At 35.2% G+C, this 60,924-nt stretch overlaps 1 protein-coding gene across 8 annotated transcripts; it reads right to left on the reverse strand.

Moving 5' to 3' along the window:
* Positions 1 to 414: 414 nt before the first annotated feature.
* LOC117914397 (histone H3-lysine(4) N-trimethyltransferase ATX1) lies at positions 415 to 44,396 on the reverse strand. 8 transcript variants are annotated; one of them, XR_004651279.1, is made up of 28 exons: positions 43,633 to 44,396; positions 43,320 to 43,371; positions 43,125 to 43,199; positions 42,708 to 42,927; positions 38,058 to 38,181; positions 37,847 to 37,951; positions 36,150 to 36,259; positions 35,590 to 35,682; positions 35,380 to 35,477; positions 30,627 to 30,797; positions 28,687 to 28,830; positions 27,874 to 27,921; positions 26,828 to 26,945; positions 26,680 to 26,745; positions 26,547 to 26,608; positions 26,251 to 26,307; positions 13,917 to 13,985; positions 13,610 to 13,808; positions 13,012 to 13,296; positions 12,463 to 12,524; positions 12,296 to 12,373; positions 10,509 to 10,604; positions 10,122 to 10,225; positions 9,902 to 10,046; positions 7,991 to 8,167; positions 3,357 to 3,423; positions 826 to 874; positions 415 to 621 (listed from the first exon to the last, which is right to left on the reverse strand). XR_004651279.1 is itself a non-coding variant. In XM_034829739.1 (25 exons), the coding sequence occupies exons 1-24, from the start codon at positions 44,211 to 44,213 to the stop codon at positions 9,905 to 9,907; spliced, it is 3,255 nt and encodes a 1,084-aa protein (XP_034685630.1). In that variant the 5' UTR covers positions 44,214 to 44,396; the 3' UTR covers positions 3,036 to 3,423; positions 9,902 to 9,904. The 8 variants fall into 8 exon arrangements, 2 of the variants coding, with proteins under 2 accessions (XP_034685630.1, XP_034685629.1); XR_004651273.1 differs by having other exon boundaries at positions 36,054 to 36,259; XR_004651276.1 differs by having other exon boundaries at positions 3,213 to 3,423; positions 36,054 to 36,259.
* Between the last annotated feature and the right edge of the window lie 16,528 nt (positions 44,397 to 60,924).

A 60,924-nucleotide genomic window follows, 5' to 3' on the forward strand; every position in this document is an offset into this window, starting at 1 on the left:
AAATCATTCTATTTAATAATCGAATTGAATTAACTCTAATATAATTTTATATGATTAATGTATCAACCAAACATGTTTACGACTCAATTGACCTATTTATTTAAAATGAGTCAAATACAAGTTAAATAGTTTAAAGTTATATCATTGGGATTATTAAATGGGTTCATTCAGGTCAAATTCATGTTATACAAGTTAACCCACACAAATTTGACTCAAACCCGCAAAAAACATATTGGGTTCGAGTCATTTTGGTAAATTGTATCAAACTTTGTCACCCCTGCATGAAATCACTACTAAGGGGATTCTTATTTAGGGTTTACATGTTTAATTTGAATGTAATCCCAAAACAAAGTTCATAGCAAAGTATACAAGCAACCAATGAATCAAACATGTAATTTAAGGGAACACCAAACAGAAAATATGATGGCAGACATTCTTGTATAAATTTGAAGAGGTTAAGCTACATAAGCCAAACTGGCCTTTCAGTGTTGAACAAGCACAACAATTGGAATTTGGATGCCAAAAATCTGTACAACTAAATTAAACTCAACTCACACTTCTCTTCTCATGACCTAACAGCCTCCTCACATAGACATCCTCATTCCATATCATAAGCATACTCTGAAAAAATGCTTGCAAATCACAGGCATAACCCGAATGTAATTAGGAAATAAAAAGCAATTATTGGTCAGAGTAAAAACCGAACTGCAAAGCCAACAGTAATCAACATTAAGCACGTAATAAATAACCATAATTCGATAAAATAAAAAAAAAAAAAAAAATCTCTTAATACATATAAGATGGAAGTACAGGCAAACATAATACCAGTTACAGTTCTTGTGTACGGTTGCTTGCTGCTAGTGGGATGGCTAATCTGCAGAAGCAATTACTAATTATTATTACATGATTTAGATATTGTAGCATTAAGATCCACACTTTCTTTTGATAAACATTCAAAATGGAAGTCAGGAAGCATTACTATTTCAATCAGAAGCACGAAAAACTAAAGGTTCAGCAACTAAAAATTTCTGAACAAATTGCTTGTTAACGTTTGTTTCATGAAGGAACCAAAATGAAATGCTAAGGGATTTCCATATCCGATAAATTTAACATGTGTAGAAGAAAGAGATAAGTAATTAGTAGATGTGCATGCTAAGCAAAATTAGATGAAAGTATAAATGGACTAGAAATTGTTGAAGTTATACCAAAAGAGGACTTGGCCATGGCATGTAAACAATGCTGGAGGATGTTTTGGGGGACAAAAGAGAAGCAGTACAAGAAATAGGAACACGAGAATTAAGTGGTGAAACCTTAAAGGCAGTGGCTCCAACAGATGTGTGCTGTGCTAGGATAGAAGGGAGTCTGCTGACCATGTGGCAGTTCATATTCCCTCTGTTGGGCATTCACTGGATGGCAAAGAAAGAGATTCCAGACATGCTGGTCGTTCTTTCTTTCTTTCTTTCTTTCTTTTTAACAGAATTTGGTGGCATTGTGTGCTTTCTTGTGACAGTTTATTTTTCTCTGGAGGGCATCCAATAGGTGACTGCCACTGGGCAGCAGCAAAGGTGGGGAAGATGAAGCCTGGGAACAATTGTAGAGGTGAAATTTATTTCCCATATCTCATTGGGGGTGGGGGATGCTGTGCAGCAAGGTTACAGCAAGGATTTCATTTAAGCCACTGCATCAGCAGTCTAGGAAAAGATTCTAGACATGTTGATTATTATTATTATTATTATTCTTTTAAAGAATTTGGCAGGGGTTCTAGGAGCCAAGTCCTATGGCATACAGCTAACCACAATCTTGAGAGGGACAAATACTATAATTTTCTAGGATACAGATGGAACTTAGACTTAGAGGCAAGATAGATTTTGCTTTTTGACTTCACTTCAGACATTTTTTTCCAAAGAGCTTATTGGCATTCCTTTAAGCCAATGCCTCTATCTTTTGAATTGGTTGGGGGCCTGGGGGGTGGCACCATTTGTCCCAATTATGGGGCAAGGATTCCAATGAAGTAAAGGGAGAACAAATTCTTACTTCATTATAAGCAACTTTAGACTCTTTGTTGGATGAATCATGAAAGTTCTACCTCATCATATACTTTGAGTTGGCTAGTATCATACGAGACATAAGGAATATTGAATTATTTAACTATGTCCCTCTTCCCTAAGCTTTGGGAATTCATGAGTCCATGTGACACAGGTTTCATGAAAAGAAAAACCTTCAAAAGAATACATCAGAAAATCATAAGAAAAATAAAAGGCCGACATATATGCAAAGAAAATTTTCAGAAAAACACAATCAAAAAAGGAAGTTCATAAAAACACAAAGCTCAATTCAGACAATCTATAATACGATAAAGTGCAGTATATGTGACAAATTGAGAAAGTTAGCAAGAGATGATGAGTTTAAGGGAGGAGGAGGAGGGGCTCTCAAACTCTGGGTTATTATCCAAAAGATGTGATTTATCAAGTATCTACAATGGCAAGAAAACATAAAAATCATGAACAAGTAATCCTTATCCTCAAGAATCCTTTCTCTTCCCAATCAGAAATCAATGTGCCAGTACCCCCAATTGAGAAGCTTTTCTTGAACTAGAGGTTCATGGTTACAATTGTTCTCAGTGAACACCCAAACAGTATCAAGTGTAAGGGTTTTGAGGGCTTTCCAATGCATTCAGAAAAAGTTCATAGGTTTTTCATAAAAATACTCTGATCTTTTAAAATAACCTCTCAAAGGTTTCTCAATGATTAGGCCAGAAATTATGAGGAGAACCATATCGGAATTATCATAGATTCACATTTATTAGAATTATAGTCATAAAGATGTTATGAGACTAGTTGAAACTAAAAACATGTGATTATCTGGTTTCAAAGTAACTGTTAGTGGTCAACTAGAAATTGCCAATCTTTACTCTCCTTTTTCATCCATTTTTTACTATTTTTTCAATGACTTCTTAGGGTTTTTTTTTTTTTTTTTTTTTTTTGCAAATTTTTGTTTGTACAAAATTAACTTTTAAACACTAATTGTGAGACATCAGCCCAAAAAAGTTTTAGCACCTACATATTAAACAATAGGGTACAAGCAACATCCAATAAATAATGACACTTCTGTTTAGCAACTCCATTTTATTGAGAGGTGTGACCACATCTAGTTTGACGAATAATACCCTCGACTATGACTACTTATTGGGAAAGAAATACGTCGTTGCTTACCTAACGGACAATCTTCACATTCTAACTAAACACATATCCCCACATGAGTATAACTAAGTGCAACTTCACCAAAGATGGATAACCTAAGCAAAATGTCATTAAAAAGAGGGGCGGTAACACTCAATACTGAGGAAGAAGGTTCACCAAGATCCAAATAATACAACCCATCCTTCTCATGCTATGAACCAATCATTCTCTTTATCCCAAGGTCCTGAAAAACATATGAATTAGGAGAAAAAGTTATTGAACAATTTAAGGTTTTAATAACTTTACTTACTGAAAGCAAATTAAATAAAAAATTAGGAATACAGATATTAAATAATAATGATAACAACATGGTAAAATGTTATAAACCATTTTCAAGAACATACTGAGAAGAACCATTAGCTAAAACAATATAATGTTGAACATGTTTGAGATTAGATATGTGAGAATTAGCTTTGGAGTCCATGACCAAGATGAAGCAAATTAGGGTACAAATGCAACATTACTTGAATTAGCAAAAGCAATAGTAAGAAAGAACGGAATAGTAGTTCATAATAAATAGATAAAATCTCTAAAATTGAGTAATAAGCGCATCACATGAACCATCAGTAGAGTACATAATCTAGTTGTACCATATTTCATCTAATAATAAGGTTTGGTATGATTAGAAACATCGCATTTTTCTTTTCTTTTCTTTAGAGGAGCCAAAGTGAAGCTTTGTCTTATAAAGGACCTTAATAATTGGGAATGGGCATAGCAAAAGGCTTTAAAACCACGAAAAATCAAAGTCCAAACTGAACAACAAAAGGCAACCATAAATTCCTCCCTATTGATCTAATAAAGAACGGGTAGAAGAGTTTGGACAAGCCAAAGTGGAGATTTGCCTTATAAAGGACCTTAATTGTCAAGAATGAGCATAGCAACAAGCTTAAAAACCACGAAAAATCAAAGTCGAAACTAAACAACAAAAGGCAATCATAAATTCCTCACCATTGATCTACAAGGGGTTTCAAGCATTTTAATTTTTCCCCATCCACATATAAAAATATGAAAAGCATAGGCCAAAGCAAGGTAATTAATACCATTCAACTTTTTCAATGTAATTGATTTTGGTATCCCATCATCCATGGAAGATTTCAAAACTTAAAGAATCCAAATACAATGAAGCATGAAAAACAAAATCTCTCAAATTGTAACATAAAAGAATAATCTATCAAATGCATAAAAGTACAATTTAGGGGGAACCTAGGATCATGCTCTAATACCAAGTTGAAATTATGAACTTGTGATTCTAGAGTTTAGAAGAAGGAAAAAGAGAAGAGAGAAAAGATAGAAAGGGTTAAGGTTTTTGTCTTCTTAATTTTACTATACTTCTCCGTCTATGTGTATTATTGAATCTAAAAAATAGAAAATACACCTAATATGATATAGCAATAACAATTCCTTTTGGCAAGATGTTTGGCACAAGGATGCTCCTTTAAACAATTCCTTCCCCTTTCTTTTCTCTTTTGCAACTAATAAAGAGGCATGAGTGGCAAAATTTCAAGAGGTTGTAAGCAGGCAAGTTGTTTGAAATTCAAGCTTCATAAGACTAGATAACACTAAGGAGTTACTTAGGAGGCTTCAAGTGTTTCAGATGTGCAACAAGGATGAAGATAAGCTTATTTGGAAGGCCTGAAGGTAGTGTGGGGCTCTTAGGCACCATCAAACGTGGGCTTTTTTTCTTGGGAGGCTGCATGGGACAAAATCCTAGCCTTAAATCAGCTTAAGAAAAGAGGATGGTTGTTGGCTAATCATTATTATTTATGTAAGCATTTAGAATTAGCTAACCACATGCTCATTCCTTGTGGGAAGGCAAGGATCTTTAGCATTTTTTGTGCCTTCCAACCCCCTGTGGAGGGCATCTAGTGAGGACACACGTGAAAATTACGGCCCACACCCCCCTTCACTTTTTCTATGAAATAATTGCTTTAAGATGGCATGCTAATTTTGTGAGCAAAAAAAAGGGAAGCTTTGGAGGATAACTCCTTTTTGCTTGTTTTGGATAATTTTGCAAGAAGATCAAGCACTAAAGGACTCCGTTATTTGTACCCTATTCCAATGGACTCCTCAATATATTCAAGATGGTCATGTATCTTTGTCAAAATTTATCAATCGGTCAAGTGCTAGATAATGGGAGAGTGTGTGATTGAGTGCATGTATAAGGTAGCTTTTTTTGTTGTTTCGGCATTGTTTATGTACCTCCCATCCCATGTACTTAAGAATTTACCCCGCTCTTTCTTATTTATGCTTTTTATATATTCGTGTTTGCTATGAAAAAATAATGATAAACTCTAATAAGACTAAAATAGCAAAGTTTGTATTAAATAAGAACTTTTAGGAAATATCCAAAATAAACTCCTCAAGGATTGCATAATCTTTGGCTACAATTAAAAACCATATTTTTAGTTTACTAAAGTTTTCCTATTTAATTTTTAGGCTGAGAAATATTGGAGAATAAGCAATATTTTAATCAAAATAAGAAGTTTCTAAATACTTTCAATTGATCAAAAGTGGACTTGTACATTGTTAAGAAATAAAGACAAGAAAAGATATAACAAATAATTTTAGAAAATGTGTATCCGAACCTATCAACAAAATGCATAATGCATTGAAGGTCAATAGATTTAAATATACGATTAATAATCACTACAAAAATATTAAGATTTAAATACAATGCATAACTAGTATTCACATTAGGAGGGTGACATTAAAAGCTAGACTATTGGTTGAAATGATAAGCTTAACAATCTATAAGCAAGAACATATGGCTTTAGAGGTTTTACACGCCCAACACTATACTAATAATATCCAAAACCTCGATACCCAATGCTCCCACACTAGGGAATTAATCATGGTAGTCGCTATCTTCAATTATAATATCCTAATATCCATTGTGATGCATTCCTGGAGAATAAGAGGAATGCCCATACAATTTAAATATTAAGACATGAGAAAATTAAGAAACATTACTCATAACTAAACATTAGTAAACAAAAGTGCTTTTTTTCCAATATAATTAATTCACGCTAAATTTGATTTATCATAAATTGTAAAATTTAATTAAGATTTTTGCTTTAGTTTTGTTTTAACTAACTGTTAATTTCTTTAAATTACTGTCTTGAAAACAACCAAATGGAATTCATATCACCTAATTTTTGCATGGCCACTGAATGTAAAATGTAACCAAATTAAATTTCATATGATTAGAATTGAGAAGCACCTTCTAATGTTATTTTTTTTTATATGTAAAATCCATTTAAAAAGAGACGCCAGAAAAGCGACTCAAGGTATACAAACCTATGCACAATATACAAACCTATACACCCACCACCAAAAAGGCCAAAGAAAAAAAAAGAGACCCAAAGACCAACTGGCCCCAAAAACAACCTTAAAAGAATCCCAACCAATCAATAAAATTAACCAAAGATTGAGGGCATTCGACTATAAACAGTTTAGCCTCAGACCATAAAGAGAGGATAAAGGAATATTTCAATCTCTGAATTGACAGGTCATTATCCTTGAAAGCCAATCTATTCCTCGCCTTCCAAACCGTCCAAAAAATATGAAAATGAGCAACTCTCCACACCTTCCTGCGCTTTTTGCTCCCAAAAGAACCATGCTAGCTGAGAAGCATCTCTCTAACTAAAGAGGGCATCACCCAAGACACCCCAACTAAGGTAAAAAGCAACTCATAAGGTCCTTGTTTTTGAACAATGAAGAAGCAAATAGTCTATGGTCTCCTCATTCTCAAGAAACATAAAGCATCTATTTGCCAAGGACCATCCTCTTTTCTGAACAAGATCTAGGGTTAAAGCCTTACCCCATGCTGCCTCCCACGCAAAGAAACTAATTTTAGGTTGTACCCACACATTCCAAATACAGCTAGATGGAAACAAAACAGGGCAATCCGCTTCTAGAGTGAGAAGCAACTTCTAATAATTAAACATTAATAATCTAGGACATCAAGAGGAAGGAAAATGGGCTGCAAAACCTAGAAGAGAAAATAAGTCATCAATTCCTTAGTCCCTCGAATTTTCATACAAGTCAAAGTTTCAAGGAGAATCATGAGAAATTGAAAAAAAGCTATCAACAAGGGAACCATTGTCTAGAATGAGTCTGAAGACAAAGATGTGGCACAATGGTTGGTTCCCCCACTAAAGATCTGTATAGAACCAAATAAAGGATCTTGCCAATGTTACAACAATTATGACAAATGAAAGTTAAGACATCATGAGTTATAGCTTTCCAAGAACATTAATGTCACATCTTGATGACAAATTTATCATTCCACCCATTATTGTGTGAAACATGGATGCCCTTTATCACCCCATATTACAAGAATTCACAAGTTTTAGCAACTCCCACAACCACTTTCCTTGAAAAGCAAGGACTCTTATCAAAGATCCTCAGACCTGAATCCCTCAAGTTTATTGTGTGAACCATGGTTGCCTTCTATTTAGAGATATTCTCCACAAGTGGGAGACAAAAATGAGCTTTTGTAGGTTTGCCACCTGGGGGAAGGTCAGAGTAATTGATCAGACTACTAGATGGACATGCACCCCATCAAGGAAAGCAATTTATAATCAAGCAACCAATTGTTTGCCTAGCTAATGGAAAGTTACAAATTAAAAAACCAATGAGGTCACATGAATAAAAAGCATCTTTTTCACCATTGAGAAATAAATCAATGTTCTACATTTTTGGAATGTCTTTTATATTTCAATATATTTTCAACAAGAAAAGGAACAAACTTGTGCCATCTGACAAAAGCGGATATGGTACAAGATGAGGTGGTGATGACTCTGGAGCTTAACATTCCAATCTGCCTTGAGAAAATGGCAGGCAATGATGAGAAGATTGTTGTAAGACAACAACCTATCTTCAAAGGGAAGGTTCTGATATTGGCAAATAATGATGATGATGAACTTCTGCACAAGGAAAATGGAAAGAGTCATCAGCACAACAGAACAAGCAGAGTTCTGAACACACAAAACAAGAAAAAAAAAAAAAAACGCATTTACAAGAGCTGGAGAAGTCATGACATACTTGATGGATCAGAAGACATGAATTGAGTTCAAGAAGCAGAAGCAGACACATTGGAACAAGTGGAAGACAACACAGAATAGACAAGTGATAGATGACACATACTAATGGATGGAGATGGAGGAAGATATTTGATATTGATGGTGATGAAATTAGTCACAATATCCATGCAAGATTAATGTGCAGGTTTCCTGCAGGCACACCACACCATAGTGTTGCCACCTGCTAAACTTAACTTTTATAAAAAACATTTTTCTTAAAGCTAAATCTTATTACTTTTCAGGTTACATATGTTCAAGTCATGTTTGAAAGAATGTTTGGAGAGCTGCCTCATTGTGTCTTTTCTGGACTTTGTGGAAAGAGAAACCAAAAAGCATTTGAAAATACAGAACTGGCTCGGTCTCTGAAGAGCTTGTTTGTGTTAAATTTGTAGTCTTGGGTTGGGATGTAAATTGCAAAAGGAACAAAGTCTTTATTCAAATTTGTAGATTGGGTGGATCTAATTGAGGGAGGGAGCAGCCTTTTTGTATTTTCCCCCATTTTGGTTATGCCACTTGTTTTCTTTTGTATACCTGTGTACCTTGGTGTATAGACTTTTTAATTAATATATGTTGCATAGGTTTGAGTCATGTTTATTCAGTAGATAACTTTTAGGTATATTTTCAAATTTTAACTTACTAAACCAACCAAGAACCTGGCTGGATTTAGGCCATCAATCCAAATGACTTGTTTTCCAGATTTCTTTCAAAAAAAAATATCAACCAAAAAAGAAAATCGATCCAAAAACAATAACAATTCCACAGATGAGATTAAAAATAAATATTTAATGATAAAATCTGTAAAACCAAAAGCCATAGGAGAAAAGATCAATTAATAACATATTTATTAACAGATAAAAGATGAACGGTTGTTATCGACATATCCACTGATGTATATATATAAATCTTCAATTCATGTGATATTTTACTTCAACAATCTGGGGACCTGAGGTTTTTTAATAGGATATTCTTCTTTGACTCTGCAATTATACCTAAACATTCCTTCTCAACTGCATGCTTCCAAACTATGTATATCTAATTTCCTTCTTTATATGGACCCAATATCTGGATCAACCAACCTGGATTTCAAATCAAGAAAAAGATCTACATCTGGAACTAAATTCCAGGCAAGAGGAATTATCCGGAACTGAACTTTTACAGGTTGAACAGGTCGATGAAAAGGATTTGTAGGGCCAGCTTATCTTCCATCATAAGTAATGCTTGCACCAATTGTTCTATCAATTATAAACATTATATTATTAATTCCAACAAAATTTCAAGTGGTCCAACCATGAAGCGGACATGTTATTCATTTGCCAATTTGCTGAAGAGTATAATCATCCTATCTTTCCCAATTGCTTGGGTGCTTCATTTCCAATCTAGCTCTTGTACAAAGAAATTACAGCCATTGTGACAGAACAGGACATATTTTAAGTTTTTCACCTTCTTATGCATCAACAATCCTATTAGAGCCAACATATGAATATAGAAACTAATTCAGGACATGCAATCGTCCTAGCAAACAAAACCATAACAAGAGAGAAATATCAAAGACCACAATAGATCTTAAAGTTTGTTTACCTCTCATTCCCCTATCCAACCTATCAATTCACCGCGAGGCGCATATCGCTTTGCCATTCGCTCCTCTGCATCAATGTCATTGACCACACCACGGCATCTTGGGAAGCCACAATAACATGCTAGTTGTTCATCAATTGAAAAAAATCTATAACATAAAAAAACAAAGTTAGCACAGAGAAACAGAGAAAGAGGAATATATAGAGCACAAGAAGAGGAGAACCTGTAATCGTAAGTCAGTTCTTCCCATCTCTTAATATCCCTCTTCGCAAAAATAATTATATGGTCATCACCATTAAAACTTATAACTCTCGAATAGCAATTTGGCTGAAAACAACAGAAATAAGAAATTCAGATGAAGAATCAAAATCAAATGACTAGAACTTATATGCTACATCTTTGATTGAGACATGACAGAGAAACATGGGATTTTGCACTCTTTCAAGCGGTCTTGAAATAAACACCAAATGCATGTTCTTCAGTTATCCATTAAGTATACTTCAAGTTATTTGACCAACTAGGGGAACTTGTAAGAGTTCTCTTCTAAGCAATAGAGACATTATTTGAGCAAGAGAATAGAATGAGCAAAACAGAATTAGAGAATACATACTTCACATGAGTGATTAATCAAATGAGCTATGCTTCCTGCCCTTGTGGCATCAATGACGCGTTCATCATCAATACGGAACATATAAGTCCCTGCACCCTGAATGAGAAAATCATTCATAAAACATTCAGTCCTTCAACATTTTCTATATCAGCATCCACATATAACAGTTAAGAAAACTAGCAGGTCCATAATGCTCATGTTGTTCTTAAGGCATATCTTATGCAAACACATGCAAATATCACAATAGTCCCTGATCAAGATAAGAGAGTAACCCAATGGTGCAATTCAAACCAAAATTTCAAAATAGGTAATCAATCAAAAAATATGTAGCAGGAAGTTTTCACATGAGAGCACCCAAAATATAAGAAAAACACCTAGAATACGGCACACACAGAACTGTAAATATATAGTTTAATAAAACAACCTTATTCCAATTATGCATGTTTTGATATACATTATGCATCTGTATTTCCATGTATGCAAGTATGCATGAATGTTCTTAATGGTAGTTTGATCTGTAGTTCTTACATCTACAAAATTTCTTTTCACTTAGTTTAATCTTGGATTAACCAGGATTAAATAAGTATTAGTGAAAAACCATAAATTTAACATTAAAAGTTTGGACTACCTATTCAACCCTCCCCTCTCCTCTAGGTGGTTCCATGACCCAAGAATACAATTTGAGATACAAATGAAGGTCATAATCACATCCAAATGCATGGTTCCAATAAAATATGACTCAAGTAGAACACCCTAACACAAGCAGGCTTTGCACTAATTAAACAAATTCAAGCAGGGTTACATTCTAGATCAAGCAGCTCAAAGAGAGAATTTTGTAGGAAATTTGTTTTCCAGCCAAAGAAAGAAACCTGGATAAATAGGATAACGCAGTTTGCTTCGGATCACCTCTTCCTATCTAGAATGATACTCCAGCATGCCCACACCATTAACCCCAAATTTTGCATACTCACCAACAAGAGTACCATTTCTTTATCTAGCTTGTTCAAGTGGCAAATTTTCTCCCTAACATCAATATCTCTGACCCCAATCTAAAAGCTAGTCTCACCTCCAAGGAAGATGAGATTGATGATTCACTTACAGTCAGATAAGAAAATAAAAGTAAACAAACAAAAAAAAGGCCTCCCGATTTCTTTCACAAACAAAGGATTTAGCTTTTCGAAGTGCCTGAAAACATTGTTTGAGCAGAACCAGCAAAGCATTTAAAATTTCAACTAAAAACATTAACCTTGGAATAATCAAGAATGCTCTTAAAAGTCTACAATGAGCAGCTTTACTTTCAAATAGTCAAAGGTTCAATATGCCCTCAGAAACCCCTTTTTTTATAGGTAATATGCCCTCAGAAACTTACAAAATGACTCAAAAATTCTTGATCTTCACAGTATCTTATGGAGGTATCATGGCATGGAGTGTCACTGTGACAACATCTTAGTTATTGTTAAGCATCATCAAACCAACAGATCAGCCTTGGTAGAAGAAATAAATGCTGAAAGTAGCACAATCAGAGATGAAAAAATTAATGGCATTGAGTTCAATTTAAACAACACCTTTCATCATATGAAAACACAGGGATCATGTCTATATATTTACTCCCACTGGAAGGCCAGACAATCTAACAATTTGAAAAACAAATTTAAGGGGGTGCTATTATCATGCAGACTTAATCTTTCATGGTTCAAGTTTTGAACATGTCCCTCTTATGGTTTATAGTCATACTATCAGCAATGCAGGCACACAAATAGGCTCTCCAATGGAATACTTTTACATACCACCAATGAATTGTATATGAGTCGTTCTCTCCTGTCAGCTATTGAGGGTCTAACAAGTTCGCCTGTATATTCAATAACCTGCAGCAAATTAATTTTTTACCAACCATTTCAGGTGTGATATGATTTTGAAACAAATTAGACTTTTCTCGGCAAGAAAATCAGCCTACCATATCTCCCGCTCTATGTGGCTGCTTCGCAAATATGCCAAATCCATGTATTCCTGATTTTCCTAGATCCAATAGCAACCCAATGATCAGACAAGCAGAAATCAACTTAATACCAAAAAAATTTCATCACTCTCCGACTCAACAAAAAGGAAGATTTAAAAGAAAATGAATTGATTAATATAGTGTGAGATAAAACAGCAACATGATATAAAAGTTAAAACACAGGATTGAACAATGGGCTAAGGAACATCAAATTACAAAATGCTGGGTATTTTGTAATGCACTGTAGGTTAAACAATGATGAAGACCAATGACATGATAGGCTGAACCGCTGGAGATAAGTTATTGGTAAAAAGTGGACTAGGGAAACAATAAAACATAGATATAAACAAAAAGCAAGTATTGCAAGGTGAAAATGGACAGGGAAAACAACAAGTTATGGAAATAAATACATATCAAATATTGCAAATATAACATCAGCATTAAACTTAAAATTTCGTATGATGCTTCCAAAAGTAAACCTTTAAAAAAACAAAAGTTAATGCTTACCAAAAGCCAGTCTCTTTCTGAAGGTCTCCCTCATGTAATTATATTTCTCAACCATAGAGAGTATGCTCTTAGGAGCATCAAGCTGAGAGGCTTTTATTTTTTGATTTCTGAAGGAAAATTTAGAACCTGAGAGTGCACTAGAAGATAATGGATTCCCCAAGGATTCATGTTGACAGTAACCACCAACCAAATATGGCCTATTATCTACAAACAACCGCTTCAAGGATGCAGCAGCAAGGGCTTCAGGTTCTTTCCGACCTCTTCTCCCAAAATGGTTATAAGGCTCTGTGCAATAAACCCAAGTAGCACATAATTATACATAAATTTTTTTATATTACAAATTTGACAAACTTAAATACCAAATGCAAAATAAACCAAGTGGCATCAACTAAATCAACACCATGACTAGATAAATAGAGCTACAACTAATAAAAGAAACCAATATCTATGACTTGTTAAACAAAAAATATTTGCTGAGTTTTTCTCAAAATTGATAGATGCCTGTCCATACACACACTCTTAGATGTTAAATACATTGGTAAGAAATGATTGGTCACAGTTGCATTTCAAAATATATTAGAACTATAAACTACCATACCAGTGCGAGCACAGCCTGATGGATTAGAAGGCGGGTCATAGTCAGAACATTGACGAGCCACTTGCCCAATCCGTTCATCAAAAGCTGTACGCTCATTAGATGGCTGTCTATGCTTCTTGCAGAAGGAAAGTAGTCGAATGCACTGATCATCCTCATCATCCTCTACGGAAATCAGATGGAGTCTATCCTCATCCTCAAGCTGTGCAAACACAAAATAAGAAAAGTGAAAGAGAGCATAAGAGCATAAGAGCATATAGAATATACAACAGGTATTCCTTAAAAAACATAATAAGGAGAAAGAACCTACTTCAACACAAAGGCCCGCAGCACGTGCACAAAGTGGGTGATAAGCTACACGACAAGTACTGTTTGAACACTGCAGGCAATCACCATTTTAAAATAAAAATAAAAAATAAAATCATTATTAGCATAACAAACAAATCAATTTTGAAATTTTTTAAGTATAAATAAACAATTTAAGAAATAGGATTAGATCACAATCAGCTAAACTGCAATGCATCAACAAAAAATGCTAGTATCATCTAAATTCTTGAAAGCATGGACCAGTTTCTCTATTTGTATATCACACACCATAGCATTTACTAGATTGTATGGAATACCATGAGGTTAGGCAAACTTTATTTTTCCAAATAAATTGGAAATAATTTAAGAAAATAGATGCCATTATCCATTACTCAAAGTGAAATATATAACAACCTATCATCATTTCCATTTGAAAGTCGGTCCTCAACAACATATGCCATTGACATCATTTCTATTTAAAATTGGTTTTTTTTATTAGAAATGAAGAAAATTATATTAATAGAAGAAAAGATACAAGAGAAAGAGAAGAAAACAAGAGAAGGATGAGAGGTCCTTCCCACAAAAATAAAAACTGAACAAAGTAAAAACCACCCAACTTTAGAGAACTAAAGCAAAGAGAAACCCCAACACTCTCAAACTTTTGAAGCACAAACCGCAACTCAATTGAGTTGTAAAACACTTAGAGGAACTCCTCTAAAAGATGCAGTACAAGAGGCCCAAAGAGAGGAAAAGAACAGAATCAAGTCCCATAACATCTCTTCCGTTCTCCCCTTATCCTCAAAAATCCTATTGTTTCTCTTTTGCCACACCATCCATAACAAAGTAAGGCGAGCGATTTGCCAAAGTGTGTTGCCTCTTAATGAATTCCCCAAACCTTTAAAAGCAATAACCAACATGTCCTCAATACTCCTTGGAAGGACCCAAGCCAACCCTGCTAGATTGAACAACTTGTGTCAGAGTCCAATGGTAACAGGACAATGAAGAAAAATATGGTTGATCGATTCTCCATTTCCTTTGCAAAGAATGCACCATTGAGGATAGAGGGATTTGTAAGGTCTTCTCAATTGCAACTTGTCATTGGTGTTTACCTTCCCATGTACTACTAACCAAGCGAGGGCCTTAACCTTTGAGGGGGCTTTTGAGCTCTACAAGAACTTGACCGGAAGGAACAAGATAGGATTTGAGACTTTTGACAAGGCCAAGAAAAAAGATTTCACTAAAAACAAGCTTGATGATGACAAAGACCACGCTCTTGAATCTACCAAAGAAGGAAAGAAAAACACTGAACTAAGGGAGAACATTAATTTTTGAAGGAGATCAATTTCTGAATCAGTAAGATTGCGATGAAAATTAAAATTCCAAGACAGTGGAAAAGAATTGCCAAAGACATTTGAGACAGTGAGGTTTTTCACAGAAATAACTCTATAAAGACCAACAAATTAAGAGCACAAAGTTTGGTTACCCCACCAAAGATCTTCCCAAAAACGAATTCTCTCCCCATTCCCCACCACTAGGCGGACAAAAGGGGAAAAATCCTGGAAAACTTGAGCAACAGTCTTCCAAGGACATCTGTGTGACCATCTAACCACCATGTTGGCGTCCCATCCATTAGGATGTTTCCCATAAATACTCGCAATAACCTTATGCCAAAGACCACTCCTTTCTCTAGGGAACCTCTAAAGCCATTTCCCTAAAAAGGCAATATTTCTCAAAGAAGTCTTCCCAAAACCCAAACCTCCCAACTCCTTTGGTCTACTAACAACATCCCTTCCGATAAGATGATCTTTCTTCCCTTCCCCCACCCCAGCCCAAAGAAAATCCCTTTGCAGCTTCTCAATCTTCGAGGCTATTGATATTGGGATTTTGAAGAGGGAGAGGAAGTAACTAGGGATGTGAGACAGACTTGACTGAATTAAAGTAATCCTCCATCCCAAAGACAAAAAGGCATGTTTCCAATCATCCAGCCTCCTCGAAATTCTCTCAACCACCAGATCCCAAAAGTCTATTGTCTTTAGGTTCCCTCCCAATGGAAGACCTAAATAGGACAAAGGTCACTCTAACACTCTACAATCAAAAACCAAGGCCAAACTAGACAACAACTCCTGCCTTGTATTAATATCTGAAATTGTGTTTTTTTCTAAGTTGATTTTTAAACCTGATACTTGCCCAAAAACCAAAAGGACAATCTTGAGGTTTTGAAGATGTTCCAGAGAGGCTTTAGAGAAAAAGATGGTGTCATCTGCAAACTATAGCAAAGACACTCTAGTCCTATCCCTCCCCACAAAGAAACCCTCAGTTAGCCCAATTTCATATGCTCTGATCATCAACCTACTTAGAACATCTGCTACTAAAGTAAAAAGGAAAGAAGAAAGGGAGTCTCCTTGTCTCAAACCTCTAGAGACCTTAATCCAACCCTTTGCATTCCCATTAACTAAGATTGCAAAACTTGATGAAGATAAACATCCCCTTATCCAATATCTCCATTTTGGGTTGAACTCCTTCCTTTCTAGCACATGGTCTAAAAAGCCCCAATCCATATGATCATAGGTCTTCTCAAAATCGATTTTGAAGACTATCCCTTCCCAAAGTTGTGAAAGGCGCGCCTTAGGGCGGCACTACGCCACCCTCTAGCTCCTCGCCTGAAGGCAAGCGACGCCCCTTCACGAAGGCGCCGCTTAGGCGCGTAAGATGGTCGCCTAACTCACCTCCGACCAGGTACGCCCTCCTTCTCCTTCTCCTTCTCCTTCTTCTTCTTCTTCTTCTTCATCTTTCGTCAAGTTGTAGAGGGCTGGGTTGAGCCCTAATTTTTTTTTTATTTTGTGGGTCCAAAACGGTGTCATTTTGGCCCATATTAATTTTAAAGGAACAGGCCAACACGAAGTCATTTTGGAGCCTGTTCCTTTAAAAAAAAAAAAAAAAAAAAAGCCAAAACGATGTCGTTTTGGCCTGTTCTTCCTTTCCAACCCCCTTTTCTAGTCTTTCTCAACCCGAGACCACTCCCAATCGTGCCCTAGCCTCAGCCGTGCTGGAGAAGTGAAGAAGAAAAAAAAAATAGAGGGAAAATAGTCACGTACCTTCTGGACCTCGGTATTTTTCTCTTTTCTTCACTTTTTTGCATTTTTTTTCCATTCTTATCTCATAACTCTCATTGGCAATTTTTTTTTTAAATATAAATATTGTATTTTGACATAAAGATTTTAGTAAATAAAAATAAATAAACAAAAAACACTCATATGCATATTTGTTGTTAATGTGATATGCATTTTTTTTCAATTTTTTTTAATTTAATTTTAATTATTTTATTGTAAAGTATAGATAATTTGTTTGCAAGATGGATAATGAGTAAAACTCAAGTGGACTCTTGTGGAAGTGGAAGAAGAGATCCCGGATGGAAATATGCTCGTTTGGTTAATGAAAAATATTTGAACACCATCATATGCATTTTTTGTGATAAAGTAACCAAATGAGGCATATATAGACACAAACATCTTGTTGGTGGATATAGAAATGCTAAAAAGTGTAAAAAATGTCCGGAACATGTTAGAGAAGAAATGGAAGAGTTTATGAGTTCCAAGAAAAATTAAAAAAAGCAAATGAATATGGGGAGCGAAGAGGTTAATGAAGCTTTGTTTGGTTTGGAAGATGAAGATTTTGGTGAGGAGATTAATAGTAGAACGAATGTCACCAACATTTCTAGTGGAGGTAGTAACCGAGGAGAAAGTGGTGGTAGGATATTTTCTTCAAAAAAACCAAAACAAAAAGGTCCTATGGATCATTTTTTCACTCCTAATGCAGAGATGGTGGTTCAAAATCGAAGGAGTGGAAAGATGAATCAAACTACCATCAATGATGCCTACAAAAAGGAAGCAAGAGAAAGAGTTTGTATGTTTATCACAAGATGGATGTATGAGACTGCTATTCCATTTAATGCAGTCACATATCCGAGTTTCCAACCAATGATTGAGACTATTGGCCAATATGATGTGGGTATGAAGGGACCAACTTTTCATGAGGTAAAGAGTTACTAACTTTAAGAAAGAATTGGCTCTCACAAAAGATTTGATGAAAGATCATATGGTGGAATGGGGAAAAAATGGATGTTCAATTACGTCGGATGGATGAATCAATAGGAAAGAGAGAACTTTGGTGAACTTCTTGGTTAATTGTTCAAAGGGAACCATGTTCATGCAATCCATTGATGCTTCTTCAAAGATTAAGACAGGAGAAAAGATGTTTGAGTTACTTGACAAATGGGTAGAGTAAGTTGGTGAGGAGAATGCTATTCAAGTTATAACAGATAATCACTCAAGTTATGTGATGACAGGTAATAAATACTATTTCTTGAATTTTTATTTACTTTTAAATTTTGAATTATTTATCTTGAAAACTTATGTAAATTTATTATCTACAATGTCACATAAGGAGGTTGTTAGAATTAAAGCGCCCACATTTGTATTGGACACCATGTGTTGCATATTGCCTTGACTTGATGTTGGAAGATAGTGCAAAGCTACCAAACATCAAGAGGACATTGGAGAGGGCTATATCACTAAATGGGTATATTTATAATCGCTTAGGGCTACTCAACATGATGAAGCGGTTTACTAGATAAAGGGAATTGCTTAGGCCTGCTAAGACTCGGTTTGCAACTGCTTTCATCACATTATCGCGATTGCATGAACAAAAAAACAACTTGAGGAAGATGTTTACAAGCTCAAATTGGTCAGATAGTAAATGGGCAAAAAAGCATAAAGGGAAAACTATAGCCAACATAGTTCTAATGCCTTCATTTTGGAACACTATTGTGTTTTGCTTAAAGGTTTCGAGTCCCCTAGTTCGTGTGCTTCATTTGGTTGATGGTGAAAAAAAAGCTCCTATGGGATACATCTATGAGGCCCTGAATAGAGCTAAGGGTACAATTGTGAGAAGTTTTAATGGAAATGAAGAAAAATACAAAGAAATCTTGAACATCATTGATAAGAGGTGGGAGATTCAGCTTCATTAGCCTTTGCATGCAGCAGGGTACTTTTTGAACCCGGAATTCTTCTATGATAAACCAGAAATAGAGCATGATGCAGAGATTATGAGTGATTTTTATAAATGCATCTTAACAAGAGACCCTGCTAAACAAGAAAAAGTTCTGGCCGAAGTGTGTTTGTTCACAAATGCCCAAGGACTATTCGGGAATGAGTTAGTTGTTAGGACAAGAAAGACTAGAGCACCAGGTTGGTTATTTCGTTTTGTTTATTTAAATTATTAGATTGTATTTTTGCTAAAATAGGTGAATTGTTTCACTAAATTGTTAATATTTATACTACAGTTGAATGGTGGGCTGCATATGGAGCTTCAACTCCAAATTTGCAAAGGTTTGCAATGAAAGTTTTCAACTTAACATGCAGCGCATCAAGTTGTGAACGGAATTGGAGCATCTTTGAAAATGTAAGTGACCAAAATAATTACAAGTAATAGTCTAATAGAGTCTTAAATGTAACTTAAAAGTTAAAACTTTAAAATATATTCATGAGTTTATGAATTTTTGCAGATTCATAGCAAGAGGAGAAATAGGTTAGATCATCAAGGCTTGAATGATTTGGTATACATTAAGTATAATCGAGCCTTGAAGAGAAGATACAATGAACGTGACACCATTGACCCAATTTCTTTGAAAGATATAGATGATAGCAATGAATGGTTGATAGGAAAAATGGAAGATGAGGATCCTCATGGAGGTGCACAAGATGATTTTGTATTTGATGATGATAATTTGACATGGGGTGATGTTGCTAGAGCTACTAGAGCTGAGAAGGCCAGGTTTGATACTAGAGCTAGAGCTAGAGGAAGCTCAAGCATAATACCACCAACGAGGGGGATAGCTTCAAGTTCTAGAACTTTGCCTTCTCATTCACTAATAGATGAGAATGAAGATGGAGACATGGTTGATTCAGCAGATGAAGAAGATGGGGAAGGCTACAAATGTGGTGATGGAAATGATGATGATGATGATTTTGTTGATTTAGAGGAGGAGTGATGATTGCTTGTTGTGGACAAATTTGTTATTTAAGTGTTTTTTAATGATGTTTTTGAATTGTGGACAAATTTCATGTTTTGGACCTTTTGGTTTGGAAACTTTGGATTTGGATATGTATTAGGTTATTAGCAATATGGATTTGGATTTGTTTTTATGCTTGGAGTTCTTTATTTTTATGTTTTTTGTTGATTAAATTGAAGTTTTGGATGATATTTGATGATTTATGTGTTTAGGACAAATAAATGATTGTTAAATTTGATTATATTATATAAAAATATATATGTAAATTAGGGTGCGTCTCACTTCACTAAAGCCTGCACCTTAGGTGCGCCTTGCGCCTCAGGCTCCATGACTTCTTTGCGCCTTGGTGCGCCTTGAGCCTTTTAAAACTATGTCCCTTCCTCCCCTGACCTTCTTTTCTCATCCACTTCATTGGCTATCAACACAACATCCAGAATGTGTCTCCCTTCAACAAAGGCTCCTTGAGAGCCAGAGATTGTTTCATGGAGGATTATCTTATATAAACTTGTAACCAAGCTAATAGGTCTATAATCTGAGATTTTAAAAGTTTGGCTTTTCTTAGGCACCATAGCAATGAAGGTCGCATTTGTACTTTGATTTATTATCCCATTGGTATGGAACTCAAGAAACACCCTCATGAGATCCTCTTTGATCACATCCCAACACTCTTGATATACAACAATAGTAAAACCATCAGGACCAGGGGCTTCAATTGAAAAACTGTCAATCGTAACTCCTCTTCAGAAAAAGGTTTGTCCAACCAAACCATACTCTCTCTAGAAATAAGGACCCAATCTAAACCTCCAAGAAGCACCTTCGGGATTAGAATAGAGTTTCCCAAAGAAATTTACAATCTCCTCAGAGATAACCTCAATGTTGCTTAAAGTCATCCCCCTCTCAGAAATCAGAGACTTAATGAACTTCCTGCTTCGCCTTCCATTGGCCATTCTATGAAAGAACTTAGAATTGCAATCCCCTTCTTTAATGCACTTGACCCTAGATTTTTGTCTCCAATGAACCTCTTCCTTTAATAACAAATCCTCTAGCTCCCTTCTTCTTAAGGTCCTTTCTGATACCAAATCAAGATTCAAATTCCCTTCTTGTTCAATTAGACCAATTCTACCTAAGTCCGAAAGAATGAACTTTTTCTTCTCTCTTAAATCTCTAAAGGCAACTTTATTCCAATCTTTCAACTTTGATTTAACAAACTTTAATTTCCTCATGAACTTGTGACCTTCCCAACCTTCAACCGCACACTCTTGCTACCAAGCACTAAATTTCTCCTTAAACTCAAGATGAAGCAACCACATATTCTCAAATCTGAAAGGAGTCGGACCCCATTTTAAAGGATTAGTTTCCAAACAAATTGGGCTATGATCTGAGGTCCATCTAGGAAACGCCTCTTGAAGACTTTGAGAGAAAAAAGAATCTCACTCAGAAGAAAACAAAAACCTATCCAACCTCTTGCAAATAGGAGCAACTTGCATGTTTAACCAAGTAAAAGTTGCATTTCTTAGAGGGGGATCCAACAAACCACTCTCCCTTATAAACTCGTCAAAACACCTCATGTTGAATGTTAACCTAGAATCACCCAGTTTCTTAGAGATCCTCCTGATTACATTAAAATCCCCTCCTACACACCACATTGGGAAAGTTAGACCATACAGGTCTTGAAGCTCCAACCAAAAGTCCTTCCTCCACAAAGGCTTATTCGGGCCATACACTGAAGTTAACCAAAAAGACCCTTCCTCACCAGAGTTCAACTTCACAGATACAGAGAAAGATCCTAACACCTTCTCTATACACTTGAACTTATTTGAATCCCACATAATCACAATCCCCCCTGAAGCTCCACAAGCAGGAAGAACAGCCCACTACATGCTTCTACCTTCCCAAACACTACTCACAAACCTCTTATCCCAAGTTTCTCTCTTTGTTTCCTGAAGCATCACAACATCTAGATTTTAAGAACTTAAAAACCTTCTGGCAATCCTCCTTTTCTTCTTGGAACCTAATCCTCTTGTATTCCAACTTAAGATCTTCATGTAAACAAAAAAAACCTAACACAAGCTACAACCAAACCTAAGCCTCTCCTTGGTTCTGCAATCATTTTTTCTCTTCCTTCTGAAATAGACATTGTTTGCAGAAGGAGTACTCCTGCTCTCTACTGCCACACCTTTTCCATTATCTCTGACAATTTTAATCCTCAAACTCTCCAAAAGCGACTGAACCTTGACTATCTTCCTAGGCGTGAAGCCCTCAATCTAAAAACCTTCCAACGGGAGGGTGGGAGGTTCTGGATCTGGGGATGAAACCTTACCTAAGATGCAAAGCTCCTTTGGGCTACTAAGTGATTCCCTAAGGAATGGACAGTCTTTAAAATTTTGGTCAGAGACTTCTAAGAGGAACGCCATACCTTCATAAAAGGGCACGCCAACACGACGGCTAAGCTCAACACCAGGAGAATTCGAAAAGGGAACAACTTGAGAAGCAAAGTTTGACTCCAGCGGAATCGAAAAAAAAGGGTTGGCACCGAAAAGAGGTAACAGCAGAAACAGAGGAGACGGAAAGAGATTTTGGAACAAAAGCCCCAGCCAAAGGATGAACCTGCTCAGAGGAAGCTAAGAAAGAAAGACACACCTTGTTAACCAAACTACAACGCGAAAGCCCTTCGTCTCCCTTTGTCTCCTCAGTGATATCTTGGGAAATCTCTAGAATAGGAGAAAGAACGCCCTTATTGGAGACTAAACTGCATTGAAAAATGGCTAGATTTGCTTCCGCTGAACCACCCCCATCTAGGTTATGTTTCGGTGCAAAAGACGACACCTTTAGGCTCGGAGGCCAACTTCTTGCTTTGCACCTTGCAGAGACTGAGGGGCCTTTTATCTTTGATGACTCTTGAGAGTGAACAATCGACATTACCTCCTTTGTGGAGGATCCTGAGCACTGGAACTTTGAGGACGAAGGCGCTACAGGGCCGCCATTAGAAAATCCTGCTTCTGTTTTGTGGGCTGGACCAGCAGGAGGCCCAAAACTCTTCGCCCCAAACTGGCCCTAACAGATCAGGCTTTAAACAAGGCATCTGGCTTTGTTGGCCCAATAACGCTTCCCACCGCTAGGCCTAAGAGACTCCCTCCCCAGCCTTTATCCACCAAATTTGAAACTGAAGAACGAGAACGGGAACGATGAAGAGGCCTCCAGTTGTAGCACTCATTGTCCCTAGTAGTAGAACGCCGCCCCGCAACATTCTTTGGCCTCTGAGAAACGCAACCTCCCACTGACATCAACTCGTCCTTGCTAAGAGTTGACTCAGACCTGAGAAGGTCATCTCCTTCAACTTCTCCGATGGCTGAAACTGCTATCGTGAATGACCAGGCCCCATCTTCCACTTCTAGCAGAGCGGATAGCACAACATTTGGAAGCATTTCCACCCACAACTTAACCTTTGACAGGTTTACAAGCTTCAAAGAGTCCCGTGCCACCTTCGTTACCTTCCCCCACTTTTGCAAAATGTATCTCAGCTGAACCTCGTCCCACAAATGAAAAGGAAGGCCTCTTAGTTCTAACCAACCCCTTCTAAATTTTCCGAATACAACTGTATTTTCTCTCGGCGACCATCTCCTCAAAAAAACAAGCCCTCCTCTCACTGATAAACTCCCTTGATCTTGAAACCAATCAGCTCTCCTTGCAGAATCCACAAAAAAACACCCCTTGTAAGCGGAAATAGGGGTTACAGACACTATTCCTTTCATACCCATCATTTTTGCAATAGCTTTTCCTACATAAAACCAATCTTGAACTTTTCCTTTACTTTCACAAATTACAGCTTTGCCCCATTTTCCAACTAGCAACAAAGCTCCGTTCCTAGGTCCTTCCTCTGCAACCACATCTGCATAGGACCGACCTCCTCTGTAAATGCCCTTACTCACCTGAGAATCTTCAATCGTCTCCTTCAAGGCTCTTACAGCTTGATCAGACAAGTCTTGCATTGAAGAAATCACCTTCCTAAGGGCTTCCCACCCATTGCCTTTAACACCCTTAGGAACAACTAGAACTAAAGGTTTCCTCTTTGTAACAAATTCTGTAATTTTGATAAATCTCCCTCTACTATTGAAACAAATCTTCATCAAATGAGTCCTAGTCTTGCCCCTAATCTTTCAAATAAAACCCTGGAAGCCTCCAACTCCACAGCTTTCTTCAAATGCTCTGACAACCAATCCAACTCCTCTCCAAAACCTTGACTTCTCTCTGTTATTAAGATCCAGGTTCCCCCATTGGAGCCTTCAAACTTTACTTGGAAAGCCTTTTTCTCCACTTCAAAAAACTTTGCCATAAATGTCTTGCAATTTTGATATTCAATTTTGACTTCTTTTACCCCTTATTTAAAAAACCTATTTAAAATTGTTCAAAATAATTAAGCATAGTTTCTACATTAAAATATAAAATTTTGCATTAAGAAGCAATCATTTCCATCTTCCTATTATCATAAAGAAATCATGCAGCTCTAGATGCACATTGCATAACTTTTGTAGCTAAAGTTGCAATATGTGAGGCATATTAATATCTCATCTATGAGTTAACATATCCTTGAAATTTCAATTTCCATGTTCCAATTTCAAAGTCCATAAATCTTAACCATCAAATAAAAAGTAGGGAGATGCACTCAACTCTTTAGAGGCTATTGTCTGATGTTTCCTTATCAAGTAAAGGACTACATACCAAAAAATGAAATTTGGATCAGTCTTAAAACCTCTAATAACATTGACTTAAGTTTTTTGGAACAGATCGTCTGGTTTGACGGGTGAGTAATAGGTTGCTCGGTGCCTTAGAGGATTCATCTATACAATTGTAGTGATGGGGATCAAGACAAATCAGTTCATAGGAGATGAGAAGGATTTCTATTTGCCTTAAAATTAAGATTTCTATTCTTATTAAAATTAGCTTTTTAATTTACTTTTAATTATTATTACTTCAGTATTTCAACTAGAATTAAAATTGCATTTCCTTTATGATTAGTATCTCTAATTCCATATCTAATTATGACAAAATAGATAATTATTTATTTTGTCAAATATGCAGAAAATTTGTGTCTTTTTCTCTCTTTTTATTCTCTCATAATTACTCATCTAATTTCTCCTTCTCTTTTCACCTAATTCTTTTCTTAGCCAATTTCCCTTCTATATAAAAAAAAATGATCTTGTTGTCCTACATAGAGTTATCAGCTTCCGAGATTTTAGCAGGAGAGTGCAAAGTGAAATCCTGCAGGTTGCACATTCCTTGCTATTGGAAAATGTGAATTGAGAATGGAACATCCTAATCTTCTTAGATGGATACTACCAGATTGGCATATGGGATAAATGAGTTCCCAATCTCCTTTTCTGTAGACCACAATCTCGTCCTCTTTTGTATATGCTTCCTTAGACACTAATTGCTATTTTCAGTTCTCAACGATGGATTGCATTTATCTCCTTCGGTTCCAGATGCCAGATTTTGGCCCTTATCTTCTTCAGGGCTTTTTTCAGTTAAATCCTTCTTTCTAGCTTTATCCCAATTTTCTGGATCTCCTTAGGTTTTTCCTTCTAAGTTCGTTTGGAATTCTCAAGTTCCTTTCAAAGTGAAGTCCTTCGTCTAGTTAGTGGCACACAAGAAGGTGAATACTAATGACATGCTACAAGTGAGAAGACCCTACAAAGCCCTTAGTCTTAATATTTGTATTCTGTGCATGAAGCATGGGGAATCAGCTAATCATATTTTTCTTCATTGCTCCTTGACGATTAGGTTGTGGCACAGGTTATTTCAGTTAGCTAAGATGGATTGGGTCCCCCCGAGGAGCATCCTTGACATGATGTCCATCAAATTTAATGGATTTGGTTCGTCTAAGAGGGGGATAGCCTTGTGGCAAGCTGCAAGCATCACTCTTATTCGGATTGTGTGGTGGGAAAGAAATGCGAGGATTTTTTAAGATAAAGCAAGGAATTCAGAGTATCTTTGGGACTCTATTGTTTTCCATGCTTCTCTTTGGGCTTATTGTTCCAAGGTTTTTACAGGGACTCCCCTTAATGTGATACAACTTGATTGGATAACAATGTGTACTCCATAAGGAGTGGTCTTTTTAGAGTGTTCGCTTGTTTTTCAGTATATTTTTCTATAGTTTTGCTTTCTTTGGCGGGAGGATTCCTCCTCCTTCTTTTGTACTTATTTTTATCTATCAATAAATCTTTGTGTCGTTTCCAATCAAAAAAATCAAGAAAAGATATAGGGAGCTTACTTGGATGCAAGCCCCATAAGAAACACCACAAATGCTGCATAGAAGCTTCCATCGGTCCTGTGTACAAATAAAAAATAAATAAATAAGATGCAGCAGATATGTTTACAAATTAAAAAACAGCAGTTGGCTAAACCATGGAGAAACTTGATTTACTATGATTCCAAAAATTCAAACAATGATTATAATATCTATTTACCAACTTAAGGTAATGAAATTTTATTTGAAAAGAAAAATATGCTCAAGAAAACATCGATCACTACAATAGAGAATATAAATAAAACAACCAAGTGACATACCTTATTGATTCTACTCAGTCCATCAATGGGCTCCATGGTTTTGATATCGGATAAGCAAGTTTCTGGAGATAAGTTAACAAATTTAGAGTATAAAATCAAATAAATCAAAACAAATCAATATATAATCACCAACCAGGTATCCAGATGGCACAAGCCAGATGAGCCCAGCGTCCATCAGTTGTAGGCTTCATGGCCCCACCTAAAGAAAAGTCAATTCACAGTTTCAATGATGCATAATCTTTGCTTCTACATCAAAATAAGTTCTTATGGCATCAAAATACCGGTAACAGGACAGAGGCAGCAAGGAGGGGGGGAATCAGGAGCCCCTGGGCCACATAATTTGCATAACCATAGCACCCCGTCAACAGGTTCTAATTCCCCATAGCATCTAGCATGAACCTGAGAAACTATTAGTATTGATAAATCATACAACTAACTGGAAAGGGTAAAATACAACAATTTCCTACAATGAAAAAATACATATCGAGAAACAAAAAAAGAACCAGAGAAGTATTATTTCAAACATCAGCACAAATGAGGAAGTAAGATGACCAACAGTTAATAAAACAAACTTTGATGCTCAAACCAAAGCAGTAACTAGGCAGGAACCAATCTGATATCTATGATTGATGAGAGCATAGTTTTTAAAGGTGTTTCGGCTCTAGGTGCAAGTTGTGTCACTTCACTCAAGCGCACACCACCTTTGTGCTTTGGGTGCACCATGTGCCTTTCAAAATTATCGATGAGAGAGGGGAGAATGGGAGGAAGTTAGATTTATTATATGGAGGAGAATGGAAGGGAGTTGGGACTTGCGAGACATGAATGGACTAGTGGTTGGCTGTTGTTTGAGCTCAGATTTGAGAGAGAGAAAAAAGGCTAATTTTAAATACACACACAGATACAGACATGATATACCATATATATTAGAGGCAGCATTGCTTGGGCTCACATTTGAAGAGAAAACTAAAGGAACAATTAAAAAGAACTATTAATTGGATACAGATTAGGCTTGAGTTGCTCAACACGCTTGCTTCGACCCAACCCAAGTTGATTTCAGTTTGGAAAAGTTTATCCAAACCCAATCCAATTAATAGAAATTCTTGGCAACACCTGACACAGGTTGCATTGGGTTGGGTTGACCAGACCAAGTTGCATGTAGTTTAAACCAATCACTGCAGGAATGTGATACCAATAAATGCATATGCAATAAAAAGACAGCAAGACCAAGTTGCACACAATCCAAACCAATCACTGCAATAATGCAATGCCAATGAATGCATATGCTACAAATAAAAGGGACTGGAAGAACTATCAGAAGAGCCCATACCATCATTCTGCATTTGTCACACTGAAGAAACAGATTGTTCTCATACTCCTGAAGAAATAACATCAATTAGCACTCAATTGTCAGAAAAGGCAAAATCATAGCACTTGAATGACAAGAAAAGAATTTTTTTTTTTTTTTTATTGATAGGTAAATTTTTTGTCCCCATCAGGACATGAACCTGGAACAACTGAACAATATTGATGTAATATTTATAATAGGTAACTATGATATAAATGGCCAAAAAGAGAATGTTCAAATAGATCTCTAAATTTTGCATCTATGTTTCCCAATTCCCTATTATCATAATCTTTTTCATATTACTCAAATCATACGTATCACATTGTATATTTATCTTCCCCAGATTTGAGTCCCAGCAGGGACAAACAAAGGGAAAAAAAGGAAAGGACAAAAATCAGTTACCTAAAAAAAAAAAAAGGTTATTTTAATTACTAATACATTCATTGGACTAAATGGTGTTTGGTCACATTCCATTTTTTACTTTGTGCATTGATTCCATCACTAGAAGTGAACAATGGAATAATTCTCTCATATCCATATAGATAGTGAACATAATTCACATGGATCTAGCAAGTCTTGCTAGGGCTCTTTAATGGCAGTTTCACATTTTTTTTTTTCACTCATAAAATGGGAAAGAAGTGGAGTGTATACATCTTTCTACCCTCTGGTCTATTTATAATAGGATGAATAAAGAAAATGTATACATAGAAGATGGAGAAAGATAACCATATTGTAGAACAAAGGACAGAATGTCAGTTATTAAACAATGGAAAAAAAAAAAAACTAGCTTATCACCTCATCCATGTGGCAAACACTGCATTTATCAAGATCTTTCCAGTCAACACGAACAGGCCTGTAACCAGAAGACAAGTCTTGATATCTTCTAGAGATTGACTTGGACGTGGAGAATTTTGAGGAAATTTTGGAAGTTGACAACTCCTGTCAATAAAATGTACATTTTAATTAGGCTACAAAATTACAGCAGAAAACATCTAAAAAGATACACATGTAACAAATATGAGTGCATGACAGGGCCAGCTCACCCTTTTAGGCAACCAAATAGTTGCCTAAGGCCTACTTAAAAAAAGACTCTTTTTTTACTTTATTATTATCATGGTTAATTTTTCTATTTTTAATCTAGATGTTATCAAATAGTAAAAGATTAAAGGCCCTATTTTAATGATAACTCATTCTATTGCAAGAACTTCTTAAATGAAAGTATAAAAGCTCTTTAATTAAGCTCCAATAGCAATTTGAAAGATATGTTACATAATTGTTTTAATTTACTTTTTCTACCTTTTAAAAGGTATTATAAATGGATGAATTTCAAATTTCATGCAATAGCACTAACAACTTATCCATTAGAGTAACATCTCTTTGAATGAAGGTTTTATTGGTCATCTAAGTAGGCTTCGTTGCTGATGCGAATGATTAGGTTAAAGACCTCAATTAGTTGGTTTAAAAAAAATAAAAAATACATCTCAAAAGCATATTATTTTATATGAGTCACATTCTAAAATTTAAGAGGATTTAAACCTGAAACCTTTAGCAAAGTTTCCTATGAGTAGTTGTGACCTCTATCAATTACATAAGTAGAAGTTTCTTTTCTTTACACTTACATATAAATTCATTTCAATCTGCAATGTAATTTTCATTAGAAAGAAGGTACTAGTTTGGTATGACATATAAAAAAATATCTTCAAAATTATTATAAATATGCCTAAAAACATAAAAAGGTAAAAATAAAAATAGCATGAAAAAAACACAATAAAGAAAAAGTAAAGTAAATAAATTAATTCAATCTTAAATACAATATTGACTCTTAGAGTTTCTTCAAATCGCAATGGATTTTCTTACATTAATTATTTATCTTTATTTTCAAAATTAAGTACGAATCTTACAGGACTAAATAATTTAATTGAAATATAAAATTACATAGAAACTTACTAAAATAACATTATTACAAAAATTGAATGTAAAAAACTTGATCAATAATTTAGCACAAGAGATTAATTAATTTGAACAAAATACGTTTTATTCACAAGGTGGTCCAAACAATTAAAAAAATTAATTAATATTATTTATACTAATATAATGAACTTAAAATAAGGCCCATGTCCATGTAAAATTTTCACCTAATTTAAAACCATAGGCTCCAAAAGAGGGAATCAAGAAAGAAAAATAACATGAGAGACAATACATGTTCTTGTTGTCTATCAATAAATAAATAAATAACATGAGAGATGGGCTTTGTCTGTATCCCTATAAAAGAGATAAAGACAGGGTAAAGAAAGCAAAAGAATAGGACCCTCCACCAAAATTCTTCCCCATACTAGATTCTCAACCCATTGCCAACCAAAGAAAACAAAACAAGCAAAGTTGTGATCCTATGAAATGACTCTTCCAAGGCAATGATAAGACCACCAAACCAGAACAAAACAAAAATTCCCTGCATCATTAGTCATAAATGCTTCTTAACAAGCATTTGCAACAATAGGTCATGTGAACAAGAAGCCTATCGATTAATACAAACACATTCCAATTAACTGCCACAAAAAATCACAAAAAATAAAATAAAAAATAAAGTAAATAAACAATTCTGAAATATCCTTGATTGTGAGCCATATAATTAGACCGAGGTTGAATGCATGGTATTACATGATAGATATGCAAATCAGAGTAAACTAACTGCATTTTTTGATAATTTATGGGGAAAAAAATATGTAAAGGCACACCTGTACAAGTCTGAAAATCTCAGGATTGGAAAAGCCAAACATATCAAAACCGGATTCATTTAATTTTTCAGCTCCACCTTCTGCACTAGAACCATCAGAAGCACTGTTTTGCATCTTTCTTATCCTTCTAAAAATTTTATTCCAGCAAGAAGATGGAGTTGATCCTTGGAACTGAAAAAAGAAACTTGTGATTAAAAGAAGGCAATAGATTCTAAACCATTTAACCAAGTAAATGAATCCACAAAATTGCCATGAAAGGGCAAGAACCTGAGACATGCTAAGTATACAAGGAAAAGCCTTAAGAAAGAAAATTAAAGAAACAGGACAAATATCTTAAAATTGCACTAGTTTATCCCAGTCAGAAACTCCACCAAAAAATCCTCCTAAGTGTGGCCCAAAAGACCAAAAGTGCAAGGAAGTCACAAAGACAAATTCTGGCATGCACATTAGAAACTGAACCATCTATAACTTTCTATTACACTAAAAATAATTTCTAAGTAACATTTGGCAAGTTTTACAAAAGGGAATGCTTAGAATCTTCTTTTTCAGTTTTTGGACCTTCTCCCTAACCCAACCTCTTGGTGCTTGAGCCAGGCTTCAAGAGCCAACTAGAATTATGAGAATTAAATTTCCCACCTACACAACTTTCTTAGAGAGGATCATTTAGTTCTGAGTTTGCAAGCGTCTTCTCCACCCCCCCACCCCAAACAACAAAACACACACACACAAAGAAAAAAGAAAACCCAACGTTGCAAATTGAGGCAGGCCTCAAGGGGCAAGAATGGTGTAGAATTATAAGAGTATCATATTTTCTGCCTATACAATTTCCTCAGCAAGGATCACATAGTTCTGAGTTTGCAAGTGCAAAATCTATCCACCCCCAGTCCCATAAGCCAAAAAAGAAACAACAGATCAAGGCTGCAGTCCTATAAAACAAAGGGAACTGGAACTACTGCCCAAGCATCATTCTCTTAAATGCATAGCCATCCCAAGCAACAAATATCAACAAATTCTGCCCAGAGCACCAACTAAGTGTCAATTTATGCCAGGCATACAGTTTCCATATCAAAGGTACCATATTCACACATTACACATGTAACTGGCTCTTTCAGTTAAAGGGATCACATTCTTAGTTGCTTCATCTTCCTAAAGCTTGAAAACCTTACACCAAGTTAAATTCACAATATTCAAGATTAAAAGAAAAGGCAAGGATCCAAGCTCCAATTAGAGAGTCAAGTCTTTTTTGTCTTCTCAAAGGTAAGATACCCTTATTTATTTAAATTTTTTACATTCACAGTCAAGGGGACACTAAGACAAAGATGAAAGAGATGGAGGTCAAAAGTCCCTTCCACAGTGTTTCATACAATTAAGTGAGTGAACATATACTAAATATACTAGAACTATTACCAATCAACATGTGCTTTTACAATTCTAACTCGTTGCCTTCAATTAGATGTATAATCACAAGAAACTCAATATTGTCTGGTAATGGCTGATGAAAATCCAATAAAAGTAGTATTGTCCGCTGACAGCGACATAAAAACCAATAAAGTTCAATATACACAGAAAATCATGTACTTCTTAGAAGTTTGTTAGCTACCAATAACATATCAGTTGATACTCCCCATTCACATACCTCCATATCTGTAACCAATATAGACATTTAAAATCATACCTATGACTTAAGAGAGGCAGTATAGGATCTAGCTATGTGAGATGACGAACTAGGTGACACCTAGACTCAAATCAATGTGGAACATATTTAACTTCTGTCCTCAAGAAACCATAAGCCAAATAACATGATAAGCAACCACCCCAAGCGCACCTTCTGTTATTATCTAAGCATCTCCGAGCTTTGCCTAACTTTCTCCGCCATATAAGCATCAAACTTGGCCTAACTATCACCATACTACAAGCAACCTAGAACTGAGGTGTGCAGCTGCTGAGCTAAGCAGCTAACTAGGTGACAGTCAAGAAACCACCCTGACTAGACTATAACAGAGGCTTGTTTACACTGTCAACCAGATTTTGTCATTTATTCCCATGTTTAATTTTAGTAGTAGTAGCATCAAACTAGGTCAAACTACCACCATACTACAAGCAACCTAAAATTGAGGCGTGCAGCTGATGGGCCAAGCAGCTAACTAGGTCACAATCAAGCCAACTAGGTGACAGTCAAGAAGCCACCTTGACTAGACTATAACATATGCTTCCTTACACTGTCAATAAGATTTTTTCATTCATTTATTCCCATATTTAATTTATTATTATTATTATTACTATTATAAAAAAGATGTATGGTAAAAACTAAACCTTACTCTGCAATGCATCTTATATTAAAGGAGAATCCTAAGGCTTTTACCTTTTAAAAAACCAATGCCTACATTATTAAGTTGGACAAATAGCTCCTCCAATCCAAAAAGGGATCAAAATTATAAAGGAAGAAACTGATTTAGATGCCCACTTTTTCATTCTTAAACATTTTTATTTTTTTTTTGATAGATAAAGAAAATGTATTAATGATAAAAGAGGGTATACACAATGTATACAAAGCAACCAAAAGACCCAAAAAAAAAAAAAAAAAAAAGCACAATGACACAAAAACCAACAAACATACCCTACGAAGAGCCTAACCAATCCACAAATTTTAACGCCAACAAAGAACCATCCCTAATATACAATTTAACTCAATCCCAAAAAAGGTCCAAGAAAGAACTTTCAATTGTTTGCTCTAAGCTTTTCCCAATTATTGATGGCTCTCTTATTTCTCTCCCTCCATATGGTCCAAAACACACATAATGGAGAAACCTCCCAAGCCTTTTTTCCTTTTTTTCCAACAAAAGAAACGCTCCAGCCTAAGAAAAATCCTCTAATTGAAGAGTGCATCACCCACTATACACCGAACAAAGCAAAAACCAATTGCCACAAATTGCGTGCTTTCGTGCAATGAAGGAGAATATAATCACTCGTTTCTTCATCCTCTTTGCACATGTAACATTTATTAGGGATTCTCCAACCCCTCCTTCTAAGTTGATCGAGAGTCAAAATCCCAACCCATATAACTTCCCAAGGAAAGAAGCTAACTCCTACTGGGACCCAAAAATTCCAAACTATACCATGAGGGAAAGGCTCCGCTCTCCTACTAGCCAAATAGGAGTAGAAAGATTTAACTGAGAAGTTACCCTTCTTTAACCCCAACCACACGATAGCATCCTCAAAGCCCAACCTAATGGAGTGGTCATATAATCTCTCAAAAATACATCAACCTTCTCAAGCTCCCAACCATGCAATTGTCTAATAAACCTAGGGCTCCAACTACCATCATCCTAAATATCAACCACCCAAGCATCTTTTAAGGAGGTTATAGCATAAAGAGCCAGAAACAATTCCCTCAAAGGTGTGTCCCCACACCACTTGTCTATCCAAAACTTCACCCTATTATCGAATCCAACCCTAAACCCTCTTCTGTCGTTGAGCGCCTCCCATCCACCTCTAATTGTCTTCCACACACCCACACAAATACCCCTCTCTCACTTCTTTAGTACACCATCCCTCTTCTTCTTGCTCATACTTTCCTCCGATTACCTGTTTCCAAAAAGGGTTCCTTTCACTCATAAAACTCTAAAACCATTTTCCCAACAAAGCTTTATTAAGGATGGATAAGTTTCTAATGCACAAACCCCTTTTTGTTTTTCCATGCAACAAACAGACCAATTTACCAAAATGTGACTTGTGAGTCAAAACCCTCCCTCCCAAAAAAGAATCCCTTTGAATCTTTTCCAATCTCACAGCTACCCTCTTCAGGATGGCAAAGAGGGATATGAAATAAATTGGTACGCTGAACAAAGTGCTCTTTATCAAAGTCTATCTTACCCCTTTGAAAGATACTATCTCTTCCACAAAGCAAGTCTTTTCTGAAAACGTTCTTCTACCTACAAACACAAAAAGCATGTATTTTGTGTCTATGTACTTAGAAGCGTGCATTGACATGGGCTCAAGAACGAAACTCGCAACCAGAGAACAAATATCATCTATAGAAGCATGGACACCAAACAAAGAATAGATACTTGACTTCCCTGTACAAGATAGTAAAATTAATGAAAGAACTGCAAATCATAAAATAACAATAAAAAAAACTCATGAATGGACTGTTAAACTACAACAACAAACCAATGAGATTCTTATACGAATGTCAATGTATCATGTTTCTTGTCAGCAGTGCCTAGAATTATGCAACAAAAGCTTTTGGTGTTGTAACCAATGATGTCATGGTGCCTTTAAATTAGAGGAAATGAGGCAAGTTTGGTGGAATGATGAACCCTTAAGGTATAGAGGGGTCTTACAAACGATTTTTCATTTCCTAGACATTATATAATTAAAAGCAGAAAGATTTCAAACACAGTGGAAAAGTACATGGATATCCATTAGCTTCATGGTAGCAAATTCCCATATCATCTACTTTACAGTTTTCAGATTAAAACATTTATCTTTTAATTTTAGATACATGCTTGCATCCATGTCCAAGACTCTAAACACCCAACATTGTAACATAGTGACATATAAAAAGTGATGCAAAGTGCACAGTGAGCAAAATCGTGCAAAAAGAGAAGACAAACTTCCGAAGGCAAAGCCACAAGCACTAATATCAAATGCATAAAGAATTAGAGTGAAAAATGTCTAGCTTTAGGCTTGTTCAACATATTACATAGCTAACCTGCGCTCCATTTTTTATTTTTTTATTTTTTTTACTAACCTGCTCTCCATTGTCCAATGTCACCCTAAATAAGGGTTGAATCTTTGATTCAGCATCTCTCAGCACTTCCATTTTATATAATGCGCATAAGCTTGGATCTGAAGCCCCAAAAAATGGCAGGTAAAAAGACAAAATGTTATAAAGGCAAAATCATTCAAATCAAAGTGACCTCTGAAACCTATGGAGAATCTTCAAAAGAGGGGGGTCCACCTGTAATTGAAGTAAACTTCCTCATAGCAGTATATCCTTCAGGGCAGATGAATCCCTCAACCTGGAAACGATCTGAGTCCTTGACAATTTTTCCTGTAAGAAAATTTTGTATGCATTAGTAGAATGAGCTATCTCCAGTCCCCATCACTTGAATAAGAAGCAAAAATACTGTCAATTGTTGTGCTTAGTTTAGAAGTATTAGTGAAATTATAGAATCCTGGAGGGATATTAAAAAAGAATTTATACACGTATAACAAATGCTTATTGCCCCATGATGTCAAAGCAATTAAGCACAAATATTGCATGTTCAATGTCTCTCAAAAATTTGAACTCTTTAGCTCTCATTGATAATTAACACATCACTAAAGAGCGAAAGAACAAATAACATCATCTAAGTGAAGCAACATGTTTTTAACATGGAATAAGCTTCTTATAAAGGCAGCATGCAAACTACAGAGAATTACCAAGGCGTATTACTTGCAAATCCCCTATTTCAAATGGGAATTTTATAAGGTCGTCTAGTTTTCTCTTTACTCTTTCATCTCCTATGCAATCATCACCTGAATCAGTTCTCTTTTCATCCTCTCCACTCATACTTTCACAATCATCATCCTCTGTGAGCTTTTGCATCCGTAACATCCGTTTTGAAAGCTTCTGTTCGCTGAGATACCTGTTAAAAATGAAGAAATCCCTAAAAACCGGCTAAGACAAAGTAGGAATTTAAAGGCTCAACAAGAAGAATTCTCAGTGAAACACATATAATGGGTCCAGGGGATGAAAGAAAAGGGGGCAGGAAAAAGGGAAAATTACAGGACCATTAACTCTGTAAAAAATTTTGAGAAATATATAGGAATTAATGGTCAGAGGAATCCAATAAATGCAACTAATCTCAACCTAAAAAGCCTAAAAAGTCCTCAAGCCTTGAGAATGCCGCTTCATAAACGCAAGAGCAAGAAAGCAACTCAGTGACAGCAGCTGCAAAATGGGTGGAGGGGGCTGAATGATCAGAACACAGAAACTTGCTTCTCCAGGTCCATGTATTTTTGCTTGAGTTGTTTGTGTTTTGATACACACCATGTGACAACAATAAAGACAAGGATACAAGGTGTCTAATATGTCTGATATGAGGACCTCAAAAAAAAATGATTGATGAAAAATGATGACACTGATACACTGATGGTCTATGATACTCAAATCCTCGACCTTCAACCACTATACCTACTTTGACATGACATAACACAAGTGTGGATATACGATTCTTGTGAGATGCTTCTACTTTGCTTTGAATCTAGTTATTTGATGTTAATTGATTTACCTTCGGATTTTTAACTTCCTTAATGAATAACTACATTGAAAAGGAGACTTTGCTGGAAGTAAACTTTTGTAAAAGATTCAGGGATAAGAAAAAAAATTTCGTAAAAACATTCAGGGATAGGAAAGAAAAGATAGGGATAAAAGAGAGAAGAATAAAAGTCTTGACAAAGATATCTGTGTTTTTTATTGATATATATATATATATATATATAATTTTTTTTTTTTTTTTTTGCCATGTCATATCCAAGTATCCATAATAGTGATTAAGATCCTTTCTAGCCAAATCCTTGTATTCCAAAATGTGTAGGTCTAAGGAATTATACGCCTAGACACATACCAATACCCAATGCCCGCAACCATGGAAGATAGCTGACAGAACAGTGAAATACTAACACAGCCAACAAATCACAAAATTAAACCATGCCCATTTAACATAAATTATGAAGTGCATGTACAAAGAGGAAAATCTCCAACAGTGTCATTTAATTGCCTATTTGAAAAGAAAATCTATAAAGAAGGAAAATCATTCTTGGAGAAATGATGGCTTTGTTTGGGAACTGTTCTTCAAAACAGTTTTCTGTTTTATAGAACAAAAAGCAGTTTTCTAATTTAGAAAACACATTTGGCAAACTTTGAAAATATAGTTTTTCAGAAATATTGTTTTGAAACAGCTTGTTTTGCGAACAAATTTTAGGAGTTTTCAATTGTTTTTTGTAGAGTGTTCTATCCAATGATTGAAAATACTTTGAAATTTTTTGCATTGTACATAAGTGCATAGTACATTTACGAAGAACAAACTGAGAAAACTGTTTTTCATGTTGTTCCTAAAAATAATTAACAACTATTCTCAAAAACCATTTTTCAAAAATTGTTTTAAAAAATGTCTGAAACAAGCCCAGTATTTTCTCATGTTTATTGAAAGTAACACAAAAAATAAACTTACGCTTTGGATTCTACCAAGCTTTGATGGAAATGTGGTTTTGTGCACTTCAGGTGGAAAGAAGAAAGCAGTCCCTTAAGAAATGGGGTAACCTGTTTAGTTTTAACCCTGCATAATCACAAGAGATTATAACATCAGCCTGAAGAAAGATAGAAATAGTACACAAAAAGTTAGTCAGATCCATAATAGAAATATAAATTCAATCATTACAGACCTTGCAAAATCATGACTACCAAAAAACTGCACAGGAAGTGATTTCTCTTTTGAAATTTTGTTTAGACCTTTACGATTATGAATAATTGACTCATCCACAACAATTGCTGGCCACATAGCATGACCTGCATCACAGCAGTTCGAAGATGTTTAGGCATAAAAATGCATAGACATGTCACAAGCAAAAAGAAATGCTTCTAGTAAAAAGTGAATCTCAATGAGTCTGTTAGGTTGCTACTCAACACTGGAGAGGAGAAATGGAGAATCATGGAAAGAGATATTAATTGGAACAGCATCATGAAGTAAATTGGACAATTTTTCTTTCTGTAGACAAATTAGAGAAATTATAAAGTACTGCCTGACCAAAACGGATTGCAAACCCAAGTGCACCCAAATCATACAAAAGTGCACCAAAGGGCAAGAACCCCAAAGCAAAACAAAAGGCATCACACTGTCCTCAAAGGCAACACTCCAAGCCCTCAAAAATCCTACAATTCTACCCTTTCCACAACCATCAAACAGGCAAACAGCACTGATCTCCAAGGCTTTTTGCAAGTTTTGCCCACAAAAGTTCCATGCCAACACAATAGCACTACCTTGACATTATGAACAACGCGATGATGCTTTATTAATTGTAAATGTGATGGTTCATGGCCCAATTGCGGAAACAGGTGTGCAAGCATCAACTAAGTATTGTAAAACCTTATGAACAAGCTCATTCTTTTATCATCTTTCTCCATTCCAGGGTGAATTTCTAATGCATGTACAGCTTCATCCCAAAGACATTCTAACCATTTCTTAATGTAGCTACAAATTCTGCAAATCCAAAGAGATTTTCTTTGGGGAGGAGGGGCCCTTGAGTGGAAACCACATTTAGTAAGGTGGTCTATCATTTGCTCGAACAAAGAAAGGGTGGTCTAGGGGTTAGAAATATGTTGTTGGTCAACAAGGCCCTACTATGCAAATAGAATTAGCATTTTGTAGGGAAAATGGGGGCCTTTGGAAGCAAGTCATAAGCGGAAAATACAGAGGAGGAGGGTGGCAATCATGCGAAATAAGAGAAAGGTATGGGGTAGGGTTGTGAAAATGCATTAGGAAGGATTGGTATATTTTGAGCTATAGTGTGGCCTTTTATGTCGATGATGGAAAAAGGGTGAGATTTTGGAAAGATGAGCGGTGTGATGATGAAACTTTGTTCACTTCCTTATTTGCTATAGCTTCATCCAAGGAGGCATGGGTGAAGGAACCCTTCAGCTAATTGGGGATTGTTGGGCCCCTTGCTTCTCTAGGTGTCTCAACAATTAGGAGGTGGAACTTGTGAAGTCTTCTGAGACTGCAAAGGAGGTGGACGATAAAGTGGTTTGGACAAGGTCAAAGGAAAATTTTCAATTAATTCTCTCTACAAGGCTTTGGAGCCGAAAAGACAAGAAGCTTTTCCTACAGGTGTAATTTGGAATTTTGAGGTGCCACCAAGGGTGGGTTTCTTTACTTGGGAGGCTAATTGGAATAAGGTTTTAACATTGGATCACATTCAAAGGAGAAGATGGCCTTTGGCTAATGGATGCTGCTTTTGTCTTATGAAGGAAGCATATGTCGATCACATTCTCATGAACTACGACACGGCAAGGGTTTTATGGTATTTATTGTTTTCTCTATTCAGGATGTCGTGGGTGCTCCCCACATCATTTAGAGAGATGTTGATAGGTTAGCATGGTTCCTTTGTGGGTTAAAAGAGAAAAAAAGGGTGGCAGGCTGCTCCCTTATGCTTTTTTTGGAATTTAGAAGGAAAGAAATGGTAGGGCATTTGAAAATGAAGGGCATTTGATCCAAGGGCTTAAAATCTCTTTCCTTTGTAATCTTTGGGTGTGGGCTATGTTGTATAGAGATTCAAGCCCTCCTGCCATTGTTGATTTTGTGGACTAGTCGAGCTCTGGTTGAGGGGGTGCTGTTTTTTGTTGTCTTCCCCCCTTTTTGTGGCGCTTTTAAGCATCCTTTGTGTACAGTGCTCTTATGATGTTTCTCTTTTTAATATACTTTTTTTTATCCATCAAAAAAATATAGCTAGAAATTATGGAACTTAATCCATCTACATTTTGCAATAATAGAAGGCAAAGACCAACCTTTAGAGAAATCCCATTCAGGTTTGGGTAAATCAGTACACCTTAAAATATACTACAGTTATCAGAACTCTGCAAACCTTTCCTCAATTTCAACTACTGTTATCAAAATTCCAGCACTATTAAAGTTGCTTCTAAAAGGGGAAAAGAAAGAAAAGAAAATATGGATCCTAGATGTTTATACATAGGATTTCCTTAGCAATCACACTTAAGAAAGCAACCACACCTTCAAAGCAAGAACAATAAATTCTGAAATCTTCTATTAAAACTCCAATTCTCTACCTTGAAAGACTACATAGATATATCAAAACTCTCATGTCTCACTTTCCTAATGGGACAACTTTCTTAATTTCTTATGATCGTATCTTCCCTTACAAGAACAGAAAGATGTAGGAAAGAAATTGTTTTTTTTTTTTTTTTTTTGATAATCGAGGAACCTTTCATGGCCAAACCCTTAAGACTTTCCATGGGGACCCAAACCTCAAGGTGTTAACTGTTCCGCAACAACCAACACTAGATAAATTCAAGGTATCATCAATGGCGGGATTTGAACCCAGGACCATGTGCCACTTATTGGGATCACACTTCCCAAAGTTCGCCCTGACCAACTGGGCTACCCTAGCGGGTAAGAAATAGTATTTATAAACTAAATAGAAACTTTCCTCAAACAACAAGAAGAATAAACAAAACATAAACTTGACAAAAAATAAATTATTACCTAACATAAAAACTTAACAAAAGACTAAACAAAAACCATAAAATACTAAAATTACTAAACTATTCTCATTGATATTTTTCCCTTTTCTTTCATAAGTATTCAAAGGGTGCTTTCCATGTTGTTCTCCATCAGTTTTCTTTCTCCAAAAAAAGTTCATGTCTTTTTTCCACGAGAATGGACCATTGTTCTTTTAGTTTCATAGTCCTCCCATTGGTTTAGTAATGTTACACTTTGATGGTTTTTCCTCAAGGAAACCAAAAAGAAATTATTTAAAAGACACTATATTCCATACCCTAAGCAAGCATGTATTGCATTGGATATAGAGGGCTGATCTTTGCCCATCTTGAGGGTTTGAGATGATGAGAGGCTCTAGATCTTATGGACATCCAAACTGAGGGGGGCTTGTATATGGTAATTAATTGGGCAGGAAATAGGTAGTGTGACGTCTAGTGATATGATCACATCATGAGGACTATTTTGAAATGCTCTAAGAAGTTACATGTGTTCTTAAGTTGAGAAAATAGGTTCCTTAAATCAAGTAATGGATTCCTAGCCAAAAAGCAAAGGACTGGCCACAGGTCTTTGGTTTTTCTCCATTTTTCCTATGTAGTTTCATTTTTTTTTTCTACTTGTTGCTTGTAGAACTTCGAATCATTCTCTACGTACATCTTTTTTTCCTCTCAATAATGCTTTTGGTTTCTATCCCAAAAGGTTAAATAAATAAAATATATAAAGAAAAATCCACTAGCATCATTAAATTATTTCAATAAGGGGCATAAGGCTAATTAAATTGAGAGAAACTAGGACTCTAAAAGGAACTAAAGATTTTAGAATCACAGTTCAATGTCTAGAAGTTTTGGGGTCACCAAAAACCATGCAAGCGTTTATGTGGATAATGGTATAAATCATTAGATAAATTTCAAGGATTCCCTAAGGACCTGCAAGTTAAATTTGTAGTGATGACATTGATGAGGCCTTCAGTTGAAACAATTTGCAATTTATTATGATAGGATGCAGATAAGCATATTCCATTGGGTGGAAAAGAAACTCAGCTGTAAAAACTTAGTCTTACGAGCTCCCCGAACTTAAGCAATGGATCAAACCATGAGGGAGCACAAAAGCTTCAATCAACCAGGGCTCAGTGCCCAGTGATGATCTAAAGCTATTGCAAGACGCCCTGAAGTAGTGTGTTCCCAATTAGATATTCAAGTGTCCTTAAACATATCCATAATGATAAATGATGCTCAGCGTTGATTCTGAATATGGAAAGCATCAACTACAATAATAATTTTTTTTACTATAATAAAAAGAAGAAGGTTTTGAAGTAAAAAAATAAAAAGTCATGCCTTTAGTTGCAATGAGCAATTTGAGCATGTCATTAGTACTTCTCATAAAGACATAAGTTGATTAGCCAAGTTAGGTCAACCTTCAAATATATTGGAATTAGGATCTAAAAGAAATTAAGACATTTATTACTTTGACTAAATTCAAGATTACTTCACCTGATATAACAAGTACAAATTCTACTATTGTAGCCTCAATGCTTTTGCAATAAATTGGATATGCTTGTTACTTATCAAAAATAATAATAATTTGGATATGCTTGTTCTATTAGGAACAGAACTACATAATTTCGGTTCATTAACATTAACATCAAATTGACCTGAAAAATACACAACATGATGCATATGTAGAAAGTTTGTGTAAGCCAGCAAAAACCCTTTGAGTCACTTCACTATTTGATTCAAATGTTCTCACAAACACCGTTTCTTAATTCTCTCAATTATTTAATCAAAGAAATAAATTATGAACATACCAGTAAGCTTGGCCCATATGATATCCCCAGGCTCGTGGTCTTGGCAATCATTCCAACTTGCAGCCAACACAACCATCTCATCATAATCAATGTCATCACTATCCAGACTTCTAACACTAAGACTCAGGTTCAAATGTTGCATATCCTCGCGAGATACATAAAATTTAATTTTCTCACTTGAGAGAATCAATTCTTCTTTATCACCATCATTGTATTTAACCTACATTAGAATATGTTTTCAATCAGCAATGGCACCATTGAATGTAAATGTGATGGAAAACCTAAACATTGTTTTATAGGTAGCATTTGCAACAATGCTGCTAGACAATATTTCCTGAGTAAGCAAATTAAGGAACCCAAATGATCAAATTTGCAACACAACAAACATAAAGAAAGCTTTACAAAGGAAAGTTGTACCTGATGCCGGTTGGCCTCCAAATCATACCCAATAATGCAACCACGGTACCATTCACCATCCAACGGCCAGTAAACCTGCACTTGGCAACATCAATTTTTGTGTAAAATGTCCATATGTTATAGATAGAACAAATGTCTACATTAAACATTTAATCATAGCAACAATAGATACAAAATGGCAAAAGAAGAGCTTGCCTTGCATTGTAATCCTATGAATTTTTCAGGATCAACGTCATCAAAATTCAACCTGTTGGAACCAAATAGATATTATTTTATCCATCATATACACATTCTAACGCAGCACATTACACACTAAAAAACAGAAGGGAGAGAGCAAAAAATGGAAAATTGAACTCTTATGATTCAAGAATTTTGGTTTCCCAAATTGAACCAAACAGTAACGCAAGGTTCCGCAAAGCTACAGTATCGAGTAAATTAAAGAAAAACCTTAAAAGGTCACTCATTGAGTGTCTTTTCTCGTCATACATTTTCTCAGAAAAAAACCTACCAAAGCCACCGCTTAATGCAAGCCGAATTAGAGTCGACTTTCGTCAAATTCTCCGAAGATTTGCGCTTTCTTCTATGCGGAAGGTCGACAGTGCTGTCTGTCCTGGCTTCCCTCAAACGACGCCGTACTGAACTGCCCACTCCCCTCGAATTATCGCCCAAGTTTTTCACCTCCAAATTCGCACTTCTCCTCTTCTTCCCCAAAACCCCTACGCCTCGATCTCCACCACCAACCCCTTCGCAACCATCCGATTCACACCTCTCCTCCTTCACAGCCACCAAAGCCCCCGACTCCGGTCGCTCCGCTGTCAAATTGCGCGGCCTCTTGCGGCGCCGGGCGTACACGTGCACGACCGGAGGCTTCGTCGGGTACGGCTTCTGATCGCCGCCGTCGCCGTCGCCGTCAAAGCCGTCGGCGATCATCCTCCTGGCCTTGACCTTCTTGGTGACGACGTTAGACGATCCACTGGCACTGACGCAAGGCGCAGAAGTGGAATAGACGTGGCGAAGAGGAAGGTAGCGGACGGGAGTGCCGGTGCCGGAGTCGACCTCCTCTTCTTCTTCCTTCAGAGGAAATGCCATCAAAGAAAAAGGAAGAATGGAAGAGGACAATGGGAGATTCGGGATTTCTCCTTCGGAGCTGCACAGGCGTCTTTGTTTTTTATTTTTAATTTCCTTTAATACTTTTTTCTAGATTTTATTTCTGAGCAATAGGGTTTTAAGAAGGGCAAAGGGGGGACGAATCTTTTGGAGGGATGGTTTTGGCCCAAAATAATCCGTTTCCCGCCGCTGGGAAGCAGGATTGATGTTTGTTTGTTTGGTTTACTGCCCTCGCCACATATTTTTTTTCAGTGGAGGCCCTCCTACTTTCTCTATTTACCCCACCCTTCTCTTTTCCTCTCGTTTGAGCAAGTTCGTATTTATCAATCCATCACATGTTTATTTTATTTAAATTTTAAAAAATATCATGATTATTTTGTTAAAACTTATAGTGGGGGATATGTAATTCAAAGATTATATGTTGCTCAATCGATGCAATAAGATCAACTGTACAAATGAATATCATATTTAACTCTAAGAAATCATCTATTGAGTTCTCCATAAACTTGTGCATGCTTATGTTTTCGTGTTTTCTTTTAACTCGATGGAATTATTTAGAAAAGCAATTCTAAATTTTATTTTATAAAGATACCATAAAAAATATGGTTAAAATCATGAATAGAGAAACTTGATGTTTCAACGTTCGAAAAGTTTAAATGTTTGAATGTTAGGTGTTGGTGCTCGGCCAACAATTCTTCGTCTAGATAACCTTTCCCACTCTGCTACTAGACAAACCTGCCAAAATGGAATGTTTAGATCCTTGTCTGGGCAAACCATCGATGACTAAGTTAGCTTAAAGAGTATAATTGGGTTGAATTTCATTAAGAATTAAAGTGCATACCTTATTTCAGATTGTTTGGTGACTTTTATAGAAGGTGGCTTGCAACGTCGCTCTTCCCTTTATGATTGCCCTTAATTGCGGTTTTAATGTGTAATGTTCAATCCTTAACTATCGGTAACGGTTGATTATTTATGATATGTAAATGCGTAATACTCAATCATTATTTATGACACATAATGATTGCTTATCTTATGCAAAATTCCATTGATGGGCCTTAGTTGCCCGATCATCAAGCATTTGGATAATTGGTTCTAACCGGGTGTTGTGCTACCCGAATGGTTTGTTCTTAGGAATGGCAATTTCGCAGGTTTTTCGGGTCACTCGCCCCTATTAGAACGAGTATGGGAACATAGAAATCGGGGATGGGCCAGGTTCAGTTTTTTCTAAACCCGAATCGGGTTCGGGGCGGGATAGGGTTTAGTAATAATATGCCCCGCTCCGAATATGAAATTACAAGTTTACCCCCCACCTATAAATATTTGCTTCCTCTAATCCTTTTCGGTTTTCCTCTCTCATTTTAGGATTTTCGTTCATCTCTATTGCTAGGGTTGTTCCTCCCACTCAATGCAGAAATCCATCAGATAATCCATCCGAAAATCCACTCAATAATCTCATTTCCCCCATTTCCTCTTGATTCATCCTTGTTTATCTCATATTTACAACTACTAGTAGTCTCATCAGTTTATGCTACTGTCATTTTCTCCATAGAAATCATATCTTCACGTATCTACAAACTAGTATGATTCTTTGTTGATTCGTATTTATTTGTTTTGTTTTTTTGTGTCTTGAACGTTTGGTATTTTTTTCGAATGTTGATTTGTTTGGTTTGGGGTGTTTATTTGTCAATTTATGGGCAAAATATGAGAGATTTGGAAGGGATATTTGGGATTGTCCTTCTTATTGAGATCATTGTAATTACAGTTTAATCATAAAATTTAGAGAGTCCAAATGTACAACAGATCTGTAATCTGGTGACAACAAGGTGTGGTCTTTTTACTAATTTCTTTTTCTCATTTCAACATGTTGCTCGTGTGGAACTTACTAGCTAGTAGTTGTCAAGTCCCAAACCCCAATAGTCAATAAATACATGCATACACAAGGTGCTCAGTTCGATTGCCCGTAAGGTTGTAACTCATTGTTTTCCCCTCTTTTTGGGCAACACTTGAAAAAGAGTTATGAGATCCATCCAATTAATATGTGGTAACGACATCTTATTAATTTGGGTTTGAATGTTTTACTTATAGGCTTTATTTCATATTAAGAAAAATGACATCAAAAAAAGGGGAAAACTTTTCCATGCCAAGTGTGGGTTCAACTCTAATTACAGGCAATACTTCAATTACCAATGGAACATTGGGATTTAAAAGAAGAAAGTTGACTTTGGTTGTTTGGAATGATTTTGATAAAGTCATAGAAAATGGACAAGATTATGTTATTTGTAAGCATTGTAAAGGAAAGCTCAAGGCCGATAGCAAGAATGAGACAAAACATTTACATGTACACATAGATAGGTGCATGAAACGAAGAAATGTTGATATTAGGCAACAATTATTGGTAATAGAGAGAAAAAGGTCATGGAAAAGTTCAAATTGGTTTGATCAAGAAATCTCAAGAGAGAAGCTTGCACGTGTAATTATATTGCATGAGTACCCACTTTCAATCATTGACCATGTGGGGTTTAGAGATTTTGGTACTAGTCTCCAACCCTTGTTGAAGATGGTTTCCTGCAATACAATTAAGAGTGATATAATGAAGATTTATGAGGTTGAGAAAGATAAGATGATTAGCTACTTAGAGAAACTTGAAAGTAGAGTTGCTATCACAACTAATATGTGGACATCAAAACAAAAGAAAGCCTACATGGCTATCACTGTACATTACATTGATGAGTCTTGGTTACTGCAACATCATATTGTAAGGTTAGTTATGTTTTTTTTTTTTAACTTCCAAAGTGTTTTTTTATTTGATCCTTTAATGATATCGTTTATGTTAATGATATGTTTTCTTTTCTTAATGTAGGTTTGTTTATGTGCCCCTTCCACAAGCAAAAGAAGTTTCTTCAGATGTATTAATGGATTTCTTGCTGGGGAATATGGATAGAAAAGTATCTACGATCATGGTGGATAATTGCTCAAGTAATGACGAAGTGATCAATATCTTGGTGGAAAAATTATCTTTGAGCGATTCACTCTTATTGAATGGAAAAAATGTTCACATGCGATGTGCGGCACATGTGTTGAACTTAATTATCAAGGAAGGTTTGGATGTCATTGAAGTATAAATTGAAAAAATTCGTGAGAGTGTTGCATATTAGTTGGGAATCCCATCAAGAATGGAAAAGTTTGAAGATGCAGCTCACCAATTGCGTATTCTATGCAATAAGAAGTTAAGTTTTGATTGTAAGACATGATGGAATTCCACATACTTGATGTTATCAATTGCTATAACATATAAAGATGTGTTCCCACGTTTGAAGCAACGTTTTGTGCCATCAGAGGAAGAATGGAATATGGTAAAGGAAATATGTGAAAGATTGAAATTGTTTTACAACATAATAAAGTTGTTATCGGGATGAAATTATCCCACTGCAAATACTTTCTTCATCAAAGTGTGTGAGATCAAATAGGCATTGTATGATTGGTTAATCTGCTCAAATGATGTTGTGAAAACGATGACATCAAGTATGTTGCAAAAGTTTGACAAATATAGGAGCGGGTGTCATATTGTGATGGCAATAGCAGTTATATTTGACCCAAGATACAAGATAAATATTTTAGAGTTTTACTTCCCATTAATGTATGGGTCAGAAGCTTCAAACGAGATAGAAAAAAATATGTGGAATGTGTTATGAGTTGCTTTCTGAGTATCAATCAAAGTCTAAGTTGGGGCAAAAAACTTCATCCGATGTTACTTCATCAGGTTCAACTATTTTGGAGTTAAACTATGATGAACAAGATCCTCTTTCAAAGTTTCACTTATTTGTTCATAGTACCATTGGAGAAAGTTATACGAAGTCAGAGTTAGATTATTACTTAGAGGAGTCTATTCTGCCAAGGACTTCAAATTTTGATGTTTTAAGTTGGTGAAATACAAATGGTATAAAGTATCCAACTTTGCAGATGATTGTTAGTGATATTTATGCTATTCTGGTATCTACAGTTGCATCTGAGTCAGCCTTTAGCACAGGTGGTAGCAAAACATCGCAGTAGGCTTCATCCAGATACTTTGGAGGCCTTAATGTGTGCTCAAAGTTGGTTATGGAAGGAAAAAGAAGGTAACCGATTTACATAATTATCAATTTTATGAACTGTTTTATATTAAAATATTTAGTAAAGTTTTCTATTTTTTTTTTTTTTTTGGTGCTTTCTTTTTACTAGATGATTCTTCAATTCATGACTCACAGCTCCAACTCACAATGATAGATGAAAATGATGATTTACTTGTGCTTTAGATTTTTTACTTAAGATGATGTTAGAGATTTTTTTTTTTTTGCTAACAATTTCTTTGTAATGTCTTTTTTTTTTTTTTTTTTTTTTTTTTTTTTTTTTTTTTTTCCGATGTTGTTAAGCTTATGGATATCTTTTAATTTTGGATGTTTTATTTTGGGATGTCTTATATGGTGTTGATTACCATGGTTGTAACTAAGAAAAATGTTATCCTCTAAATTAGTTTTCAATTTCGTTTGAGTAATTTTGCAGCTTAGATTGAAGTTTCATTATTTTATGACTGTTTGATGCCTCAATGTATCATGTTAAATGATTTGAGGTAGTCGGGGCTTCCTATTAGAAGGTTTTAAAGGAGAAGCGTCTACTTTACAATCAAGTTCAAGACTTGAAAGGTAGACTCCTTGATAAGAAATTGTGGGTGCAAGTACATATGCTAATTGAAGCCAACAATGTCTTGAGAAGGATTGTACAAATTCTCAAATGAACCAGGTCTTTGATTTCATATTGAAATCCTGTGTTATGGGAAATGGGTCTGGTCAGTGTAGTCTAAAGGCCATTAACAAGTATTCTAAGTCCAGCTTGGTTAAAGGGGATTTAGGAATTTACTTCATTCTGAAAATGATTTATTGCATGAATTGTCTTACTTTCATTCTTATGGGACCTTTTGGCTTGCCTTGTTGCTACTTTTCACCAGTCTCCACACCCATTACCTATACTTGTTTTATTAATCACTGCCAAGCCATTAACTCGCTCTCAATTTTGTGATCTTTAGCTGAAAGAATCTAATGGAAAATATCCCATTCAACAGTCATGGGAAGCGGCAGGAAATAAGAATGGTCTACGGATGGTTCTTCTTAGTATATTTGTTGTTGTCTGTGGCTCTTTCGAATTTGGGTCATGTGTAAGTATTGAGATCTCTTCCAATGGTGTCCTTGTCTAATTTGGTTTGGACGTGATTTCCTGAGTCAATGAACTTGAAAGAATATGAAAAAACATTCTACTAGCCATATTCAGAAATCAATAGCCATAATATTATCTGATTTGATGATACTCGTATGAATTGGGGAAGCAGTTGATGTTGTAGGTTGTTTTTTGTGTTACGAAATGCATATTCCATAAAATAAGTATAATGTCTTGTCATTGCAATGATGTTTGTTGCACAAGGAATTATACATTCGGTTGGTGTCAAAATATATTATTCTTTGAACTGTCTGTCTTTCTCTTTATATCCAGTATTTTAATTTTCCTCTTATGAAAAACACTGAATCTGTTTATGTACTTTCTTTTCTTGATTTCATTTTCCATTGGCAAATATAGGACTTTGTTATTTTAGTGCTTATAAGTTTCTAGCTATACAGACAGGATACTCTACACCTGCCTAGTATGGCATAATGAATGAGCTTGGGTTGTTTTACTCACAAGTCTACTTTTAACTCTTAGCTTATTCAAAACTTCGTAATTGAGCCTTCATAACATTTTTGGTCATTGTTATATCCAGATAAATTCATACCTCATTATGCATGATATCATAGTGCATAAGCAACTTAGTATGCAATGGACTAAAAGCTGAAGTGTTTGTTATCAGTGATAAATTTCACCAATTTGAATATCATGTTTGATGGAAAATTATATCAATTGCAGTACTCAATTTTTGGATCCATATTGTCCATTAGGGCAATGATTGGTGCCATTTCAAGTGGGTGGATTGCTGATTCCATTGGTCGAAAAGGGGTAAGAATAGATGATACTCTGTCAAGATTACTCATATTTGGGTATTTATTACTACATGAACTTTTTCTCACAAATTGATTTTTTTGTGGGTGGAATCAGGTCATGAGAATGTCATCCATGGTCTATATTGCAGGATGGATCACAATCTACTTATCTTTTGTATGTTATGTCCACTTTTCAGTTATAATTTTGATATATTTATGTATATTATTCTGCATGTTTAACCCTCTAGTGGTTTCAATATAGGGATCTGTTTCTCTTTATTCTGGCAAATTTTTACTAGGATATGGTATTGGTGTTTTTTCTTACGTGGTATGCTTTTCTGTGCAACATCTTTTCTTGGATATGTAGTTCTAATAAATATGTAAATTAGTAAACTTTAAACCTTTCTCTTTTTCTCTGTATGACCAGATATTAGTGTTCATTGCTGAAATAACACCTAAAAATCATCGAGGAACACTAGCAACAGCAAATCAGGTATAAGAAGCATTGTTTCTCAATGTTTTCAGAAGCAGTTTTATTGAAGAATAATTTATAATGATCATATAAATGATTTCAAATTGTATGATTTCAATGTGATTTGTTATTGCATGCAATTAGTCCATAAATTAAGTGATTGGGCACATAACCTTAGAATATATATTATTTTTCAAATTCACAATGACTCCAATATCCAGAATCTTCTAGAATTCTTTAAGTAGAAGCATTATTCCTCGAACTTGCTTCCAAAAATAATATTGATTTGAATAGCTTATAATGGGCATTTGGTTTTTTGTTCATCATCATCAAGCATTTTATTGGCAACTTACTTGCTTTGCAACTCTTTATTGTTATTGGGTTGTTTATTGCCTTTGTGCTAGGTGCATTCATAACATGGAGGACATTAGCGTTAATTGATATCTTCAAATGCTTTACAATTGTTCTTGTTAAAGAAAAACACTTTACAACTATTTGGTTTCATCAATAACTATAGCTGCTAACCACATATTATCCAAAATATTGAAGTTCAAATAGGATTATCCATTAGCTATTGAGATAATGAGAATTAAAAAAAGGGCTTAATGAGAACAAAATAAAAGTTCTTGAACATAAGGTTTACTGGAAACTAGATTAACATGCAGGAATCCTCCCATGCATGGTTCTGTTGGTGGGTCTATTTTTCATTCCAGAGTCCCCTAGATGGTTGGTAAAATCAAGTTGTGAATTTGAATAGAACTTAGAAATTTTTATCTGATTTTGAATAACATTTTCAACCTTCAAAATGTTTTCAACATTTTGAATTAAAAATCTCTATGAATTTGAAAATCTTTTAAATAACCTGCAATATTATGGGACTCCTAAACATTGACAAGTCCTAAAAATGATTTCTAATCCAAATTTTAAATCTTTGGTTAAGAAACTTAAACAAAGTCATTGACATAAGTATAAGTGTTTCATAGGAAGCTATATTGATTTTGGTACTCTATGTACTACCCACATTTTGTGTTGTAGGTAAGGGCTAGCTATGAGAAAGAATTTAAAGTTGAACTACAAAAGCTTAGGGGTGTAAAAACTGATATTTCTGAAGAAGAGGCTGAAATCCAACAACTACAATGACGTCCTACCTAATAACTTTGTGTCACTTTGTATATGATGCGTTCATTTATCTTGAGCAAGTTGTCTCTTCTTCACACGTTTTTTTGTTTTGAATCTATCGGCTCTACGTTGCTTTTCACTGTAGTGATCTACTACATTGGGTTAATAGATGGATATGTATAGATTTGTTTGCTTGTTTCTGACATTTTTTTTAGCCTATTCTTTGCAGAATCGAGCTTGGGGATAAGCCAAATAGCCCCCTTTTAGATACACTAAAGGATTAGCTAATAAAGGTAACAAAACATAAACTAAACAACCTCTTTGGAACTGTTTCGGTAAAATTCTCTTTTGTCTCACTCAATGCAAGTGGGGTTTGAGATGATCAATCACAAGGGATTCTAATGGACACAGTTCATCACAAAGCAATCTTTGGACAAGGTCTGTCAACTTCATTCCACTCATGCTCTTCATAAATATTCCAGTACATTATTGTAATTATCATTAAATTTTGTTTATTTATGTCTCAAGTTTTGTTGGTGATGTTCTTGTTTTTCTTGCAAACCCTCATAATTACATGAATTTGAGTGGTGAAACAGTAAGTTACTGAAACATTTCCTCATAATCTCTCAAGTTTTGATCTCTAAAGTTTTAATTACTTTCCTCCAAGGAAAGTTTTTGCTATTGTCAATGGTTATATTATCTGGTTGTATGATTCAATTTGACTACCATTCAATTGTTTTGAAATGACGAGAAATATATTCACATAACAGAGATCGAGACTCTTTGTAAACCATTACTTTTCTATTTATTTCATTATGCTTGATAATAACATGCTATATTTTATGGTTTAAATTGTTTAGTCACATGATTTGAAGTATTGGCTGATTCTATGACATTTATGGCAGGATTGATGGATCTTTAGGTAATAAAAATTTAGATTTAAACAAACTGTCTCAAACATATGATGATACTTTGATAGTTTACAATTTGTATCACTAGTACTATCAGTTGATGCATATTCGAAACATTGCATGATGAAACAATACTTGGTGTTAGTTTGACTTGTTATTTTCAAAACATTAATTGATTCTCCTACCTAAGAAATCAAATAAAATTGATAACAACAAAAGTATAAGACCTCACCTAGAGATGGATGTGATGTAACACATTTTATTTCTTTTCAGTTAACTGCAGAATTGGCCACTAGCTGCTCTACAACATTTATTTATTTTTATTATATTTCTTATTTAAAGAGGAACATCTATAAGTCATTTGAAACTTTATGTTGTGTGATTTTAATGCTAAGTTTTGAAGATTGTAATGCAGATAAATTTTACAGAAAATTTAGTGTCTTTATTAGGATATTAGTTTATTATTCAGCAAATTTCTGTAACATGATGCTATAATTTTGTTTTTCTTCATTTAACTTCAGGCTGACCCACTTGTAGCTTATTATAAGCTATCTCTTAATCGCGTGGTTGTGGTAATTTCTCAATTGACTATTAGTGTTTCCTTTCTGTTTTCTTTTTAATTGCTTATATTATTATTTAACTTAAATTTTGTGGATGTAGTTTCATGATGACACGAGCTTGCCATGTGGGGTGCTCCGTCTTTACCACAAAGGAGGTCATGGAAGTCACAATGGGTATGAAGAAGGATGCTTTGCATACTTAATTATAGAACTACTGAAACGACAATACTTTTGTGTCTCCCCTTTTGAGGTGAGGGGCCCGGGAGAGTTGCCATTTTTCATTTTCATTACATTTGTGGAAGGGAGGGGGGACCTCCCTATGCATGAAACCAGCCGCATGGACAGCTGGCAAGAGAGGATGGCTGCCCATGAGGGTGGTTGCAAGGCCATGCTTGCTGATGGAGAAACAGGAGAGTGAGTGATAGCTCGGAGAGAAGGGCTTTCAGGTTGGAGGGCAGAGGGGGAACGGAGGGTAGGGGGAGATTTTTTGGAGGCAGGCAGTTGCTTGAGGAAACCAAAGAGAGGAAGCTTCCTTGAGCTTGGTAAGTTTCTGTCTCTCAACATCCTGCTTCACCACCTGATGATATATGCATATTGTTTATTGTTTGTTGTGGGCATCAAGGGCCACAGGTTCACACATGATCATTTTACATGATATATATATTTTTTTTTTCTTCTTGATACCCTGAACCCCCCTCTATGAATAACTGTTTTTTTTTTTTGGATTCGATTGGATGTTTGATAATTAAATCGAGGGTTCCTAGTTTGTCCCACCCGTCGGTAGCCCGTCCATCATCCATGGAATATGGTCATGCCAGATGATTCCTCGACTAATCGTTCTTGCTCTATTTTTATCTATTTATTATTTTAGCCATTTCATACCTTCCATGCACACGACCACCTTCACACCCCGTTTCCCACGACTTTCTCTTTCTTTTTCTCTTTCCCTTCCTCTTCCTCTTCCTGCATCTCTTCTTCGACGACGCAAGGCATGCGGCGTTTTCGGACGTTAATGGAGGGCAGCATCCACCTAGAGCTCACTCCCACCACCACCTCCACGCTGGCCATTGACAATGCTTAATCAATCAGGATGGGGATCCTGTGCCTCATCTCCGAGGATCCATTCATCATCCCTAGTCGTCCCTCATTGCTCGCCTCAAAGACCGAGAGTAACCTCTCCACCGATCTCAATGGCCACCAGGCATATCACTGCAGACAACAATGCTCCACTCTGGCGGCTAACCCTCCGTTGTATCACGAAGCCGTCCCACGCCAATGGGCAAGATCGCCTTCTCCCTCTTCTCTTCAATCCCAATTAGAAGGCTCGTCTCCTTTGCTTAATCTGGGAACTGAATCAATGCCCACACACCGATGTCACCGCGGTTGTCTAAGACCGGTTCAACCAGTGGCTTCGGCAGCCAGAGCAGGCACGTGCGAGTGCGGGTGGGTGGCAGATCTTGAAGGAGGATGATGAGACGGGGGACTTCGATGAAGACAACGATGAAGTTGACGGTGAGCTCAATGACACAGATGATTTTGATGGTGATGACGATAATGAAGATGAGAGGCTTTGGACATGCCCATGACAATGGATATGGGCTTGAGATAGAGCCCAGGCCCAAGTGTGATGATAAAGGGCCTCATGCTCCTCATGCCCATCACCCTTATTAAGATGGCCCATACCCACATTTAGTTAGCCCATTTGGTTGTTTCAATTTTAAGTAATCTTCAAGTTTCTAATTTTCGTAATTTATTTATTTCCAAAAAAAGAAAGAGCTCTAGTTTCTCAATGAATTTTCTAAATTCCAAATTTTAAATCCTATTTTGAAAACTTATGTCCTTAAGCAATTCTTCAAAAATCCAACTTTCAAATTTAATTTTCAATCTCAAAATCCCACTATTCACTTTCATCCGTTCAAATATCATTTTGATTAATTAGTAACATTATTCTATATTTATCTATTTATTTCTTTTAAAGATCTCAATCATTAAAGTCCAATTCTTCAAAAATCCGATTTTCAAATTTAATTTTCAACCTCAAAAATCTCACTATTCACTTTCATCCGTTTAAATATCATTTTCAATTAATTAGTAACATTATTCCATATTTATCTATTTGTTTCTTTTAAAAATCTCAATCACCCAAATTTAATTTTCAATCTCAAAATCCCACTATCCACCTTCATCAGTTCAAATGTCATTTTTGATTAATTAGTAACATTATTCCATATTTATCTATTTATTTCTTTTAAAAATCTCAATCATTAAAGTCCAATTCTTCAAAAATCTGATTTTCAAATTTAATTTTCAACCTCAAAAATCCCACTATTCACTTTCATCCGTTCAAATATCATTTTTGATTAATTAGTAACATTATTCCATATTTATCTATTTATTTCTTTTTAAAAATCTCAATCATTAAAGTCCAATTCTTCAAAAATCCGACTTTCAAATTTAATCCTCAATCTCAAAAATCTTACTATTCACGTTCATTCGTTTAAACATTATTTTTGTTATTATTATTGCTATTCCATACTTATTTACCTATTTCTTTTACAAATTCCAACCATCAAAGTTCAATCCTTCAAAATTCTGTTTTCCAAATTTAATTTTCAATCTAAAAAATTTCGCTATTCACGTTCATTCGTTTAAGTATTATTTTCATTATTGTTTCCAAAATCTAATTCCCTATCTCAAAAATTCCACTATTCGCATTCACTTGTTTAACGGTTATTATCGCTATTATTATTATTCCATTCGTTTACTTATTTCACTTGTTCATTTACTTAAAATTTCATCCCTAAATAATTTTTCAAATTTCCAATCGCTAAGTTCAATTTCCAATTTCCGAGATCCTAACTTCCGTAATCATTTATCTGATCATTATTACTTCATCACTATTATTATTCCATTCACTTATCCATTTACTTAAAATTCCGCCTTTAAATAATTCTTCAAAATTTTGATTTCCAAATTTAGTTATCTGAAATTCCGATTTTCCCATTTCCTTCAAATTCAATTTCTAAAATTCTCATTCTTATGTTTAATTTCTAAAGATCGAATTTTCGAATAATTTTTAAGACTCCACTTTTTCAAATAAATTTCAAAAATCCACTTTTCCCTTAAACAGTTTTAATTTCTATTTGGTGATGTATGTGATATGTTTTATGCTCCTTATTGTACACTGACCCCATTTTTATGATAGCGCATTGCTCGTTCGTGGCCCAGGTACGCATCCATTCCCATTCCGATCATTCTTTATGCGTGTTTTGATTCCCATATGTGCATGATCAATTTGAGTATCCATTGATTTTCTTATTGATTGTCACGTCAACTTCATTTTATTAGTAGAGACCCGACTTTAGGGACTTAAAAGGGTGCTAGGATCTTTACCGTACCTTCCCGATAAGTAACCTGACCCCCGAGCCCGATCCGGTTTTTCACACACCACCTTTTTCGAAATAAAGAGTCACACTTAGGGTTTTATTTCTTATTTTGTTTACCCTTTTAAAAATAAAACAAAAAATAAGTGGCGACTCCAAGTCATTTTCTAATAAATAAAATCATTTTCAAAATAAAAATCGAGCTCTCCATCGAATGGAAAACGCATGAGCCGAAATGCGGGGTCCACAACTTTATTGAGTTTTTATTTTCTAATTACATGTAAAAAAAAATTATTGTGACGAAAAGGCACTTGATGTGCATTTGCTTGTGTGTTTTTTGTTATGGAAATGGTTTATGAGAGCTTGAGGCTGTTAAATTTATGTTATGGTTTCTAGATCCATTCTCAGGGGCTATCTCCATCTACTTGATCTGGCAGAAGTAAGAGAGTGGATAAATTTGAGGGCTTGAGGTTGTTAATGAAAGATTGAAAAAAGCCCAACATATAAATAGATCTCTTTCCCGGGATTTTGAACGATCAGAGAGATATGTAGCACCAAGGGTTGAAATGATTTGGTTAAATTGAATTTTTGTCTTAGAAGATATTTTCAAGTGCACATAAATCTGTAATAATTGCAACTTCTTTAATCCCCTCTAAATTGAATTGCTTATTTTATTTTCATGAATCTATTGCTTATTTCGTTGGTCATATAATTTCAATTTTTATAGGCATGTAAGCAAAAACATTGATGTTTGTACATATAAATTCTTAGCCTAGCCTAGCCCAACCCAACCCAGCCTAGCCCAACCCAACCCCGCCCCGGGTTTGGGACGGGATGAGAAATAACCATATATTTTGTGACGGGAATGGGATAAGGGTGACCCGTCCCAAACCCACCTTGTTGTCATTCCTATTCATTCTGGTGGTCTATCTAGAAGGTTTGACTGCTCGAGTGCCCACACTAAGAATGATTGTTCAAACGTCCTCCAAAATGGTACTTTAACATCATTTAAAACATTCAAACATTCCTTTAAAATGTTTTTACTTTCACTTAGTCAAACTCTATTTTTCATGTTTAATTCAAAACATTTACTTGGTAATCATTTCATGATCATTCATTAAAATCTAATAACTTCAAATATAAACATATCTTATAGAACGATTAACCTCAATTAGTTTGAAGTTGAATGATATCAATAAAACCCTTTGAAGTAAAATACATTGAGGTATGCTTAGAAATATTACAAAATTGTCGATTTAAACTAATACATCATACCAATCTTTAATAAAATCACTTTCACATATTTCAAATATTAAAATTCAATTACATTGGAATAATAGTTACTTCTACCTCTAATGTCAAATGCAAAGATGAAAACCCTATCCCAAATAGAGCACAAATCATTTATCTATTTTAAACTTTTTTTGTTCATCTATTTCATTTAAGTGTTTTTTTTTTCATAGATTTGGTGAACTTGGTGTGAATTTTAGATTTTTATTTATTTTTTTATTATAGCATTTAGTTGTAGTTTTTATTGCTAAGCGTTTAAAATAATAATGGCTACGTGTTCGGGTCTCTGACTTACTATTTATTGCATTTAGTCTCCCCATGAACAGGTGTCGTAGTCTAACAAGGTGAAAGCTATCAACCTTTCTTGGTTACTTCTATTATCCTTGGGTTACACATCCTTCTATTGTATGTTCAACTAACATATCTTAGCCAATGTTTTTAGAACTGGACCGGTTATTGAACTTGAAAAGTTATCGGTTTACGGTTCTTTGATTAGGCCGATGATCGAACTGATGATGTCATAAATATATATTTTATATATTATTAGAATTATAAAAAAATTAAAAATACAAATAGTAAAGTTTACTTAAATTTTGATAGCATTTACTCTGTTTGTTGATTTTTTTTTCACAAATTTTTTTTACCTATAGAAGTCATCATATATTATATCTCTAACACAATATAAGGTGTTATACATTCATAATTGAAAACAGGTCTAAAACTAATATGCATCATCTTTTTATTATTTGAAGGCAATACATTTAAATAGACCTAAGTCAACTTAGGGTTATTAATCAAGCCTTGAAATTACTCCCAATATCACGACAAAATTGTTTTAGATAACAATCCGTCATTATTTGAATATAAAACATAAAACTTCTAATCTACACAACCTAAAATAACAAAAAAAAAAAAGTAAATTCAAATAACTTGATTAATTCAAATTCTCCAACAAATCTAATATAATCCGTTAACATTCCCCCTCAAGCTTGGTTGTAGATGTCACTGAGTCCAAGCTTGCTCAATAGAAAGTCAAATGCTAGTCCAAGAAGTCCTTTTGTGAGTATTGTAGACCCTCTATTTTGTCCTCTTAGTACATGTCTTATTAGGTGGTTTTTCAGTGCTCCACATCAGTTCCCTGGTGGCCTATTGCTACTCATACAGTTTACCTTTTTGAGCCACCTTGGAGACTATGGTTAAAGGATTTATGTGGCCCCTCGTTGTGACTATTAACAACCTTAAGTTAGATCTAGGTTTTTTTTTTCTTTTTTTTCTTTTAGATTTACCTTTTTCAAGTGCACTTTCCTTTTTTAGGACAACATACTTAGGTATTTCCTAGGATACCATGCCCACTTAGGCACACTAGGCCCACCTAAGCCTATTTAAACACCTCCTTAGGTTAGGTTCCACTTATTTCACTGAGATATTTTTTCTATTTAGGTCACTTAGGCACATTTTAGGTGAGTCCACCCAACCTCCTTAGGTTCACTTATATAGATTCTTTAGGCTTAGTGCAAGTTAGGTTTGTTCTTGAGTTGTGATTGCATGATTATGAGATCATGTGAGTATTTGACTTTTTTATTGCTTGGATTGAATTTTCGATATTTAGTCGTAGGATTTCGACATTTCATTTTTTTTTATCATTAATTACGCTAGATTAACATTTTGAATTTTGATTACAATGTTTAGTGTTATTATTATTATTTTTTATTTATTTGTTAGAATATTGCATGAGGTTGAATTTTATTTTATTTTTCCCAAAAATTGCATGAATTGATATTCAAATTTCCTTAAAGATGAATATGAGTTATTTTATTTTAATCAAGCTGTGAGCATTTAGATTTTAAGTTGTGCGCCTGAGTTATTTTATTTTAATTGGGTCTGGGTTAGTTTATTTTAATTGGGTTGTGAGTATTTAGATTTTAAGTTGTGGGTCTAAGTCATTTTATTTTAATTGGGTTGTGAGTATTTAGATTTTAAGTTATGAACCTAAGTTATTTGATTGGATTTGGGTTATTTTTATTTTAATTACCCACGACCCAATTAAAATAAAATAGCTCTAACTCATGAGGTGTTTGTTTTTTGACTGAATAGAAAAAACCAAAATATTTAGCTTTTTCTATTCAGTCAAAAAACAAACACCACCAAAGTTTGAGTTATTTTATTTTAATTGGGTCGTGTGTATTTTAATTCGGCTCTACTATTTTTAATCTCATCCGGCTTCTGCTTTGTCCCCTCCAACTTCTCAAAGGCAATGTCAAAATACAACCCAAACACAAAGAAACCCAAATGAATAAATCAACAACCCGTGTGCCTAAAAGCCCATAACTAAATCCAAATAACAATAAGCCTAATTAAACAAAACTAAGCCCGATTCAAGAAATCCAACGACAACGGATGAACCTCAATTTCATGTCAATAAATAAGCCTAAATTCATAATGTCAAGCCAAAATAAATAAGAAGTAACAAAACATAAAAATAAATTTTAAAATAAAGAAAATCAAATCAACAAATCGTCACTATGAAGATTAGAGAAAGATTTTACCTTCACTTTGGACATTGATGGATGAAGTAGTGTGACGTGTAATGGTGGTGATGGGTAAGAAGAGAAAGAAAAATGAAGAAAAGATAGAGAATAATGAATGAGATAGGGCATCAGTTGGTTATGAGAGATTGGTAGCAACATTATAGGTGGTGACATGGTTGTGGCATTGAAGGTAATGATGGCATAGTGATAAAGGTGGGGACGATGGTTGGCCTTACCGAAAAAATATCCAGGATTTCAGTTCCTTGGCTCAGATACCATCTTCAAATTGATGAATGGTAGTTTTTCATTCATACTTTCATTCGTTCATGTACAGAGTATATATAGAGGGTAATCATCATTCTAAGAATGGGAAAGGATGATACAAGGAAAGAATAATAGAAGGAAATAATAACTAATATCCTAATATC

The sequence above is a fragment of the Vitis riparia genome, chromosome 5 (genome assembly GCF_004353265.1).
Source record: "Vitis riparia cultivar Riparia Gloire de Montpellier isolate 1030 chromosome 5, EGFV_Vit.rip_1.0, whole genome shotgun sequence".
In the NCBI taxonomy this organism is placed as follows: domain Eukaryota; kingdom Viridiplantae; phylum Streptophyta; class Magnoliopsida; order Vitales; family Vitaceae; genus Vitis; species Vitis riparia.

Bases quoted from the DNA above. Each gene is read 5' to 3' on its own strand.
- LOC117914397 (XM_034829739.1), bottom strand. From the start codon at position 44,213: ATGGCATTTCCTCTGAAGGAAGAAGAAGAGGAGGTCGACTCCGGCACC. The intron at 27,922-28,686 runs GTGATAAGCTAG...TTATTTCTTCAG, and splicing joins GTGTTTGCCACATGGATGAG to GAGTATGAGAACAATCTGTT. The intron at 13,297-13,609 runs GTATGGTAGTTT...TTTATTGCACAG, and splicing joins ATCAGGCTGTGCTCGCACTG to AGCCTTATAACCATTTTGGG.